This window comes from Grampus griseus, assembly GCF_964374135.1.
Source record: "Grampus griseus genome assembly, chromosome: X".
Taxonomy (NCBI): domain Eukaryota; kingdom Metazoa; phylum Chordata; class Mammalia; order Artiodactyla; family Delphinidae; genus Grampus; species Grampus griseus.
Window position 1 is genome coordinate 81,786,277 of NC_138999.1, and position 72,089 is coordinate 81,858,365.

The window sequence follows — 72,089 nt, forward strand, 5'->3', positions numbered from 1 at the left end:
TAAGAATATGAGAATTATAGAAAGAAAAGGACAAATGAAATGTTCTCAGGTTCAAAGGAGAAAGAAAGAAAGTCAAATCAAAGGAATCAGGAAAGAATCCTTGAAGGAAATAGCATCTGGGTTGAACTTTGAGTAATGAGTAGGCTCTCAAAAGGCAGATACAAAGGGAGGGCATTTGAGTCAAAAGAGCAAGAACAAAGGCCTGCAGGTGATACCAACGAGATATTGGAATGTTCAGATAACAGAGTCCATTTTGCCTGAGTATGAAGTATGGACAGGAGGCAAAACTGAAAAGGTAGGTTGAGACTATGAAGAGGTGAGAAAAGTTTTATTTTGATAGTCAATGAGAAACACTCATTTTTAAAAAAAAATTATTTTACTGAAGTATAGTTGATTTAAAATATTGTATTAATTTCTACTGTACAGCAAAGTGATTTAGTTATACATATATATATATGTTATTTTTTATATTCTTTTCCATTATGATTTATCACAGGATATTGAATATAGTTCTCTGTGCTATACAGTAGGACTTTCTTATTTATCTATCCTCTATATAATAGTTTGAGTCTGCTAAACTTCCAATCTTTTCCTCCCCCACCGCCCTCCCCCTTGGCAACCACAAGTCTGTTCTCCATGTCTGTGAGTCTGTTTCAGGAGAAACACAATTTTTTAAAGGAGGGGAGTGATGCAATGGAGCATACCTGGGGAATGTTAGTCTTAAAGAGCTTTTAGTCTGAGACACAGTCTGCCTCTCTGTCCTCATGATTTGTTAATCAACAATAGACACAACTATATGAAGAATTCTTCACTTTGCAGTGATAGGAGACATTGTTCTTGAGTTCATGAAACTACTGCTATCAGGATGAAGTAATTTGAATGATACAGACTGATTTCAATATTTCCTGCCCCACTCTCCGACTGGAGAGAGTGGCAAACTTGTGTCTCTAAAGGTCCAGTGGGAAGGGAATATGCAAAATCATCCCAAAGAGAGACAGGATGGAGAGAAGTGCTTGGAGAGACAGGCAGGCGAAACAGCTGATCCTGGGTCTATGAGAGAGTCTCCAAGACTGGAAAATGACTGTGCTTTTTGTGGTCCCCAAAGAGCTGGGACATGTGCTTTTAAGCCCTGAGAGTTGATAGGGAAGAGATGGAACCTCAGGGGAGTTCCATCTAGAGAACGAATACACTAGTCCTTCCATCCCAGTCCCAAACCCTGTGCCCAAGTCAGTCAGAGAAGAAGCAGTACCACAACCCCCCAGTGGAAAACAAAGGCTTGGGACCTTCATGCACCAAGTCACTGAGGGACTTTCTCAAACCCTGGATTGCATAACACCCCAAAGCCTTCCCACAACCCTTGGTGGAAAGTGAGATCCCATAATGAGTGACATTAAATCCCTCCCATGGCCCCCCATAAGAGGGACTTCATGTCAGATTTAATTTTGTTTAGAAAATAATGGGATATTTCTTGCACCCAGAAATATATGGGATATATCTTGTGAGAGGAAAATTAATGCCTGATGCACTAGCAAGAAAGTAGCTCTGGCTCTGATCTAGAAAACCTGAGTTTTAACAGGTGGCATTAAATTCCTTAAAATAACACTTCATTATTGGCTATGATAGTAAATTACACTGGTATTTGCATGCTTTGCTGAGTGTAATGAGCCCTTTTCATATAAAAAGAAGTTTGATAATTCCATTCTCACAACAGCAGGTACCTATAACAAAAAATATAGCTTTCTGACAGAAGAAATAGACAGAGGATTCTACCCAGTTGACAGTTTTCTTTCCCCTGAATATGTCAGAAGAAAGTACAAAATTATTCTTGACTCATCCTACATGATCAGATAAAACTTGTATTTCTTCTGAATTTCCACATACTCCCACTCCTTCCACACTTGCAAGCAGGGGCCACCACTAAAGAAAAGCATACATATAAACACACACATGCACACACACACTCACTCACACACACACATATACATTTTAGAGGATTCTTATCTCATATTTGACTTAATAGTGGAACTTGCTGCCTTATCATTTCAGCGTTGGCAAGAAGCCAATCATCAGCTCAGCCCTACAGCATCCTTAGATCCCTTGGTTAATGAAAATTACCAGCAAGTCTGTAACTATGGGCAGGAATTGAAAAACCTTGGGTCAACAGTCTTAGCACAGTTTAAAAACCACTTTTCACTGCCAAATGACTAGATTAGCCTGAGAACCATCTATGGGTCTTCAGTATTCCCTGATGTATAGAAAATAATATCTTGCTTATAGAAGGAGAACACTCTCTCTTAACTTCTCCTTTTCTACCCTCTATATGCCCTTTTAAATATCTCCCTCTATCCTACCAGAGCGCCAAGTCCCAGATGCAAACTCTGGTCCCAGATAACATATTCATCACATCCAGTGCTCTCCATAGCCTAATACAATAAAATCAATGCAACAATGTCACTTGTCAGTCTCTTTGTGCATAAGATAAAATGATGCCATCTGCGAGACAAAGTAATGTAGGTTAGTGAGTGATCTCCAACTCCTGTAAAATAGCCTAGTCAGTCTGGGCCTGCAGAGAAAATGATGAAGAGGGCAATCAGAGAATCAGTGCAGTAGTGATTCATTTCTTAATTTATAGAAATGTGAAGTCCTTTTAAGCTGATATGAGCATATCAACTGACAAACCTGCTATGCACATCTGCACTTTTATTATACCTGCTAAGCACACCTGCATTTTTATGATAGAGTTTGCCTGAGGCCATCAGAGCAGCAGAGCCAGGAATACGTTAGTAAAATTAGAAGAAATATCATCAGGCAACTTCCGTTGCCTGTAAACAATTAACAGCTCATTAAGGAGAATTTTGCTTTTGTGGGAGTCTATTCTTTCCTTGACTGAATTCAGTTGGCTAATGAATTGAGGTCTCCATCATGACGGTCAAGAGTCTCATAGCCTGCGTCACTGCCTGACTCAGAGTTATCTTTTAGCATACTATTGCAGTACAATCATCTACTGAGTTACCCATATTTATTAAGGCAGGCCAACCAGAAAAAATTTACTTTTCTAAATTCTTTTCACAGTCCTGCTTCTGTAATATCCTAATCTCATCCTGTGGTATACGTTAAATATACTGGATGTATGCAGACATATTTTAGCCTCTGGAAAGAGTTTTAGCAGAAGTGTTAGTAGTAAAACTGAGAAGCAAAAGGGCTGATAAAGCAGTAAACTGGATGCCTATTAAAAGCAATTAACCCACTTCCCCCCCCAAAAAAGAAAGATAATCATGGTGGAAATGTTTCAAACACATCACCACAGTCCCAATCAAGTTTATATTTAGCAGCATCACAATCTGCCCTATACATTCACCGAAGACACTCGGGATTTATTTGGCATTTTAAAGCTTTGCTCCCAAACCAATAATTCAGTGAACTTGAGTCTCTAATGCAAGGTTGCTGATTTTCTAAATAATGTCTTTAAACGTTTTTTGATTTATAGATCTCTAATTGAGCTTCAATCACATACTTTGAAATTGAGCATAGAGTTAAAAAGAATGGAACTTACAAAGTTTCGTTCTATAATAAAATAGTACCATTGGATATACAGGAAAATGAGAACATAATTGACATAAAGAGGTCTTGTGGTTCTGCACTATTTGTGGAAAAAATGCTGGTTCAGGATACAATTTTAAGCTGAACTATACTGCAGCAGGATTTTAGTCCTCCGGCTAACATTTATTGAAACTTTACTGGGTGCCAAACAATGGGCTAGGGATATAGGGCTGGGATGAATGAGTGTCCCGCCAAGCGCTCTCATTCTACTTGGGGAGACAGATGTATAAACAGCTAACTAAACCGACATCCAGTAATTGTCATAAATTAAGCATGATTTGACTTGAGTGTTGTGAGGGCCCAAATAAAGAAGCAGCCATTGTCAGTTGCTTCATTTGCAAATATTTTCTCCCATTCTGAGGGTTGTCTTTTCATATTGTTTATGGTTTCCTTTGCTGTGCAAAAGCTTTGAAGTTTCATTAGGTTCCATTGTTTATTTTTGTTTTTATTTCCATTACTCTAGGAGGTGGAGCAAAAAGGATATTGCTGTGATTTATGTCATAGAGTGTTCTGCCTATGTTTCCCTCTAAGAGTTTTACAGTGTCTGGCCTTTAATCCATTTTGAGTTTATTTTTGTGTATGGTGTGAGGAAGTGTTCTAATTTCATTCTTTTACATGTAAATGTCCAGTTTTCCCAGCACCACTTACTGAAGAGGCTGTCTTTTTGCCATTGTATATTCTTGCCTCCTTTGTCAAAGATAAGGTGACCATATGTGCATGGGTTTATCTCTGGGATTTCTATCCTGGTCCATTGATCTATATTTCTGTTTTTGTTCCAGTATCATATTGTCTTGATTACTGTAGCTTGGTAGTATAATCTTAAATGTGGGAGCCTGATTCCTCCAGCTCCGTTTTTCTTTTTCCAGATTGCTTTGGCTACTCAGGGTCTTTTGTGTTTCCATACAAATTGTAAAATTTTTTGTTCTAGTTCTGTGAAAAATGCCATTGGTAGTTTGATAGGGATTGCACTGAATCTGTAGATTGTATCTCCACAATATATAAGCAGCTCATACAGCTCAATATCAAAAAAACAAACAACGCAATCCAAAAATGGGCAGAGACCTAAATAGACATTTCTCCAAAGAAGATATACAGATTGCCAACAAACACATGAAAGCACGCTCAACATCACTAATCATCAGAGAAATGTAAATCAAAACCACAATGAGGTATCACCTCATACTGGTCAGAATGGCCAAAATCAAAATATCTAGGGGCTTCCCTGGTGGCGCAGTGGTTGAGAGTCTGCCTGCCGATGCAGGGGACATGGGTTCGTGCCCAGTCCAGGAAGATCCCACATGCCGTGGAGCAGCTAGGCCTGTGAGCCATGGCCGCTGAGCCTGTGCGTCCGGAGCCTGTGCTCTGCAACGGGAAAGGCCACAACAGTGAGAGGCCCGCGTACAGCAAAAAAAAAAAAAAAAAAAAAAAAAAAAAATCTAGAAACAATAAATGCTGGAAAGGGTGTGGAGAAAAAGGAACCCTCTTGCACTGTTGATGGGAATGTAAATTGATACAGCCACTATGGAGAACACTATGGAGGTTCCTTAAAAAACTAAAAATAGAACTACCATATGACCCAGCAATCCCACTCCTGGGCATATATCCAGAGAAAACCATAATTCAGAAAGAGACATGCACCCCAATGTTCATAGCAGCACTATTTACAATAGCCAGGACATGGAAGCAACCTAAGTGTCCATCGACAGATGAATGGATAAAGAAGATGTGGCACATATATACAATGGAATATTACTCAGCCATAAAAAGAAACAAAATTGAGTTACTTGTAGTGAGGTGGATGGACCTAGAGTCTGTCATACAGAGGGAAGTCAGAAAGAGAAAAACAAATACCATATGCTAACACATATATATGGAATCTAAAAAAAAGTGGTTCTGAAGAACCTAGGGTCAGGACAGGAATAAAGATACAGATGCAGAGAATGAACTTGAGGACACAGGGAGGGGGAAGGGGAAGCTGGGATGAAGTGAGAGAGTGGCATGGACATATATACACTACCAAATAGGTAGGTAGTGGGAAGCAGCCACATAGCACAGGTAGATCAGCTCCTTGCTTTGTGACCACCTAGAGGGGTGGGATAGGGAGGGTGGGAGGGAGGGGATATGGGGATATAGGTATACATATAGTTGATTCACTTTGTTATACAGCAGAAACTAATACAACATAATGCAATTATATTCCAAAAAATGTGTAAAAAACTAAATAAATATAAATAAATAAATTTAATCACAACCTCAAATGAGGAAAAAAAAAAAGCAGCAGCAAATTGAGGGTCACCCCATCGAGGCCTGTAGCAGCAACTGGCTGGTGTCTCTAGGTACAGTAGGGACTACACAGAACACACAAAGGACACACACCATGTTATTCTCATAGCACCTCTTCTTTTTCCTTGGAACAGTTAGGTTAACAGATGGTTCTGCACATAATTATGACATTGATGTCTGTCTCTCAGCCTCAATCATGAGGACCTCGAAGAGAGGGATTGTCTGTTTTGGTTCACTTCTCCAGGGTTTGTTAGGTTTCTGACACACGAGATGGTCAGTTATTATTTCATAAGTAATGAATAAATGTTTTCAAGCTACAGGAAGAGATTTATTATGAGATCTTTCACACAATATCAGTACCTAGACTTGGCCCTTCTGACAAGCTACTTCTTAGGGTTTCATTCAAATAGTTCACCAGGGAACCCTCTTACACGGTTGGTAGGAATGTAAATTGGTGCAGCTGCTAAGGAAAGCAGTATGAAGTTTCCTCAAAAAACTAAAAATAGAGTTACCATATGATTCAGCAGTCCCATTCCTGGGCATATACCCAGACAAAACTACAATTCAAAAAGATACATGCACTCTGGGACTTCTCTGGTGGTGCAGTGGTTAAGAATCTGCTTGCTAATGCAGGGGACAAGGCTTTGATCCCTGGTCCGGGAAGATCCCACATGCCGCAGAGCAACTAAGCCCGTGTGCCATAACTACTGAGCCTGCGCTCTAGAGCCCGTGAGCCACAACTACTGAGCCTGCGTGCCACAGCTACTGAAGCCTGTGCACCAGGATTCCGTGCTCCGCAACAAGAGAAGCCAACACAATGAGAAGCCCACGCACTACAATGAAGAGTAGCCCCTGCTCGCTGCAACTGGAGAAAACCCATGCACAGCAACAAAGACCTAATGCAGCCAAAAAATAAACTAACTAAATTTATATTAAAAAAAAAAGATACACGCACCCCAATGTTCATAGCAGCACTATTTACCATAAGCAAGACATGGAAACAACCTAAATGTCCATCAACAGATGAATGGATAAAGAAGATGTGGTACATATATACAATGGAATACTACTCAGTCATGAAAAATGAAATAATGCCATTTGCAGCAACATGGATGGACCTAGAGATTAGCATACTAAGTGAAGTAAGAAATCCAAATACCATATGATATCACTTATATGTGGAATCTAAAATACGACACAAAGGAACATATTTATGAGACAGAAACAGACTCACGAACATAGAGAACAGACTTGTGGTTGCCAAGGGGGAGGAGGGATGGGGGAAGGAAGAACTGGCAGTTTGGGATTAGCAGATGCAAACTAGTATATATAGGACGGATAAACAACAAAGTCCTACTGTACAGCACAGGGAACTGTTTTATATATATATATATATAACAGGAACATATATATATATGTAGAGCAGAAAACATGTATCCTACCCACAGCTTATCCCGTAAGTACACCAATGTGTCCTGACTCATCCTGACCCCATGTTCTCTTTTCTTTCCTTAGTACTTTTTACTTCCAGCCTGTGAGAGTCAGTGAAAGTTTCACAGAATATGTTACATATGTTTGGGTCTTCGATTGACTGGACTCCATTGAAACCAAAGCTTAGATAATTCGGTGTTTTCATCAGAACCTCCTGCTTTAGAAGCATCTAATTCATGGCAGGGGAGGTCTCTCCGTAGCACATCACATCACAAGGAAATCAGCCCACTCAAAATAATCCATTTAAAACTTTCATGAGGTGTTCTTAAAACTGAGGTAAGTTACTGAAATTCAAATACACTTGCCTCTTGCTTTACATGGAAATGCATAAAAATTGGCTATTATTTGTTACAGAGGATATAGGACAAAAATTAATCAAACTTTGGTACAGATGTTTTTTAAATGGATTTCACTGGAATGATTCAGTGCCTATACTCGGCACCCAGTTGAGATAAACTGATCTGAACATGGTTCCTGAAGTAGCCACATACAATGCAGCTTTGGGGCCTTTTTTTCACATTACCCTCTCTCATCTTCATGTTTCTAAGAACCAGTGCAAGAATGATTTCATCCACTAAACCCTGCCCAATCACTTGGCCCTCAGTTAATATTCTCTCTGAACTCCTATAACTCTCATTGTCTGAATTACTTATTAGGCACTTAATGTATACAATATCATATTATTATTTAAAATTATGTGCATGTAGAAAGGCCAGCATCCAGGAGATTAAGAAAAATTAAAAACCATGACTTTGCACAGAATGAATTTCCGAGGAATCTAGGGATGTTTATCTTGGAGAAGAGAAGCTATTGCAAGAGGCAATAGGCTAATTGTTTTTGACTACTCTAAGTACTCCTATATGGCGAGCAAATAGAATGGTTCTATAGGGTCCAAAAGATAGAATCAGGCCAATGGTCAAAAACTATGGGGGATCACTTTCAACTCAAGTCGAAAAAGAAATTTCTAATAGTCAGAACTGATTTAACACAGAATCAGCTGCTACCTCAAGAGATAATGAAGTCCCTGCTATTGGAAATATTTAATAAGAGACGGTGTGACTATTTTATGGGGTTGTAGAGAGGACTTAAGGATCAGATAGGCAAGATAAATGTTATGGATTATTATGAGCTAAATGTGTCCCTTGAAAATTCATGTGTTGAAGGCCTATCCCCCAATGTGATGGTATTTGGTGGGGCCTTTGGGATGTAATGAATATTAGTTTAGGCCATGAGGGTGGGAGCCACATGATGGGATTATAAGAAAAGGAAGACAGTTCTCTCTCTCTCTCTCTCTCTCTCTCTCTCTCTCTTTTACCGCCCCCACCCCATGAGCACACACCTAGGAAAGATCATGTTGGTCCCTAGTGAGAAGGCTGGCTGTCTACAAACCAGAAAGTGGGCTGTCACCTGACACCAATTCTGCTGGCCCTTGGTCTTTGACTTCCCAGCTTCCAGAACTCTGAGAAATAAATGTAGGTTGTTCAATCACTCACTCTATGGTATTTTATTAAAGCACATTGTGCAGACTAAGACAGGGACTTTTTCCACCCACGGATTTTCTGACTTTTAATGTGCTTTGTCTTCCCAACTAGGCTACAAGTTCCTCAAAGGCCTAAACTTTCATATAACTACATACCCTTGGTATCTAGCTCTGGACCTTAAACATAGTAGATGCTCAATAAACATTTATCAGTCAAAACTGACCATAAAATTTATACTGGAATAAAACTGTTAATGTTTGAAACAATTTTTAGAAAAAAAATACATACGTTCACAATATGATTAAAATCTATACTCTGAGTATTTCACACCATAAGGTATCATGCATTATTAATAATAACAGTACAGGCATACCTTGGAGGTATTGCAGGTTTAGTTCCAGACCACCACAATAAAGCAAATATCTCAATAAAGCAAGTCACATGAATTTTATGGTTTCTTGGTATATATATAAAATCTATGTTTACACTATACTGTAGTCTATTAAGTGTGCAATAGCACGATGTCTAAAAAATGTTCATACATTAATTAAAAAATACGTTATTGCTAAAAATTGCTATCATCTGAGCCTTCAGCAGATCATAACCTTTTTCCAGTAGTAATATCAAAGATCACTGGTCATAGATCACCATAAAAAGTATAATAATAATGAAAAGGTTTCAAATATTATGAGAATTAGCAAAACGTGACACATAGACATGAAGTGAGCAAATGCTGTTGGAAAAATGGCACTGATAGACTTGTAATAGACACAGAGTTGCCACAAACCTTCACTCTGTAAAAACTGCAGTATCTGCGAATTACAATAAAGCAAGGCACAATAAAACAAGGTATGCCTGTATATTAATAATAGTGTCCATGATTAGCAATAATGCAATTGCAATTGCATTAGTATTGATAATATTAGTGATGTTTACACTGGTGATTTATTAAGCTGTGATAAGTTTTGAATAGATACACCATAATAATTGTACATGAATGATAACTTTATGCCAGTAAGTCAAGCAGAAATAAAACGAAACTGATGAGTTATATGTGTAAGTGACTATGGAAAATGAAAAATGTGACTTTGAGTTTGCCAGAAAATAGGACAAGTGTGAGAAAAGTTTTAACACTACTTACAGGAATAAGTTCAAAGAGAGCTAAGAAAAATAAGTCCAACTAGTCATTCTGGACCTAATGAATACCCAGCTGGTGATATTTCAGAATCATTCACTGAAGCTTAGATGTCAAAGTAGAAATCATACATTCAACTATGACTAAGAAAAAAGTACCATTTTTAAAACAATTTTTATTGGAGTATAGTTGCTTTATAATGTTGTGTTAGTTTCTGCTGTACAGCAAAGTGAATCAGCTATACGCATACATATATCCCCTCTTTTTTGGATTTCCTTCCCATTTAGGTCACCACAGAGCATTGAGTAGAGTTCCCTGTGCTATACAGTAGGTTCTCATTATGTCTTTTATACATAGTAGTGTATATATGTCAATCCCAATCTCCCAATTCATCCCACCGCCCCCCACCCCCTTTCCCCCCTTGGTGTCCATATGTTTGTTCTCTACATCTGTGTCTCTATTTCTGCTTTAGGTTCATCTGTGCCATTTTTCTAGATTCCACATATATGCGTTAATATACGATATTTTTTTTTCTCTTTCTGACTTACTTCACGCTGTATGACAGACTCTAGGTCCATCTACATCTCTGCATATGGCATAATTTCATTCCTTCTTATGGATGAGTAATATTCTGTTGTATATATGTACCACATCTTCTTTATCTATTCCTCTGTTGATGGACATTTAGGCTGCTTCCATGTCCTGGCTACTGTAAATAGTGCTGCAGTGAATATTGCGGTACATGTATTTTTTGAATTATGGTTTTCTCAGGGTATATGCCCAGTAGTGGGATTGCTGGGTCGTATGGTAGTTCGATTTTTAGTTTTTTAAGGAAACTCCATACTGTTCTCCACAGTGGCTGTATCAATTTACATCCCCACCGACAGTATAAGAGGGTTCCCTTTTCTCCACATCCTCTTCAATGTTTATTGTTTGTAGATTTTTTTAACTACTAGAGCTAATCAATGAATTTGGTAAAGTTGCAGGATACAAAATTAATACACAGCAATCTCTTGCATTCCTATACACTAACAATGAAAAATCAGAAAGAGAAGTTAAGGAAACGATCCCATTTACCACTGCAACAAAAAGAATATAATACCTAGGAATAAACCTGGCTAAGGAGGCAAAAGACCTGTACGCAGAAAGCTATAAGATACTGATGAAAGAAATCAAAGACAACACAAACAGATGGAGAGATCTACCAGGTCCTTGGATTGGAAGACTCAATATTGTGAAAATGAATATACTACCCAAAGCAATCTACAGATTCAATGCAATCCCTATCAAATTACCAAGGGCATTTTTCACAGAAAAAAGTACAGTTTTAACTCAGAACACCTCGACGTGTGAAGGGTACCTGCGAACTAACCTTGTATTGTATAAAATCTATACAAGGAAATGGAACTCCTAGGAAACAAACACCAACACACAAGGCTGGGATTCCCTTTCTTACCCTTACTGTCTGTTGAGTGTGTCATTCTAGTATAATATAAACAGTATGCATGAGGGAATAATTTTGTGGATGTGCAGGGAATTTTGTGTGGGGATCTCCATGTGCAATCAGAGGCTAGAATATTTGACTAATAAATCTGTTCAAATTCATTTCAATATTTTTATTGGCAGGTCTAAAACAATCTGGTTCTCTCTCCAAGGACTGGGGTAAACCCAAGGACTGTCATAGGATTAGCTGGAGTTAGAACTGGAGTGTTTCTGGAATTGCAAGGAAGCTTAAGGCAACTTAGCTGGAGGGAGAATTCCAATTTTTATCCAAAACAAAGAAACAAAAAGAACAAAATTAAAAGACAAAATGATGTGAGGTTATAACCAAGAAAATAAAAAGTCTATGAAGTCTGAAAGATTAGGTGCTACCTGTATGGTCAGGCCGCTCAAGTTGGCTGTTCTCTTGCTCTCTGTATATCCCCTGCCTGACCAGTGCCTGCTTTACCTATATCTTATGCACATGACTGACCTTCCTACGTACTTGCCCCAGGCCCCAGCTAATGATTGTTTTTATCAAAGGGGTGATGAGGGGCATGCCCCTTTACTGGTTTCCCTGGTAACTAATGAGCCCACCTGACATCAATTCCCCTATAACTGGTAATCTCCGCTCCCCACCACCTCAGAGTGAAGACTGTCGCTGTGTCCTGCCTGCCGTCCATCACACATGGTGGGGTGTGTTGCTCCAGGACCTTGCTTCAGATGTGTAAGCTCCCCCATCCATTAAACCATTTATGTCTCTTGCTGACTCTGGGATCTCTCTTAGGTCTTGAAGCTGCGCAAGTACAGGCCTTGTAGTCCTGTGGGGTGCAGCCCAACACTACTATTCATTACTAAGGCAAGAACAAAAATGATACCCAAGGGAATTCCCTGGTAGTCCAGTGGTTAGGACTCAATGCTTCCACTGCAGGGGGCACAGGTTCAATCCCTTGTCAGGGAACTAAGATCCTGCAAAAAAATGATATCCAAAACTGATAGTGATGCAATCCAGGCTCTGGACTGAAGTTGGGATTGCTGAAATGATATAAACGTCCCATTTTTCTTCTCTGTCAGTTCATGGCCCAGGGGGATATTCTTGCAGTTAAAGGAGCAGAAAAGGATCAGACATAAGCAAGCTTGAGATTTCACATCATGACATACGTTAGGTGTTTCATTTGACACCTCTTTACCTTCAGTCTTTTGGAAATGCCAGACCATTCATCTAATGGCAATAATACAATGACTACTATCTGTTGAGTTTCTCCTATGTGTCAGGTGCTTTATAAGCGTTATTTTGTTTATTGAATCCTCACAATTTTTAGATGATGAAATCCAAGTTAAAGTAATCATAGAATTGAAGTAACTTACACAAGATCAATTATCTGGGCTAAGTTTTGTGGGGTTTTTGTTTTTTGAGGTTTTTTTTGTTTTTTGGTCTTTTTTTGCCTCTGAAGTCTGGGTTCTTTCCTCTCTGATCTTGCTAAGGAAATATTCCGGATCTGCACTTTAACACAATTCCCAGGTGCTTCACTTTCACATTAAATTGGAGAAACACTGTATTAGGCTACACATCATGCTGCTTTCCTTCTGTTTCTCTCATTAGTCAAACACAGAAACACACTCACACACAGAATGGGGGATGCAGGAGAGGAAGCAGTATAAGTAACTATCTACTAAAAAAGTCAGAAGTAGCAATACACCTTTCTTTTCTAACAACCTATGTAAATACTGGATGCATTTGTAAACTGGGATCTTTAAAACTGCATATATATTCTATCACCTATTTGGATTCTGAAGTGTTTACTAAATAATATATTCGGAAATATTCAGAAAAAATGAAATACATTACATTTGATAAGAGCTTACAGAAGAGCGTAAAAAGAGAAAGAATAGAGGCGTAAATCGTACCAAAAAAACAGGAGTCTGGACTTGCTGTGCTTCACACTTTGGTAATAAGTACATTACCAATTATAAATGATTCTTGAATGGCTGTGGCATTAGAAAAACCCACCAGCTGTAATAATTACAATCCAAGCTTTTGTACAAGATATTTTCCCTGAAACTGCAGAAAGGAGGGCACTATGGGAATTCCTGACATTTACATAAGCTTACTATTACTTTTGGTTGGCAGCAAACTTTATCTCCAGGTGCTGAACCATTGCAATACAAAGTGATGTTAGTGAGAAAGAAAACCAAATGAGAAATAAACTGCATTTGGTCTCATTTTCCCTCCTTAATAAATTTTCTCTACTATAGATTCTTTAATTTCTTTACCTATACATCTTATGCATATGTAACATTTAAATTAAGTAGCCTGACTCAATTTGAAAATTCTACTTTCAGTAGAGTCTATCTGAATGCAATACCTGATATAGGAATTTAACATTTTAGCATGGATGTTTCTCTCTCCTAAGGCTAATGAGACTAATGCACTACCGCAATGCTTCTCCAAAATTTTTGTGCACAGACATCACCTGGGAATCTCGTAAAATTGAAGATTCTGATTCAGTAGATCTTGGGTGCATTTCTAACATTCCAAGTGATGTTGTTGCTACTGGTCCAAGACCACACTACACCAGAGAAGGCACTGCATCTGATTTAGCAGTAGTGAAACGTATACCTTTTCAGTGCCCTTTTTCATTAAGCAAAACTAAGTCATCTTATAAAATTATACTGTAAAAGTAACACCTAGTCATACATTTTTATTATAGATAACTTGGAAAAGCAGACAAGTAGAGAGATTAAATTAACGTAATCTGACCACCCAGACATAACTATTACTCACATCTGGCTATATTTCCTTCCAGTCTGTTTTCAGTGCACATACATCTACTTTTACAAAATGGATATCTTACCATCCCTTTCATTTTGATGTAACAACCATATCTAGACCATCTCACACTGCTGCAACTCAGTTTTCTATCAAATCTCCAAATAATGTATTTCATCCGAGACATATCCATCATGCAGAACTTTGCATACAATACCAGCTATCAGCCACACAGCAAACTCACAGCTGGTTATCTATATACACTGTAATGCAGGACAGTGACAATTCTATAAAACCTTGAAATGTGGTATACCACAAGTATTATAATGATGTCATAGCTACATATGCAGTGGGGACAGAGGCAGGATCTCCTCTCCTCAAAAATATATTTCATGTCTTCAGAGTGTTGCATTTCTTTTTAAACCAACTCCCCAGAGACACCTCTTGGGCCTTTTTACAGTCATTCTCCATATCCAGTGGGACCAGCTTACTTAGAGGAGCATAAGTTGTGTCCTCTTTTTATTTTTTTCTTTCTTACAAAGCTTGCTTGCCCTTCTTGACCTTTTCTTGGCAGGCTGTACATCACAGCTGTTTCAATTTATGGAGCAAGAGTCAGAGACTCTGTTCTGCCCAGGTGTTCCTTTTCATTAATACTAGGTCTATTCGGGCCATCAGACATGCTGTTATACCCGTGACAACTAAATAGTTGGTAGACAACTGATACAGGTGGGCTACCAGTCACTTGCATATGATTTGAAAGGGCTATACTTGTCACTCATCTGTAATGGTAAATGGTATGAAAGAAATGGGCTACGTGCAATATTCTATGCTATTTAATATTGATGAAGTGCATGTGACAAATTGGAAACACCAAAGCTGTACCTGGAAATTTAAATGAAAGCACTTGGCCAAAATGTAAAAATGACAATAGATATGTTTCCCTATAAAAGCACTGACATGATATAAAATAATTTTTCATAATTTTTAGCTAAAGTAATAAACAAGGTTTGGAAAACTGAGTGAAATCCTTTAGTGTCAGCAACACAAACCTGGGTCTGGTAAGTTAATAATTTGATGTTAGCTATTTCTGGGTACTTTGCCTAGACTTGGTAGTTCTCAGATTAGAGTGCATGAGATTCATCCAGTGGGCTTGCTAAAACACAGATTGCCGAGCCCCACCCCTAGAGTTTCGGATCCAGTGGGTCTGGAATAGCACCCAAGATTGTGCATTTCATGTCAGTTGCAGCAACATGGATGGACCTAGAGATTAGCATACTAAGCGAAGTAAGTCAGACAGAGAAAGACAAATACCATATAGTATCACTTATATGTGGAATCTAAAATACAACACAAATGAACATACCTATGAAACAGAAACAGACTCACAGACATAGAGAACAGACTTGTGGTTGCCAAGCGGGTCAGGGGTAGGGGAGGGATGGACTGGGAGTTTGGGAGTAGCAGATGCAAACTATTATATAGAGAATGGATAAACAACAAAGTTCTACTGTATAGCACAGGGAACTAGATTCAATATCCTGTGAGAAACCACAATGTAAAAGTATGAAAAAGAATGTATATGTATTTATAACTGAATCACTTTGCTGTACAGCAGAAATTAACACAGCATTGTAAATCAACTGTACTTCAATAAAATTTTTTAAAAGAGAATGTGCATTTCTAAGTTCCTAGGTGATACTAATGCTGCTGGTGTGATGTCCACACCAAGAACACTGCTTAAGAGAAGTGGTTCTCCAACCTCAGTTAGCATAAGAATCACTTGGGGTGGGGGGAGAGGACTTTAATAAAATGCAGTCTCCATGTCCTCAACTTCTAGAGCTTCAGTAAATGATTCTGCTGCAGGTGGTCCTGGTCAACCACATTCTGATAAACACTGCTTTTAAAGAAATTGGCTTCCACACCTGGAAGATCGTCAGAATTAAGCCGAGAGTCACAAATTTTCAAGTGCATACCCATTTCCTGGGGATCTTGTTAAAATGCAGATTCTGATTCTGCATTTCTAATAAGATCCCAGGTGATGCTAGAAAGGCTTTTAAATGATAGATTCACAAGTCCCATCCCAGAGATTCTTATATCAGTAGAATGGGAATATATTTCCAATTTAAAAGAATGCATCTATAATACATTCAATATATCTACATTCTTTTGGTCACACTCTGTTTCCAAATTTTTGGAGATTGATTTTTGTAGGATTGATATAGTTACAATTGATATTGTACAGTGAGTTTTTAGAGAACAGCTTTTCTGGACTCTTTCTGTAAAATTAAAGGGGAAATCGTTGGAAATGATGAGAAAGGTAAAGGGTCAAAGGCAGATGAGTGGTTCCTTGAAATGAAAAAGACTTGGTGTGATAGACTGTATTTTCCCAAAATGGCTGCAACAATAATTCCCATCCCACCTGCTTTTCTGCAGTATAAATTTGATTCTCCACCTATTGAGAGGTGGGGTCTATGTACACTGCCCTTGAATCTAGGTGGGCTTTTGACTTTCTTGTAATCAAAAGAATGTTGCAGAAGAGGACCTGCATGACTTCTGAGGCAAGGTCAGAAAAGGCAGTGCAGCCTCCGCCTTGTTCTCAGAAGACTACTGCCTGGAGTCCTGAGCCACCATAAATAAAGTCTGACTACCCAGAGTCCTCCACTGTGTGAGGAAACCAAGCCACACAGGCCACACGTAGGTGCACCCATGGACCGTCTCAATCTTCCAAGCCCTCCACATCAGTGCACGACATGTGAGTGAATAGCCCTCAAATGATCCCAGTCCCCAATGTCAAGTCACAGCCAGCCTGTCAGTCTTCCCACTTGAGGTCCCGCATATTATACAGCAGAGACAAGCTGTTCTCCCTTGTCTTTAGTCCTTTCCTAATTCCTGACCCACTAGTGTCCACGAACATAAAATGTTTATTGTTTTATATCATTAAGTTTGAGGCAGTTTGTTATTCAGCAAACAGGAGCACTGAGATGATACAATTTAAGAAGACCATATAACTCTCCATAGGAGATAAATGAGGAGCCTGGAGGCAAAGAGTACTTACTTCAGCCCACTGTATGAGAGCAGAAAAGAAATCTGGTAGCTAAAGATCCATAATAATATCAATAGCTGACATGTACTCAAGTGCTTATTATGTGCAAAATCCCTTATGTATGTATCAGGAAAAAACATCAGAATGCCTCAGGTTTTGTCTGGCAGAAGGAAATCAGTGTCTACTCTCTCCCCATTCTTCCATTTGCAAACTATTGGTACAGGTTTGATGCCTTAAAAAAGTGATCTGTGAACAGCTAAGCAAACATTGTATTTTTGTAACTGTTTATTTTTATATAATTTCACACTTAAAGAAAAGCATTGAACATAGTATTTAGGAAGTCCTGTATATTCTTTATCCAGATTCACTGATTGTTTACAATCTCTCTCTCCCTCCTCCTACACACACACACACACACACACACACACACACACACACACACATACTCCTACACACACACACACACATTTAGTTAGTTAGTTTTTTTTTGTTTTGTTTTGCTTTTTATTTTTTGCGGTATGCGGGCCTCTCACTGTTGTGGTCTCTCCTGTTGCGGAGCACAGGCTCCGGACGCGCAGGCCCAGCGGCCATGGCTCACGGGCCCAGCCGCTCCGCGGCATGTGGGATCCTCCCGGACCGGGGCACGAAGCCGTGTCCCCTGCATCGGCGGGCGGACTCTCAACCACTGCGCCACCAGGGAAGCCCAAGTTGGTTAGTTTTTTAACTGTTTGAGAGCAAGCTGGAGTCACTATGGATATGTTGTACTATTTTGTCCCCAAACATTTTAGTATGTTTTTCCTAAAAACACAATCATTCTTGTCCATAACTATAACATATTATGTCAATTGTCCCAGGAACATTTATATATTCATATCTAATTTTCCTACTCCAGGATCCAATTAAGATCAAACAGTATACTTATTTGTCATGGATCCTTTCATTTAAAACAGTCTCACAGTATTTCTTTATCTTTGTTGACCTTGACATTTTTTAATAGTACGGGACAATTATTTTGTAGGATATTCCTAAATTGGGCTGTGTTGGATGTGTCCTCATGAATATATTCAAGTTATGTACTTTGGAAGAAATACTGCAGAGGTGATACACCCTTCTCAGCGCATCATGTCAGGAGGTACACGATGTTGATATGCTCCATAATTGGTGATAATAACTTTGATCACTTAGTTAACTTAATGAATGCCAAGTTTCTCCACTATAAATTTACTATTCTTTCACTTAAAATTAATGATTTGTGGAGAGATGTGTTGAAATTATGCAAATATCCTGTTCTTCATCAAACTTTTGCCCAGTAATTTTAGCATTTATTGATGAGTTCCTCACTCAATCATTCTTTCTAATGGCATTCTACTGTAAGAAAGAGCTTTTCCTTCTCACTCACTGGCTTATTAAATAACTGATTAATTTTTATCAGTATTTATTCATAGATTCTTATTTTATTAAATGGGATAGAAACTAGTAATCTCATTATTACTTTTGATTTTCAAATCATTCTAGATTTGTCCAGTGAAAAAACTTCCAGCTAGCTTCAGTGTCATTCTGAATTGTCTCCACCATTCTTTGGGTACTTCCTTACTTTCTGGAACAATGAGATATTCCAGGGTCATCTTGTATTTTCTGGAATTTATAAATAAAGATCTGGGTCCTAGTTGTGCTCATTGCTATTGGTGTGGAATTGCTTCCAGGCCCATAGAGGTAACAGAGGTATATATCCACTAATATGCAGAAAGCCAATCAGAAACTACAAGGTATGTCCTAATATCCCCCCTTTGCATATTAGTACCTCTGTTCTCTACTGTGAAAACACTGGTTCCATTATGCTCAAAATATCTATTCATTAGCTCAAGTCTAAAATATACCACCAACAATGCAAAATTATTAACTTTAATCTAATACTTATTTTTGAATGTGTGTGTAAAATTTACATTTGTGTAACCTACTCTTTAACAAGATACAGAATATTTCTATATTCTGAGGGAGTTTCCTTATGCTCCTTCTAAGTCAATCCCACCACACCACCTTCACTTAAAGACAACCATATGTCATTTTTTATATTTTTTAACCTGTTTTAGAACTACATAAATCATATATAGAATCATATAGTATGGATACATTTGAGTTCAGCTTCTTCCCCAACATAATATCTGTGTGATTCACTGATGTTTTTCCATGTATCAGAAGTTCATTTCTTTTCATTGTTGAGTAGTATTCCATTATATGAATATACTATAATACCTTTATCCATTCTCCTGATGATGGATATTTGAGTTGTTTCCAATTTTTGGCTATTGCTAATAAAGCTGCTATGAACATTCTAAGAGAACAATTCTTTTTGTGAAAACTATGATTTTTGTGAGCATATATATAGTTTTTACTTTGAAATATAGATTTACAGGACTTTTCAAACAAATGCATGAAGTTGTGTACACTTCTCCCAGTTTCCCCCAATAGTGACATCTTGCATAATGATAGCAGAATAATATCAAAACCAGGAAAGTGACATTGGTATAATCCACAGAGCTTATTAAGATTTCACCAGTTTTACATGCACTTGTACGTGTGTGTAGTTCTATGCAGGTTTATCACGTGTTGATTCATGCAACCATAAACTCTGTCAAGATCTAGAACTGTTCCATCACCATAAGGCTCTCTTGTGCTACCCCTTTATAGCCACACTCACCCTCCTGTCCCTAATATTTATTTTCCAATTCTATTATGCTACTATATAGACATACACTTTTTCAATTTTGACTGGTATGCTGTAAGATTGCTAATTTCACTCTATTTCAGTATCCATAGGATTTTAAAAAACATTCATCCAAATTTTGGAAATGGGCAAAAGAGATTACTGGGTGTCTTTTCAATGGAGTTCTGTGTAATGTCCTGTGCAGGGCTCAGCAATTTTTTTCTGTAAAAGGTAAAGTAGTAAATATTTTAGGTTTGGGGCCATACAATCTCTGTGACAACTACCAAACTATGTCACTGTATTCCAAAAGCAACTATGGACAACACAGATTATGGCTGTGTAACAATAAAACTTTACTTATAAAAACAGATTTGGTCAAAGGGCTAGAGTTTGCAGATTCCTGGTCTAGCAGAACCTCTGGGGATTATCTGTTTAAAGTGAGTGTACAGGCAGACCTCAGAGGCACTGCAGATTCAGCTCCAGACCTCAGCAATACAGTGAGTATCTCAATAAAACAAGTCACACGAATTTTTTGGTTTCCCAGTGCCTGTAAAAGTTATGTTTATACTATGATATACTCTATTAAGTGTACAACAGAATTATGTTTAAAAAATGTACACCTTAATTAAAAAATACTTTATTGATAAAAAATGCTAACCATAATCTAAGCCTCCAGCAAGTTGTAATCTTTTTGCTGGTAGAGGGTCTTGCCTCGATGCTGATGGCTGCTGACTGATCAGGGTGGTGGTTGCTGAAGGTTAGGGTGGCTGGGGCAAATTATTTATATATAAGACAACAATAAAGTTTGCCATATCAATTGACTCTTCTTTTCATGAATGATTCCTCTGTAGCATGCAGTGCTATTTGACAGCACTTTACCCACAGAAGAACTTCTTTCAAAATTGAAGTCCACCCTCTCAAACCCTGCTGCTGCTTTATCAACTAAGTTTAAGTGATATTCTAAATCCTTTGCTGTCATTCAAAAATCTCCACAGCACTTTCACCAGGAGTAGTTTCCATCTCAAGAAACCACTTTCTTTGCTCATCCATATGAACCAACTCCTTATCCTTTCAAATTTTATCATGAGATTGCAGCAATTCAGTCACATCTTCAGGCTCCACTTCTAATTCTAGTTCTCTTGCTATTTCCACCACATCTGCAGTTACTTTCTCCACTGAAGTCTTGAACCCCTCCAAGTCATCCATGAGGGATGGAATCAACTTCTTCCAAACTCCTATGAACATTGATATTTTGACCTCTTCCCATGAATCATGAATGTTCTTAATGGCATCTACGATGGTGAATCCTTTCCAGAAGGTTTTCAATTTACTTTGCCCAGATTCATCAGAAGATTCACCATCTATGGCAGCTATAGCCTTATGAAATGTATTTCTTAAATAATAAGAAAGCCAAAATTACTCCTTCATCCATAGGCTGCAGAATGGATATTGTGTTAGCAGGCATGAAAACAACATTAATGTCCTTGCCCATTCCCATCAGAGATCTTGGGAAACCACATGTATTATCAATGAGCAGTAATACTTTGAAAGGAGTCTTTTTTTGTCTGACCAGAAGATCTCAACTGTGGGCTTAAAATAGTCAGTAAACCATGTTATAAACAGATGTGCTGTCATCCAGGCTCTGTTGTTCCATTTATAGAGTATAGGCAGAGTAGTAGATTTAGCACAATTCTTAAGGGCCCTAGGATTTTCAGAATGGTAAATTAACACTGGCTTCAACTAAAGTCACCAGCTGCATTAGCCCCTAACAAGAGAGTCAGCCTGTCCTTTGAAGCTTTGAAGCCAGGCATTGACTTCTCTCTGGCTATGAAAGTCTTAGATGATATCTACTTCCGATAGAAGGCTCTTTCATCTACATTGAAAATCTGTTGTGTAGTGTAGCCAACTTCACTAATTATCTCAGCTAGATATTCTGGAAAACTTGCTGCATCTTCAACATCAGGATTTGTTATTTTCCCTTGTACTGTTACGTTATGGAGATAGCTTCTTTCCTTAAATCCCATGAGCAAATGTCTACTAGCTTCAAACTTTTCTTCTGCAGTTTCCTCACCTCTCTCAGCCTTCATAGAATTGAAGGGAGTTAGGGACTTCCTTTGGATTAGGCTTTGATTAAGGGAAAGTTGTGGCTGGTTTGATCTTCTATCTAAACCATTAAATCTTTCTCCATATCGCCAATAAGCCCGTTTCACTTTCTTATCATTCCTGTGCTCACTAGAGTAGCACTTTAAATTTCCTTCAAGAACTTTTCCTTTGCATTCACAATTTGGCTAACTGTTTGGTTCAGGAGGCTGAGCTTTTGGCCTATCTTGGCTTTTTACATGCCTTCCTCACTAAGCTTAATCATTCTAGCTTTCGATTTAAAGTGACTCTTCCTTTCACTTGAGCACTTAAAGGCCATTGTGGGGTTATTAACTGGCCTAATTTCAATATTGTTGTGTCTCAGGGAATAGGGAGGCCTGAGGAGAGGAAGAGAATTGGGGGAAAGGCCATTCGGTGTAGCAGTCAGAATACACATTTATCAATTAAATTTGCCATCTTATATGAATACAGTTCATGGCACCTCAAAACAATTACAATAGTAACATCAATGCAGATCACCATAACAAATATGATAATATTAATATATTATATATTTATATTGAATATTATATTTATATTATATAATTTATTATATTAACATATTAATATAATGATTGAAATCTTGCAAGAATTATCAAAATGTGACACTGAGACGTGAAATGAGCAAATGGTGATGGAAAAAAGGCACCAATAGACTTGCTCAACTGCGTACAGGGTTGCCAGAAAACTTCAGTTTGTAAAAAGTGTAGTATCTGTGAAGCGCAATAAAGTAAAGCACAATAAAATGAGGTATGCCTGTACCTCTGACTGATTCTATTCATTAAGTTATTTTATATCTCTGTAGAGGTAGAAGTTACCTTGTAGAAAAAATAATAACAATTAAAATAATTCTTGTCAGACGGCAACATAAATGAGTCCTGTTCATGGCATGCACATTAATTTTATCCAGCAAGATGAAATTGATTTCTAACCAGTAGAAAAGATAAATACAGTTTATTTTTATGTAGGATATTAACTGTTTTGCATTTATTAGCAAATTTGTCTTAGCAGGACTTTGACTATATAAATTTTTGTTCCTCATTTTTCCTTTTGCACCACTGTTAACATCTTACTGGATCCCTCTTTAATTAATGAGTTGAATAAATGTTTGACTTGTATTTATTATTTACATGAGTCATGTTTTTAACTTTAAACATTATATTTTAATAGAACTTTTACATTAAAATCATAATGTCTGTTAATAGATAGTTTTACTCTTTATGCATCTTTATGCTTTGTAATACTTATTCTTGCCTTACTGTACTGGTTTAGTCCTCTAGTACAAATAAATATTATATCTCTTTGTTTTTTTCCAGTACTTTTGGAATGTGTCGGAGATTTGGGGCTGCATATATTCAGGTTGGATTGTACATTTTGCTTTAAGAAAACTTCATGATTGGCCCTTTCAGTTGAAACCTAAGCCGTTCCTCACCCAGACTATTCCTCTCACAATAATCTGAGAGTTTTCAGACACAAACAAATATATAGTCTGTGCACTGCAGAGCAATAATTTGGGATTTGTTTTCAGAAAGTTGAAAGTGAAATTCAAAGAATATCAGAGGAATAATCAAAGAAGAAGGTGAGAGGTGGCTCCAGGGTCTAGCAAAATGTCAGCAGACCTGTACCTAAGGGCAGGTACATTACATTTCCCAGTTGAAGGAAACTGCCACTAAAATTTTTGGAACAGTGATATCTAACTTTCATTAGATATTTTCTCTTTTGGGCCAAAATTACCTATCATTTCTTCAAATCATCCCATACATTTTGGTAATACACAACAGCCTTTTGATAAACTCACTTTTAAGAATAAAGAAGAGATTAATTAGATTAATTTCCATAATTAGAATGATATATACCAGACACTGTGTAGCAGATACAGGAGGCAAAATGACACCAGGAATCTGGAAACAAATTTTCATTAATAATTTGGAGAGAGTAACAGAACACTATTCCACATATATAAACCTCACACACAGACATACACACACACACACACACACACACACACATATGCGCTCTTCTCAGGAATCCTTAGAAATATTGTGGCACTAGATGATAGTCCAACAATATAAGAAATGTGAGAATAAAGTTAATTTGCCTGGGCAGGAAAGAAAAGGAAAGGAAAGGAAAAAAAAAAAGAGTGAATCCTGAAAATTGGAGAACCTGTAGATATTTGGGTTACATATATATCATCTCATACAGCACTGATATAACCTTTTAAGTGAGAAAATACAACCCTAAACTTCATACTTATAAAATTTGTGATACCAGGAATTTTATAGAATAGGAAATACTAATAGCCAGGTAACATGGGCTCAATCTCATTATTAATGATGTGAATGCAAATTAAGATACCATATTATACTCCTCAAATTCGTAACAATTGAATGCAAAATACCAATTAGTAAGGATGTGGAAGAAGAGGAATTATCATACTCTGCTCCCAGGTGTGTAAATTGTATTCCTTGTGGGGGAGAAATTTGGGAACATCTACTATATTTGAAGGCATGTATGCATGACTCTGCAATTCTACTTTTTGGTGTATAACCTAGAGAACTGTCACAAATGTGAACCATTCTCATTGTAATATTGTTTGTAATAGTGACAGACAGGAAACAAATGTCCATCAACAGGAAGATGGTTGAATAAATAGCTGCATATTCATATAATGGAATACTATGAAACAATAAAAAATAAATGAACTAGAGCTATATATTTTACATGGATAAATCTCAAAAACATTATGTGTTTTAAAAGCATGTTTCAGAAGGATATCTGTGTGTGTGTGATATAACATTTATGTAAAATGCAAAATAAAAAACAATACTAAATATATATATATACATATACATATATACATATATGATGTGTAAATACAAGGTGACATCAGCAAATTGGTGGGCTAAGAAGCTATATGCTTTACAACTTTTACAAACATTGCAACTGATGGCATAGAAATAAAAACGATCAAAAAGGACTATTATTAGTAATTGTATGCCAACAAATTAGACAACCTAGAAAAAAATGGATAAAGTACTAGACATATACAACATATAAAGTTTGAATCAAGAAGGAACAGAAAGCCCAAACAGACCAATAAAAAATAAGGAGATTGAGTCAATAATCAAAAACCTCCCAACAAAGAAAAACCCAGGACTGGATGCCTTAACAGGTGAATTCTACCGAATATTCAAATAGTTAATACCAATCCTTATACTCTTCCAAAAAATAGAAGATAAGGGAACACTTCCAAAGTCATTTTATGAGGCCAGCATCACCCTGATACCAAACTAGGCAGAGATACCACAAGAAAACTACAGACCAATATCTCTGATGAACATGGATGCAAAAATCTTCAACAAAATATTAGCAAACAGTACATTAAAATGATCATACACCATGACCAAAAGGGATTTATCCTGGGATTTAAGGATGTTTCAATATACACAAATCAATCATTGTGATATTTTATCTATCATTAACAGAATTATAGACAAAATCATATGATCATCTCAATAGATGCAGAAAAAGCATCTGAAAAAATGTAACATCCTTTCATGATAAAAACTGTCAACAATTTAAGTATAGAAGGAACTTACCTCAACACAATAAGGGCCATATATGAAAATCCCACAGCTAATATACTCAGTAGTGAGAAACTTAAAGCTTTTCCTCTAAGATCTGGAACAAGGCAAGGATGCTGACTCTTGCCACTTCTATTGAACATAGTACTGGTAGTCCTAACCAGAGTGATTAGGCAAGAAAAGAAATAAAAGACATCCAAATCTGAAAAGAAGTAAAATTATCCCTGTTTGTAGACATGATTTTATATGTAGAAAACACTAAAGACTCCACAAAAAAACAGTTAGAACTAATAAACAAATTCAGCATAGCTGTAGGATACAAAATCAACATATGAAAATCAGTTATGTTTTTGCACACTATCATTTAACTATCCAAAAAAGAAATTAAGAAAATTCCACTCATAACAGCATCAAAAAGAATAAAATACTTAGGAATAAATCTAACCAAGGGGGTGAAAGACTTGTACACTGAAAACCTCAAAACAATGCTGAAAGAAATTAAAGAAAACAAAAATAAATAGAAAGCTATCTCATGTGCATGGATTGGAAGAAATAATGTTAAAATATCCATACTACCCAAAGCAATGTACAGATTCAATGCAATCCTTTTCAATATCCCAATGGCATTTTTTACAGAAATTTTAAAAATCTCAAACTTAATATGGAATCTCAAGGGACTCCAAATAGCCAAAATAATTTGAAAAAGAATAACAAAGTTGAAAGACACACTTTTTGATTTCAGAATATATTACTAAACTATAGTAATCAAAACAGTGTGGTGTTGGAATAAAGACAGATAAATAGACCAATGGAATAGAATACAGAGCCCAGAAATAAACCCTAACTTATATGGTCAAATGATCTCACCAAGGATGTCAAGACCACTCAATGGGGAAAAAGACAGCCTCTTCGACAAATAATGTTGGGAAAACTGGACATTCATATACAAAAGTAAGAGTTGGAAGCTTATCTTACATGATAAAATGGGTAAAGAGTTTCAGATTTGCAAGATGAAAAATTTTAGAGATCTGTTTCATAACAATGTTGATATACTTAACACTATTAAACTGTACACATTAAAATGGTTAAGATGACTCAGCCATAAAAAATAATGAAATTGGGTCATTTGTAGAGACATGGATGGACCTAGAGAATGTCATACAGAGTGAAGTAAGTCAAAAGAGAGAAAAGCAAATATCGTATAATAACGCATATATGTGGAACCTAGAAAAATGGCATAGATGACCTTATATGCAAAGCAGAAATAGAGACACAGACATAGAGGACAAATGTATGCATACCAAGGGGGAAAGGGGTGGGGTGGGAGGAATTGCGAGACTGGGATTGACACATATATATTATTGATACTATGTATAAAGTAGACAACTGATGGGAACATACTGTATAGCACAGGGAACTCTACCTAATGCACTGTGGTAACCTAGATGGGAGGGAAGCCCAAAAGGGAGGGAATATCTGTATGTATATGGCTTATTCATTTTGTTGTGTAGTGGAGGCTAACACAACATTGTAAAGCAACCATACTCCAATAAAAATTAATTTAAAAAAATAAAATAAAATGGTTAAGATGATAAATTTTATGTTGTGTTTTTTACTACAGTAAAAAATTGTATAACTGCATACATGTTATGGATACAGACCAATTCCAGGGCATTTTATTTCTGTGGAAGGCAAGACATAAATGGGATGGGGGAGAATTTTTATTCATTATAAATAAATCAATCAAAAATTCAAAAAGAACTTTAACTTTTGTCAAACATGAAGGGAAAGGACATGAGTATTTGCTATATTATATTATGTACTGTTGTATTTGAAGTATTTCATAATTATGCAAGCATTCTTTTTAAATCCCAGGATTTATAAAATATATTGTCTGAGGTTTCACAAATGATAAAGGGAGACAAGGGATTTGAATCCAGGCCTACCTAATTCTAAATTCCTTAAGAGAAACCCCTATTCAAAACTAATGGCTCTATAAATCTTGACTTAAATGGCCGCGAGGACCTAAAATGTGGCCTGAGTTTTCTTATCTTCTCGTCTATTGGGATGAGCACTTTCCACAGTGCTTCTGACCTAGGTAGTTGATAACCAACTAAATAGTGTTTTTGTTGGATATCTTCAGTGTTTCCAAACTAATTTCTTCTTAGTTCTTACTTGCATACACCGTTTCATTTTTATCCTTGTTCTAAACTATTTAGCTATTATGAAATCTTAAATACCTAGAAGTTTCACCTGTATTCTTCATTCCTTAAATCTATATCCTTGCAGATCTCGAACTTAATTGAAAACCTACACGGAATAGTCAAGTTAGACAATAAAGTTGGCATGGGAACACACCCAGGAGTTGGAAGGGAAAGCCATTCTCCATCTTCTGTGCATTAGGTAAGAAACTGGCACAAGCATAGCCACGGGGTACAATAGACTATGCAGCAAACTTTTGTTCCACTGGTAATTAGAATTGTTTAGTAGCTCTTATCCAGGGGGAGTTTTTTTTGTTTGTTTTTTTTTAATCATAGGTAAGTGATATGCACTTGTGATAAAAAGGAAGAGAGTCACTATCAGCAATAGACAATCTGCTGAGGACACGGCCAACTAACACAAACATTAGTTAACTTCTCTGGGCCTCAATTTTCTTGTCTGTAAAATTAGCTGTTGAAATGCCCACTATGGTCTCCTCCATTTCTGAAATTTTAGCACCGTATTTGACTATGGGTGAAAAAATGAAATTATCCAGCTACTCTCATGCATCCTTGATATAGCTATTTTAAAATTCTTGAGTATGATACTTTGAACTTTAGAAAACACTGGAAACATTTAATATGAGACATTAGTTTGAATTTCCATAGATTAAATGGCATGAAGAAATCCTACCATTTCATAGTTTTAGCAAGTTCTAAATTTTATCTCATCTATAGATTATCTGCAAAGATAAGGTCATTAACTATAAAGTTTAGTCTTGGTTCAATTATTTTACTAAATATTTCATAAATCTCTTTTTCATAAACAAAAAATTGAGTTCTTCAAAGTAATTTCCATTCTTTATATACCAAACAGGGGAATTCTCGTCTCCTTTGACCTAAAGAAATCTAATGCAAGTCTTCATCTGACAGTAGGTTACCTTAAAATCTCATTTGCCGTGGTCCATATCTAGAAATGACTTTTGCTGGTAAAGAACACTGGGATTTCTGATAAATTGATTCCATATCTGTCATTATCATTAATTTATTCTTATCTTCCAAATTGAACTGTATTAATATACCCTACAGGTTGTCAAGAATTTTACCTAAGTCAAACACATTCCTTACAGCATGTATATCTAAAATGAAGTTCAGATAAGATTTGTAGTGGATTTTCATTCCTTTATATTATTTTAATATTTTATATAACTTCAAATATTATAAACAAAAATTATGTATGTCTCGCTATTCTTACTAATTTGTTGTCTATTTTCTTCTTATTCTAGAAGATAACATCTCATTTTTTGTGAATCAAGTGAGTTTATTAGTGTGTGAATAAACTTACCTCTCTTGACCTTCAGGTATACTAAACAAGTGTATGTTTTCTCAGCCTTATAGCATTTCAGGTTTTCTAGAGTATTTGTCTTAATTGTCTCCTATGTTACTACAAAATATTAATTTGGAAAGCATAGTCATTGATACGATAAATTTCATTTTAGTGACAAGGCTTCATTATTATTTAACAAGTAGAAAATTTTAGTGTAGTTGCCTTCTTACGCTTAGTTACCGCTATTACTGTATTTAAGTGGGACAGTACTTATTGGAACATATTACATTATATGTCAAATAAACATCTTTAACAGGTAAAAGTAATATCATCAAATGTAAAACTTAATGCAAAATTAGATAAGATGCTTCAGAACCAAAAATTAAATTAAAACAGAAGTTAAATTTGAAAAGTTTTTTGCAAATATTTGAAAATATTTGCAAATGATGCTACTGACAAAGATTACTTTCCAAAATATACAAGCCACTCATACAGCTTAATATAAAATAAACGACCCAAGCAAAAACTGGGAAGAAGACCTATATAGACATTTCTCCAAAGAAGACATACAGATGGCCAATAGGCACATGAAAAAATACTCAATATTGCTAATTATTAGGGAAATGCAAATCAGAACTACAATGAGGGGGAGAAGGGGAAGATGGCGGAAGAGTAAGATGCGGAGATCACCTTCCTCCCCACAAATAAACCAGAAATGCATCTACACGTGGAACAACTCCTACAGAACACCTACTGAACACTGGCAGAAGACCTCAGACCTCCCAAAAGCAAGAAACTCCCCACGTACCTGGGTAGGGCAAAAGAAAAAAGAATAAATAGAGACAAAAGGATAGGGATGGGACCTGTACCAATGGGAGGGAGCCGTGAAGGAGGAAAGGTTTCCACACACTAGGAAGCCCCTTCGCTGGCGGAGACTACTGGTGGCACGGAGGGGGAAAGCTTCGGGACCGCGGAGAGCACAGCAACAGGGGTGTGGAGGGCAAAGTGGAGAGATCCCCGCACAAAGGATGGGTGCCGACTGGCACTCACCAGCCCGAGAGGCTTGTCTGCTCAACCGCTGGGGTGGGCGGGGCTGGGAGTTGAGGCTCAGGCTTCGGTCTGAGCGCAGGGAGAGGACTGGGGTTGGCGGCATGAACACAGCCTGCAGGGGGATAGTGCACCACGGCTAGCTGGGAGGGAGTCTGGGGAAAAGTCTGGACCTGCCGAAGAGGCAAGAGACTTTTACTTCCCTCTTTGTTTCCTGGTGCGTGAGTAGAGGAGATTAAGAGCGCTGCTTAAAGGAGCTCCAGAGACCGGCACGAGCCGCGGATAAAAGCGCGGACCCCAGAGACGGGCAGGAGATGCTAAGGCTGCTGCTGCCGCCACCAAGAAGCCTCTGTGCGAGCATAGGTCACTCTCCACACCTCCCTTCTGGGGAGCCTGTGCAGCCCGCCACTGCTAGGGTCCCAGGATCCAGGGACAACTTCCCCGGGAGAACGCATGGAGCGCCTAAGGCTGGTGCAATGTTACGCCGGCCTCTGCCGCTGCAGGCTCACCCCGCATCCGTACCCCTCCCTCCCCTCGGCCTGAGTGAGCCAGAGCCCCCGAATCAGCGGCTCCTTTAACCCCGTCATGTCTGAGCGAAGAACAGACGCCCACCAGCGACCTACACACAGAGGCGGGACCAAATCCAAAGCTGAGCCCTGGGAGCTGTGAGAACAAAGAAGAGAAAGGGAAATCTCTCCCAGCAGCCTCAGGAGCAGCAGATTAAATCTCCACAATCAACTTGATGTATCCTGCAACTGTGGAATGCCTGAATAGACACCAAATCATCCCAAATTGAGGAGGTGGACTTTGAGAGCAAGATTTATTATTTTTTCCCCTTTTACTCTTTTTGTAAGTGTGTATGTGTATGCTTCTGTGTGATATTTTGTCTGTATAGCTTTGCTTTCACCATTTGTCCTAGGGTTCTAGCCATCGTTTTTTTTTTTTTTTTAACTTAAAAAAATTTTTTTTCTTAATAATTATTTTTTTATTTTAATAACTTTATTTTACCTTTATTTTATTTTATTTTATTCTCTATCTTTCTGTTTTTGTTTCTTTCTTTCTTTCTACTTTTTATCCCTTTTATTCTGAGCTGTGTGGATGAAAGGTTCTTGGTGCTGCAGCCAGGAGTCAGTGCTGTGCCTCTGAGGTGGGACAGCCAACTTCAGGACACTGGTCAACAAGAGACCTCCCAGCTCCACGTAATATCAAATGGTAACAGTCTCCCAGAGATCTGCATCTCAACACCAGCACCCAGCTTCATTCAACGACCAGCAAGATAAAGTGCTAGACACCCTATGCCAAACAACTAGCAAGACAGGAACACAACCCCACCCATTAGCAGAGAGGCTGCCTAAAATCATAATAAGGCCACAGACACCCAAAAACACACCATCAAACGTGGACCTGTCCACCAGAAAGACAAGATCCAGCCTCACCCACCAGAACACAGGCACTAGTCCCCTACACCAGGAAGCCTACACAACCCACTAAACCAACTTTAGGCACTGGGGACAGACACCAAAAACAATGGGAACTATGAACCTGCAGCCTGCAAAAAGGAGACCCCAAACACATTAAGATAAGCAAAATGAGAAGACAGAAAAAAAAAAAAAAACAGCAGATGAAGGAGCAAGATAAAAAACAACCAGATCTAACAAATGAAGAGGAAATAGGCAGTCTACCTGAAAAAGAATTCAGAATAATGATAGTAAAGATGATCCAAAATATTGGAAATAGAAGAGAGAAAATGCAAGAAACATTTAACAAGGAACTAGAAGAACTAAAGATGAAACAAGCAATGATGAGCAACACAATAAATGAAATTAAAAATACTCTAGAAGGGATCAATAGCAGAATAACTGAGGCAGAAGAACCAATAAGTGACCTGGAAGATAGAATATTGGAAATAACTACTGCAGAGCAGAATAAAGAAAAAAGAATGAAAACAACTGAGGACAGTCTCAGAGACCTCTGGGACAACATCAAATGTACCAACATTCGAATTATAGGGGTTCCAGAAGAAGAAGAGAAAAAGAAAGGGACTGAGAAAATATTTGAAGAGATTATAGTTGAAAACTTCCCTAATATGGGAAAGGAAATAGGTAATCAAGTCCAGGAAGCACAGAGAGTCCCATAAAGCATAAATACAAGGAGGAACACGCCAAGACATATTAATCAAACTGTCAAAAACTAAATACAAAGAAAACATATTAAAAGCAGCAAGGGAAAAACAACAAATAACACACAAGGGAATCCCCATAAGGTTAACAGCTGATCTTTCAGCAGAAACTCTGCAAGCCAGAAGGGACTGGCAGGACATATTCAAACTGATGAAGGAGAAAAATCTACAACCAAGATTACACTACCCAGCAAGGATGTAATTCAGATTTGACGGAGAAATTAAAACCTTTACAGATGCAAAAGCCGAGAGAGTTCAGCACCACCAAACCAGCTTTACAACAAATGCTAAAGGAACTTCTCTAGGCAAGAAACACAAGAGAAGGAAAAGACCTATAATAACAAACCCAAAACAATTAAGAAAATGGGAACAGGAACATACATATCGATAATTACCTTAAATGTAAATGGATTAAATGCTCCCACCAAAAGACACAGACTGGCTGAATGGATACAAAAAAAGACCCATATATATGCTGTCTACAAGAGACCCACTTCAGACCTAGAGACACATACAGACTGAAAGTGAGGGGATGGAAAAAGATATTTCACGCAAATGGAAAGCAAAAGAAAGCTGGAGTAGCAATTCTCATATCAGACAAAATAGACTTTAAAATAAAGACTATTAGAAGAGACAAAGAAGGACACTACATAATGATCAATGGATTAATCCAATAGGAAGATATAACAATTGTAAATATTTCTGCACCCAACATAGGAGCACCTCAATACATAAGGCAAGTACTAACAGCCATAAAAGGGGAAATCGACAGTAACACACTCATAGTAGGGGACTTTAACACCCCACTTTCACAAATGGACATATCATCCAAAATGAAAATAAATAAGGAAACACAAGCTTTAAATGATACATTAAAAAAGATGGACTTAATTGATATTTATAGGACATTCCATGCAAAAACAACAGAATACACATTTTTCACAACTGCTCATGGAACATTCTCCAGGATAGATCATATCTTGGGTCACAAATCAAGCCTTGGCAAATTTATTAAAATTGAAATTGTATCAAGTATCTTTTCTGACCACAACACTATGAGACTAGATATCAATTACAGGGAAAGATCTGTAAAAAATAAAAACAGCTGGAGGCTAAACAATACACTACTTCATAATGAAATGGTCACTGAAGAAATCAAAGAGGAAATCAAAAAATACCTAGAAACAAATGACAGTGGAGACACGACAACCCAAAACCTATGGTATGCACCAAAAGCAGTTGTAAGAGGGACGTTTATAGCAATAAAACCCTACCGTAAGAAACAGGAAACATCTCGAATAAATATTCTAACCTTGCACCTAAAGCAATTAGAGAAAGAAGAACAAAAAATCCCCAAAGTTAGCAAAAGGAAAGAAATCATAAAGATCATATCAGAAATAAATGAAAAAGAAATGAAGGAAACGATAGCAAAGATCAATAAAACTAAAAGCTGGTTCTTTAAGAAGATAAAAAAAATTGATAAACTATTAGCAAGACGCATCAAGAAAAAAAGGGAGAAGACTCACATCAATAGAATTAGAAATAAAAAAGGAGAAGGAACAACTGACACTGCAGAAATACAAAAGATCATGAGAGATTACTACAAGCAACTCTATGCCAATAAAATGGACAACCTGGAAGAAATGGACAAATTCTTAGAAATGCACAACCTGCCAAGACTGAATCAGGAAGGAACAGAAAATATGAATAGACCAATCACAAGCACTGAAATTGAAACTGTGATTAAAAATCTTCCAACAAACAAAAGCCCAGGACCAGATGGCTTCACAGGCGAATTCTATCAAACATTTAGAAAACAGATGACACCTATCCTTCTCAAACTCTTCCAAAATATAGCAGAGGGAGGAATACTCCCAAACTCATTCTATGAGGCCACCATCACCCTGATACCAAAACCAGACAATGATGTCACAAAGAAAGATAACTACAGGACAATATCACTGATGAACATAGATGCAAAATTTCTCAACAAAATACTAGCAAACAGAATCCAACAGCACATTAAAAGGATCATACACCATGATCAAGTGGGGTTTATTCCAGGAATGCAAGGATTCTTCAATATACGCAAATAAATCAATGTGATACAACACATTCACAAATTGAAGGAGAAAAACCATATGGTCATATCAATAGATGCAGAGAAAGCTTTCGACAAAATTCAACACCCATTTATGACAAAACCCTCCAGAAAGTAGGCATAGAGGGAACTCTCCTCAACATAACAAAGGCCATATATGACAAAACCACAGCCAACATCGTCCTCAATGGTGAAAAACTGAAAGCATTCCCACCAAGATCAGGAACAAGACAAGGTTGCCCACTCTCACCACTCTTATTCAACATAGTTTTGGAAGTTTTAGCCACAGCAATCAGAGAAGAAAAGGAAATAAAAGGAATCCAAATCAGAAAAGAAGAAGTAAAGCTGTCACTGTTTGCAGATGACATGATACTGTACATAGAGAATCCTAAAGAAGCTACCAGAAAACTACTAGAGCTAATCAATGAATGTGGTAAAGTTGCAGGATACAAAATTAATGCACAGAAATCTCTTGCATTCCTATACCCTAATGATGAAAAATCTGAAAGAGAAATCAAGAAAACACTCCCATTTACCACTGCAACAAAAAGAATAAAATATCTAGGAATAAACCTACCTAAGGAGACAAAAGACCCGTATGCAGAAAATTATAAGACACTGATGAAAGAAATTAAAGATTATAAAAACAGATGGAGAGATATACTATGTTCTTGGATTGGAAGAATCAACATTGTGAAAATGACTCTATTACCCAAAGCAATCTACAGATTCAATGCAATCCCTATCAAACTACCACTGGCATTTTTCACAGAACTAGAACAAAAAAATTCACAATTTGTATGGAAACACAAAAGCCCCCAAATTGCCAAAGCAATCTTGAGAACGAAAAACGGAGCTGGAGAAATCAGGCTCCCTGACTTCAGACTATACTGCAAAGCTACAGTAATCAAGACAGTATTGTGCTGGCACAAAAACAGACATATAGATCAATGGAACAGGATAGAAAGCGCAGAAATAAACCCACACACATATGGTCACCTTATCTTTGATAAAGGAGGCAGGAATATACAGTGGAGAAAGGACAGCCTCTTCAATAAGTTATGCTGTGAAAACTGGACAGGTACATGTAAAAGTATGAGATTAGATCACTCTCTAACACCATACACAAAAATAAGCTCAAAATGGATTAAAGACCTAAATGTAAGGCCAGAAACTATCAAACTCTTAGAGGAAAACATAGGCAGAACACTCTATGACATAAATCACAGCAAGATCCTTTTTGACCCACCTCCTAGAGAAATGGAAATAAAAACAAAAATAAACACATGGGACCTAATGAAACTTCAAAGCTTTTGCACAGCAAAGGAAACCATAAACAAGACCAAAAGACAACCCTCAGAATGGGAGAAAATACTTGCAAATGAAGCAACTGACAAAGGATTAATCTCCAAAATTTATAAGCAGCTCGTGGAGCTCAATAACAAAAAAACAAACAACCCAATCCAAAAATGGGCAGCAGATCTAAATAGAGCTTTCTCCAAAGAAGATATACAGACTGCCAACAAACACCTGAAAGAATGCTCAACATGATTAATCATTAGGGAAATGCAAATCAAAAGTACAATGAGATATCATCTCACACCAGTCAGAATGGCCATCATCAAAAAATCTAGAGACAATAAATGCTGGAGAGGGTGTGGAGAAAAGGGAACACTCTTGCACTGCTGGTGGGAATGTGAATTGGTACAGCCACTATGGAGAACAGTATGGAGGTTCCTTAAAAACTACAAATACAACTACCATATGACCCAGCAATCTCACTACTGGGCATATACCCTGAGAAAACCATAATTCAAAAAGAGTCATGTACCAAAATGTTCATTGTAGCTCTATTTACAATAGCCTGGAGATGGAAACAACCTAAGTGTCCATCATCAGATGAATGGATAAAGAAGATGTGGCACATATATACAATGGAATATTACTCAGCCATAAAAAGAAACAAAATTGAGATATCTGTAGTGTGGTGGATGGACCTAGATTCTGTCATACAGAGTGAAGTAAGTCAGAAAGAGAAAGACAAATACCATATGCTAACACATATATATGGAATTTAAGGGAAAAAAAATGTCATGAAGAACCTAGGGGTAAGACAGGAATAAAGACACAGACCTACTAGAGAATGGACTTGAGGATATGGGGAGGGGGAAGGGTAAGCTGTGATAAAGCGAGCGAGTGGCATGGACATATATACACTACCAAACGTAAAATAGATAGCTAGGGGGATGCAGCCGCATAGCACAGGGAGATCAGCTCGGTGGTTTGTCACCACCTAGAGGGGTGGGATAGGGAGGGTGGGAGGGAGGGAGATGCAAGAGGGAAGAGATATGAGAACATATGTATATGTATAACTTATTCACTTTGTTGTAAATCGGAAACTAGCACACCATTTTAAAGCAATTATACTCCAATAAAGATGTTAAAAATATAAAAAGATGTTAAAAATATATAATAAAGAAATAAAGTAAGCATTAAAAAAAAAAACTACAATGAGGTATCACATCATACCAGTCAGAATGCCCACCATTTAAATGTCTACAAGTAACAAATGCTGGAGAGTGTGTGGTGAAATAGCAACCCTCCTACACTGTTGGTGGGAATGTAAATTGATGCAGACACTATGGAAAACAGTATGGAAGTTCCTTCAAAAACTAAAAATAGAGTTACCATATGAACCTGCAATCCCACTCGTGGGCATATATCCAGAGAAAACGCTAATTCAAAAAGTTACATGTACCCCAATGTTCATAGCAGTGCTATTTACAATAGCCAAGATGTGGAAGCCACCTAAGTGTCCATCACCAGATGAATGGATAAAGAGTGGTATATACACACAATGGACTATTACTCAGCCATAAAAAAGAATGAAATAATGCCACTTGCAGCAACATGGATGGACCTAGAAATTATCATATTAAGTGAAGTGAAAGACAAATATCATATGGTATCACTTATATGTGGAGTCTAAAAAATATGATATAAATGAACTTATTTACAAAACAGAAACAGACTCACAGACATAGAAAACAAACCTATGGTTACCAAAGGGGATAGAGGGGGATGGGAGGGAGAGATAAATTAGGAGTTTGGGATTAACAAATACACAATACTATATATAAAATAGATAAACAACAAGGACCTACTGATAGCACAAGGAACTATATTCAATATCTTGTAATAACCTATAGTGGAAAAGAATCTAAAATTGAAAAACAATATGTGTGTGTGTGTGTGTGTGTGTGTGTATAACTGAATCACTTTGCTGTACACCTAAAACTAACACAATACTGTGAATTAACTATACTTCAATTTTTTTTTTTTTTTTTTTTTCTGTGCGCGGGCCTCTCACTGTTGCGGCCTCTCCCATTGCAGAGCACAGGCTCAGGACGCGCAGGCTCAGCGGCCATGGCTCACGGGCCCAGCCGCTCTGCGGCATGTAGGATCTTCTCAGACCAGGGCACGAACCCATGTTCCCTGCATTGGCAGGTGGACTCTCAACCACTGCACCACCAGGGAAGCCCACTATACTTCAATTTTAAAAATGGTTAAATTTTTTGAAGTTATTTAATATTCTAATGCAAGTAAAACAAGCTGTTTACTATTATGTATCTTCAATGTGTATTTTTTGTTTGAATTACTAGGAAAGTAAAAGTACATTATGATGGGGAGATAGGTGGGAGTAAAAAGGAGAAAAAGAGAGGGTAGAGATCTTTATTGGAAGTGAAACTAAATTAGGTATAGAATTGACGCAATTAGATGGATAATTCAGGCCAAAAAAAATTATCTTGATTCATTCAAGTAGTTCAGGCAGAAGTAGGTTTTTTAGGGCTGTATTTTCTGAATTATCTTGCTAGGCACATAATTTCCCCATCTCACTTTGATATAAGCTTTTAAGGGATAATAAGATCATTCTGGAAATGAACTACTGTCTATGTACAGCAAGTCCCAGAGCCCTATAGCACTATTTTTTGACCCTGATACCAGGATCAATCCACAAAAGTCAAATTACAACACAGATCTCAGGGAAAAGATATAATTATCTTCTGTTATGCCAACCAGGCCTTGAAAAACAGGTAGACTACTGGGAAAGAAAGGAGAGATCAGAGGTAAGCTATTAAAAGAACAAAAGCCGGCATTTACTGAAAAGCTATCTACTAACTCTAAAGTAGAAGAGGGGGCCATTGCAAGTGTGCAGGTGTCTAACACTCAATACCTTTTTTTTTTCAAATGGACTCTCAAAACCTTACACAATTATCTAAATCCTGGCATTCATACAGTTTTCCCATTGGCCTCTAGTGATGGGTTTTTGTTTTGACATGTTGCAGTCAGGAGAAAAATGTGTTCCCATGACACGGGTGTTGACTGCAGCTGTTTGATGATTGTTACAAGTTCATCCCAATGTTCTCTCACAAATGTATGCAATGCTGCCAGCTCTGCAGCTCTGGTGTTCAATATACCCGGTTGGTGTTGAAATGTTCCTCCATCTGACAGAGTAGTGCTGATGAAATCTGTTAGAAATGGTGACCACTCTGCCAAGTATTTGTCAGATTTCTCTGAGAAACCTCAGGATATCCATCCAGCCTCAAATGACATCCAAGGCAGTCATGTTGCCAGTGCCTTCATCAAGTTGAAGAGGCATGGATTTCTGACAGCACGATGATCCATAGCAGATTTCTTCTGACCAGAGAAGCCCCTCAAATAGAGATAAACAAGGCACTCTGTTGAATTAGGCCAAATCTCCAACAACAGAGGAAGAGAAAATCAAGGCATGAACATCATTTGAAAAGAGGCTTAGGGACTCGTCCCATGTCTGAGACCTAGGTATCATAAAATAAACAATACTCAAAAGTCCTAAAATTAGCAAGAAAATAAGTAAACAAGATAATGTTTTGTTTGTTTTGAGAAATTATTCTGGCATGATACATTTCAAATAAAATGGATTTTCATTCTTATCTCAAAAAACCTGATTCAGAAAACATCCTTTTCTACTGTCATTTCACAAAACACGCTTTTATATACAATTCTGTCTATGTCTGTGTTTATGTGGGGGGGGAGGGGAGTAGGGCATGCATGCAGGTAGACTTCAGATGTTAATTTTTGCAAACAGATGATTCTTGCTTTTAAGTATATAAACAATGGCTTTGAAAAAGAAGCGCATTTAAAAATGCTGCTATAGGAAGGAATCAATTCTTTACAAAGTGAACAAAAATGATTTAGAAATAAACCTTTTTTCATTAAATGTTAAACCTAAATATTCAGACTCTAACCACCTGAATAAGAATCATGACTGAAAACACATTGATGTGTCTTATCTTTGCTTCCTGGTTTAAGTTAGCAAATACCATGTTTCTAAGCTTTAATTGCCCATCAATGATATGTTTCCAAATTTAATCTACTTCTTGGCAGTAGAATCAGCAAAACATTTGTTCCCTTTCTTCTGGATACAGCTGCAATCAATTGAATGTACAAATGGCGTGAAGGATGCTACAGGGAAACTTTGCCCCTTCATGAAATGGAACAGAAATTTGGATGATGGTAGTTTTTACTCAACCAAAACAAAACAGCCAGAGCAAAAAAAAGATAATCAAGCCAACACTCTCCAAGTATTCATTTGGAAAGGCATATTTCCCCTCATTCTTTATGCTTTCAATATTTTCAGATATTCATAAACTCAGTTTAAGGACAGGCCAAAGGAAAAGTTGCTAGTATTATGGCCATTGATTAAATGAGTAGGGGAATAGGGGCATGCAGAGGGTTTTTACATGGTCATTTATCCACTGAACATTTTCACAAAATCTACGAGCTATTAGGATGGTAGCTGAGAGAATCATTTTGCTTAAAATTCAAGTATATATATTGTGATAGCTCAGACTCACTGTGCCAAATACTATTAGTCTATCATCCCTGGCAATAGAATGCAAGTCTCCTTTGTGTGGAATTTAAAATATGTACTCTTCACTAAGTAACACCATTTCTTTTTTTTCTTTTTTTTTTTTTTTTTGGTACGCAGGCCTCTCACTGTTGTGGCCTCTCCCGTTGCGGAGCACAGGCTCCGGACGTGCAGGCTCAGCGGCCATGGCTCACGGGCCCAGCTGCTCCGCGGCATGTGGGATCTTCCCGGACCGGGGCACAAACCCATGTCCCCTGCATTGGCAGGCGGACTCTTCAACCACTGAGCCACCAGGGAAGTCCAGTAACACCATTTATTTCATTAAATTAAAAGGAATTACCTCATAAATAGGAAATAGAAGATTTACTTATTTTACAGGCCTTGGGAATTGAGTAAAAGTTTACCCAAGTTGGGTCTAAATGGCTAAACCAAATCAAACATTTTACTTCAACTGGCTGGCCAATTCAAAGAAATAGGTAAATTAAATTTTATACTGAATTCCGCATAGTGATGAAGAGAGGATGGAAAGTAAGAAGAAGAGCAGATATTACAAAAAAGTAAAAAAAATTCCTAGAAAAGTATTTGGTACAATTAGAGGAGGAACTCAGTAGCTAGGAATAAACCTACCTAAGGAGACAAAAGACCTGAATGCAGAAAATTATAAGACACTGATGAAAGAAATTAAAGATGATATAAACAGATGGAGAGATATACTATGCTCTTGGATTGGAAGAATCAACATTGTGAAAATGACTCTAGTACCCAAAGCAATCTACAGATTCAATGCAATCCCTATCAAACTACCACTGGCATTTTTCACAGAACTAGAACAAAAAATTTCACAATTTGCATGGAAACACAAAAGACCCCAAATAGCCAAAGCAATCTTGAGAAAGAAAAATGGAGCTGGAGGAATCAGGCTGCCTGACTTGAGACTATACTACAAAGCTACATTAATCAAGACAATATGGTACTGGCACAGAAACAGAAATGTAGATCAATGGAACAGGATAGAAAGCCCAGAGATAAACCTATGCACATACGGTCACCTTATTTTTGATAAAGGAGGGAAGAATATAAATTGGAGAAAAGACAGCCTCTTCAGTAAGTGGTGCAGAGAAAACTGGACAGCTACATGTAAAATAATGAAATGAGAACACTCCATAACACCATACACAAAAATACACTCAAAATGGATTAAATACCTAAATGTAAAGCCAGACACTATCAAACTCTTAGAGGAAAACACAGGCAGAACACTCTATGACATACATCACAGCAAGATCCTTTTTGACCCACCTCCTAGGGAAATGGAAATAAAAACAAAAATAAACAAATGGGACCTAATGAAACTTAAAAGCTTTTGCACAGTAAAGAAAACCATAAAGAAGCCGAAAAGACAACCCTCAGAATGGAAGAAAGTATTTGCAAATGAAGCAACTGAGAAAGGCTTAATCTCCAAATTTACAAGCAGCTCATGTAGCTCAATATCAAAAGAACAAACAACCAAATCCAAAAATGGGCAGAAGACCTAAATAGACATTTCTCCAAAGAAGATATACTGACTGCCAACAAACACATGAAAGAATGCTCAGCATCACTAATCATTAGTGAAATGCAAATCAAAACCACAATGAGATATCACCTTACACCAGTCGGAATGGCCATCATCAAAAATCTAGAAACAATAAATGCTGAAGAGGGTGTGGAGAAAAGAGAACCCTCTTGCACTGTTGGTTGGAATGTAAAGTGATATAGCCACTATGGAGAACAGTATGGAGGTTCTTTAAAAAACTGAAAATAGAACTACCATACGACCAGCAATCCCACTACTGGGCATATACCCTGAGAAAACCATAATTCAAAAAGTCCTGTACAACAATGTTCATTGCAGCTTTATTTACAATAGCCAGGACATTGAAACAACCTAAGTGTCCACTGACAGGTGAATGGATAAAGAAGATGTGGCATATATATACAATGGAATATCACTCAGCCATAAAAGGCAACAAAATTGAGTTATTTGTGGTGAGATGGATGGACCTAGAGTCTGTCTTACAGAGTGAAGTAAGTCAGAAAGAGGAAAACAAGTACCGTATGCTAACACATATATATGGAATCTAAAAAAAAAAAAAAAAGGTTCTGAAGAACCTAGGGGCAGGACAGGAATAAAGACGCAGATGTAGAGAATGGACTTGAGGACACAGGGAGGGGGAAGGGTAAGCTTGGACGAAGTGAGAGAGTGGCATGGGCTTATATATACTACCAAATGTAAAATAGATAGCTAGTGGGAAGCAGCTGCATAGCACAGGGAGATCAGCTGGTGTTTTGTCACCACCTAAAGGGGTGGGCTAGGGAGGGTGGGATGGAGATGCAAGAGGGAGGCGATATGGGGATATATGTACATGTATAGCTGATTCACTTTGTTATAAAGCAGAAACTAACACAATATTGTAAAGCAATTATACTCCAATAAAGATGTTAAAAGAAAGACAGATAATAATCAAAGCAGGGAAGTAATTGTACATCTAAATGTGAGAAGTAAAACAATGAAGCTTCTAGATCATAAACAAATGAGATTATCTTCTTGATCTTTGGGTAGGAGAGAATTTCTTAAGCAGGAATCATAAAGCTTTAAAGGGTAGATGGATAAATTATAACACATTACAATTAAGAATTTCTACTCATCAAAGGACACCATTAAGAGAGTAAAAGTGTAAACCAACAGTGGGAGAAGATATATGCAACACATATGACTAACAAGAGACTCGTATTCCCAATATATTAAAAACATTTATAAAATTAAAAAACACTGGGAAAATGGGTAAGAGTCTTGGACAGGCAGTTTTCAAAAGAGGATATCTGAATGGCCAATAAACATTTGAAAAGGTGCCCGACCTTATTAGTCATCAGGGAACAAACTCAAGCTATAACAAACACATTTGCTTGGCAAAAATTAAAAGATACACAATTCCAAATGTTGCTGAATTTTCACATACTGCTGGTGATAGTATAAAATCCATTTTAGAATCTAGACTGGTGTTATCTATTAAAGTTGAAGATACTCATTTCCTGTGACCCATTAATTCCCCTCCTGCAACAGGTAAATGTAAACTAAAGTTAAGAGCAGCATTGTTTGAAATAGCCAAAAATCGAAAACATTTCAAATGTCCATGAACAGTAGAATGGATACATTACCTGTGGACTATTCATCCAGTTGAATGCTATTTAGTGATGAAAATGAATTAACTACAGCTATTTGCAACATGGATGAATCTCATAAACATAATGTTGAGAAAAAAAAAAAGCAAGACACAAAAGAGCACATATAATGTGATAACTTTCATATAAAATTTAAAACAGGCAGGGGCTTCCCTGGTGGCACAGTGGTTAAGAATCTGCCTGTCCATGCAGGGAACACAGGTTTGAGTCCTGGTCCAGGAAGATCCCACATGCCACAGAGCAACTAAGCCTGTGCACCACAACTACTGAGCCTGCGCTGTGGTGTCCATGAGCCACAACTACTGAGCCTGCGCATCTAGAGCCCTTTCTCCGCAACAAGAGAAGCCACTTTAATGAGAAGCCCGCACACTGCAATGAAGAGTAGCCCCGGCTCACTGCAACTAGAGAAAGCCCGCGCACAGCAACAAAGACGCAATGCAGCCAAAAATAAATAAATAATTAATTAATTGTAAAAAATAAAAATAAATGAAATAAAATAAAACAGGCAAAACTATGATAGAAAATTTGAGGTACACATATATTAGTGGCAAGTGTATAAAGCAGAGCAAAGAAGTAATTGCCAGGGGCTTCCCTGGTGGCTCAGTGGTTGAGGGTCTGCCTGCCGATGCAGGGGACACGGGTTTGTGCCCCGGTCTGGGAAGATCCCACATGCCGCAGAGCGGCTAGGCCTGTGAGCCATGGCTGCTGAGCCTGCATGTCCGGAGCCTGTGCTCCGCAATGGGAGAGGCCACAGCAGTGAGAGGATCGCGTAGCGCAAAAAAAAAAAAAAAAAGAAAAGTAATTGCCAGAAAAAACATAATAGTGATTCCTTCTTGGAGGAGGGAGGAAACTGCAACCAGGAAGGAACACATAATTATTTTCAGTCTGGGTGGGGGTGGTTGGCAATGTTCTGTTTTCTGATATTGATGGTAGTGAAAACAAAATTCACTTTATAATCATTCATATAACTGTGCAGTGATGTTTTGTGCTCTTTTAATGTGTATCATATTTTATATTAAAATGTTTTTAAAAGGTAAAAGGCAATTTGATAAGTGGAAAAATTGCAGAGCTTTAAAAGACATACCTACAAGATTATTTTTAATTGTGTTAGTGTTATGCAAATGGTACTTATGCTTTGAAAAAATTGATGGCAACATAGATTCAGAAAGCAAAATCTCAAAACTATTTATACAGAAGAAGTGCTCTGGAGAACTCTGTTAAATGATTCAAAAAGTAGTTGTAATGATGGTAAAGACTGTTGTCATAGATGCATATGACATACTACAATAACATTATTTCATGAAATAGAAAAGGAAACATTTTAATATATTATTTATAACATCTGACTAAACCATTATGTGTAATTGTATTAATAAATTAAATACACCTTGTAAAAAAAAAGTGGTCAAACAACAACCAAAGAAGTTAAGAAGCAAATGGCATCATTTCATCTTTTTTATGGCTGAGTAATATTCCACTGTATATATGTACCACATCTTCTTTATCCATTCCTCTGTTGATGGACATTTAGGTTGCTTAAGGACCTACTGTATAGCAGAGGAAACCCTACTCAATACACTGTAATGGCCTATATGGGAAAAGAAACTAAAAATGAGTGGATATATGTATATGTATAACAGATTCACTTTGCTGTACACCTGAAACTAACACAACATTGTAAATCAATTATACCCCAATAAAAATTTTTAATAAAAAAGGAAGTTAAGAAGCCAGGAATCAGATTTCTATTTTTCACCAACCTTTCTCTCTAATCTAGTCAGACTTCACTGCAGTAAAAGCCAACTAATCTTGTTTCATCATCACTACTCAAATTTTCCTGGAAATCACCTTTCTTCCCGCCCCCCACCCCCCGCTTTTCCAACTTCAACTCAATTCAAACCCTGCATCCTCTACTTATTCCACTTACTTATTTTGGCCTTTCTTTAATATTTATGCTTATATATGTTTTAGCCTTTGCTTTATATTCAGTACTGAACTTATATCCCCAACTAAGTTGTAAGATTTTTTATATGATTTATTTACTATCCTTCATGCCCTACAGGAGTTATACTCAACTGCGTTACAGATAAGAAAGAAGCATCTGGGGAGTGGTATATTGTTTTAAAAATACAGATGCCACAGTGTAACACCCAGATTTTCTAACTCAAGAAGTCTAGGGTGGGGCTCAGGAATCTGTAGTTTTAAAACAGCTCACCAGTGATTCTGATACACAGCCAAGATTGAGAACGATACCTTGGTTCCCAACAGGTGGATGGAATGAATTATCATATAAGAGGCTCTAAATAAATGTTGATTGCTTGAATGCTGAAAGAGTATAATATGTAGAAGTTTTATTCCTGATCAGATATAATTCATAGAAGGAATTTATGTTTCATTTTACAGATGAGAAAACTAAGGCATGGCAAGGTATTTTATCCAGTGCCACATAATCAGTGAATGAGTGTCAAATATGGACTAGAAACTATTTTCTTTGTGCTGCTCAAATGTTCTTTCTACCACACAAGAGTCCCAATGCTCATGGCAGAATTTCAATGAAATACTACCAAAATACTTCATTAATTCAAGGGGTACAAGAGTCTTATTTAAAAGTTCCATCACTGATCAGGCACATGAAATTTGCTGCATTTGGTTAGAATAGTCTGTAAATTACCTTACCCCAGTCAGCTATTAAACATTTTTGCTATAATTTTGTGAGACATTGCCCTCGGAAAAATTTAATGATTAAAATTCCTCATAGAATCTTGCTACACTTGTTACAGAGGAACAGATACATAACATAAATTACAATTACACCAAATGTTCCAGTATTTAATATAGTTGTCCCTCGATATTCATGGGGGATTCGTTCCAGGACCCTGTGGACATGAAAATCTGTAGATGCTCAAGTCTCTTACATAAAATGACATAGTATTTGCATATAACTTATGCACATCCTCCCATATACTTTAAATCATCTCTAGATTAACTATATCACCAAATACAATGAAATGCAGATAGTTGTAAATACAATGTAAATGCTATGTAAATAGTTGTCAGCACCCAGTAGATTCAAGTTTTGCTTTTGGAACTTCCCAGAATTTTTTTTCTGAACATTTTCTGTCTGTGGTTTGTTGAATCCAGGGATGTAGAGCCTATAGATATGGAGGACCAACTGTACAGATTCCATAAAACTTAAAGAATATTTGAAAAAACACTTGTTTATTCTAGTTTAAGCCTTTCCATCTTGCTGATTTCTAAGAAAAGAGGAATTTTGAATAGAGAATTTTCATTTCTCTATTCATTATTACTAATTGCCCTGATACTTTGGCAATCATGTTCTATTTCCTATGCAAAACACTCATTAACTATGCAAACTTACTGTTCTGATATAACCATTCTTGAACTGAAGAAGATGGTACCACAAAATTTAGATTATGACCTAAAGCAAATTATATGTCATTTCTATAAATGAAGCATACAACTACCTCTCAACATTCACATTCTCTCCTTTTATCAACTCATCCTCTGCTTTTAAATTCATGCCTCTCAAAATCTTCACCTTCAATAAACACTCCCCTTGCCTACTTTATAATGACCAACAAGTTGGCCTTGTCCCTAAACTGCCGAGAGAGAGTAATGCCAGAATATTTGGGGCATATGACATAATTTCAAATATTCCCTGATCACTAACTAATTAATCAACTGCGTAAAACCAATTAAGAATAAATGCTAACAACTTTTGTAGACAAACATACTCAACCATATTTTCATGGCATGAAAGAAAACCTATATAAAAATTAAATAAGGTTTTTTTTGTTTTCGGTACGCGGGCCCCTCACTGCCACGGCCTCTCCCGTCGCGGAGCACAGGCTCCGGACGTGCAGGCCCAGCGTCCACGGCCCACAGGCCCAGCCGCTCCGTGGCACGCGGGATCCTCCCGGACGGGGGCACGAACCTACGTCCCCTGCATCGGCAGGCGGACCCTCAACCACTGCGCCACCAGGGAAGCCCTAAATAAGGTTTTTATTTAAAACATTTAATTTTGTTAAATTTACTTATGTGGCAGAGAATTATGACACATACATCTTGTTACATTTAAGAAATTTGGATTAGAACATTTGAATAAAAGATTCTCTCCAGGGCTTCCCTGGCGGCGCAGTGGTTGAGAGTCCGCCTGCCGATGCAGGGGACACGGGTTCGTGCCCCGGTCCGGGAGGATCCCACATGCCGCTGAGCGGCTGGGCCCGTGAGCCATGGCCGCTGAGCCTGCGCATCCGGAGCCTGTGCTCCGCAACGGGAGAGGCCGCAACAGTGAGAGGCCCGCATACCGCAAAAAAAAAAAAAAAAAAAAAAAAAAGATTCTCTCCAGACTGAACCTGGCTCTCAATTCATTCAGCAGCACATGTAATGACTTTTAAAATCAAGTGGATTGATTTTATGTTAAGAATAGGCAAGAATAAATAGTAGATTAATATATACAAAGAAGTAATCAACTAGTATGTACAAGGTACTATGCTAAGTACTATGAGGGACGCATAGCCACTTGCCTCCAAGTGGTTACATAACTAAGGGAACAATGAGAAACATATAATGGGATGGCTGCTGATAAGGGATTTTTATAACTATTCAGCCTTTATGTCTAGAACAGTGGTTCTCAACCAGGTCTGATTTTTGACCCTCAGGGGACATTTGGAAATGTCTGGACACATTCTTGGTTGTCACAGCTAGAGAGTAGGTGGGCAGTACTACTAGCATGTAGTGAGTAGACACCATGCGTGCTGCTAAACATTCTATAATGTGTAGCCTTCCCTCCAACAAAGAATTATCCAGTATAAAATGTTAATAGTGCCAAGGTTGAGAAACCCTGTTCCAGAAGAGACAGAAAATTGCTTGGAATCATATTTTTGTTATTAACAGAAAATTCAGTTGAGCGACCTCTCTTAGTCATATAAATATAAGGCCAATAGGTATACCAGTAGGCTGAATACACCAAGTTGTTACATCTGGAAATTTCTTTGGACCTAGTCACCACTGTAGAAGGATATACTTTGGGAACAATGAAGAAACACATATGGAGGCCTAAAAGAGATGTTATCTTGGAGTTTGAGAATAGGTCACATAACAGCACTAGCAAGTGCACGGCTGAGCAAGGGCATCACTGCAGTGCTGGACTTCGAATGGGTTCTGCAGGAACAATGGACTGTGCAGATTGACAATATGCAGGCTGTACTTTACAGTCTACATACACTGGGGCTAGTAAGATTCCGAGTTCCATCTATGTGGCTTTTGGAAACAGGAGCCCTTTGATTAGTCCATAGTCTCTGTGAATGTTTCACCAGTGAAAGAGACCTCTGGAGGGAGATGATAAACTTTTTATAAATGAAGATAAGTGAGCAATAAACAGTAAAAGTGAAAATTGAGAGAGATTGTATTGGCACACCAAGCTGCTGAAGCCGGTAACATATTATTGCAAATGTTGTCATTGCCCCATTCAGATACCTTTTACCTGGCCAGTGTACCCATTCTCCCAGATGCTGTGAATGTTGACTGCTAACAGCTCATAGCTGTCTCCATTTGTGGGAGAACTGCCCTTGGCTGACAAGAGCTGCCTTACCTCACCCTGTCCCAATATCCCTATGACTGACTGATACTAGGGTACAAAAACTCTAACCCCCTTGTCTCAAAGATAGACAATTCTACAATTTGATTTATGCTCCAGACTTCTGTCTCCCACCCTTCCAGACTCTCCACTGACGATCAAGTCAAAGCTAGATTTTCCCTGAAACCACATCCTTGCTCAGTTACTTCCCTTTCCCTATCCTGGTTCCCCTTCTCTCTTTAGATTTTTCCTTAAGAACACTGACTCAATAAATTATTTTCATGCCAAATCTCTGAGACTATGCTTTTAGGAAACTTGACATACAACATACATGAAATCAAGAAACTAAAATAGAATGTAGAATATGATGATATGGAAAGATACATTTGTGTTCTAGCATCCATGCAGGAGACAGGGCTGGGGCCCAAGACAGACAGGGAGTTAAATGTGAGATACTTATAGAGGTCTGGGACCCTTTAAAAGCTGCATCCTCAGAGAATAGGTACACTAGAAAAACCTTACCTACCAACATAGGGGAAGAGCAGGAAGACAGGGCTTTGGGTAACAAAAAAAAAAGGTCTCTACTGACAAACCAAAACCCTAGGATTTTACCTCAGTTGGATTTAGAATCCAAATTTATATTATAGCCTAAGGACTTATCAGCTGAGAAATTGATATAGCCTAGGTCTGGGGTAATACATGGCAGATAAAAATACATGGTGGATGTAAATGCTTAATGCTTTCTGAGGGAATTTTCCTATGATGTTCCTATAGAAGAAAGTCCAAATGACAATGTGACCATAAGTAAATGAAGAAGAATAAGAAGAGGAGAAGGAAAAGGGAATCACCTTCCCAAATATCCAAAGTTGTATATAAATTTGAATTTTTTAACAACAGCCCAGAGATAGAAAAATAGAACAGAGTGGCATAATAATAAACAGAGAAACAGACTTAAGGAGTCAGGCTCCTGGCCAAAAATCCTATGTGTGATTTTTCAGGTCCAACCATAGGCATCCACAATGGCTTTACCTGGCAAGCCTCATGGGGGAAAGCTGTCGTCCCCACCCCAGACTTGATGCACAGCCAGTGCATTAGTCTCTGAAGGAAGTTGCTCTCCTTGACTCAGGCCCCTTGGTATGCCATCCCCTTACACATACCTACATTCCTAGCCTGGGTATCTTCATTCCAAAGATTCTTTCTAGAGGACTTTCAACAGAGGCCTTCCTCATGTGTCTTTGCTGAAAGCTCTTGATGGAGGTGGGGGCACTTTTTCTCCACTTTAACTCAATATCCAGTACTTTTCCATTCCTAGTTTTTTTCCTCTCACCCTCCTCTGGTCTTCAGGTCCAGAAAACTGCAGGAGTTTTTGTTCAGGGCTTCCTTGACAGTGAGATGAGCCCCATGTCTGCACTGATCCACTTGACCCTCAACTGGTTCACCATTCCATGGCAGGGGAAAGAAAGCAAGGTTGTTGGCACTTTCTCTGGTTTAGCCTCTTGCTTATACTGTCACAGTAAGTGATTAAAGCCTTGAATGTTACTATCATTTTGGCTTGTTGTTTTAACTGGCTACTCCAACACCTAGCAGCTCAGCTCTCTCCAGCTCAGCTAAACTCCTGACAAGACGTAGATATGTGTATAATACAGTTCTAGTATATAACTGAGGTGGCATCACAACTCAATGAATAAAGGATGAATTATTCATCAAATGATGCTGTGACAACTGGTTCTCCATATGGGAAATAAGACAAAATTAGATCCCTACCTTCAAGTGATGTGACAGGAAATGTTTAACAACCCATTCTCTGGGACATGGGGATCTGAAGCCTGATTTTTAGCACTTGCCGACATCTGTGGTGTAAAGACTCCCACCATGGGTAATCCAGCTACTGCTGTGATGGCATGGAATGTAGAGTTGGGAAGAGATGCACCCAATCATCTCTTGCAAGCTGATTCCAGCATAACATTGCTACCCCACACAAATATTAATTCCGGATAGAGTGTAGATCTAAATGTAAAAAGCAAAACTTTAAAACTTACAGAAAAAATTGATTAAGACTACAGGACAAGGGGATAAGGAGGAAATTCATAGTAAGACCAAAATAAATACAAACTTATTGCATACTATTAAGGAACATTGATAACAGTGAAAATTTACTTGTGTTTTCCAATTCTGAGTTGTTCTATATCATTTTAAATGATCAAAGGAAAATCTTAGCACTTAAAATTATATAACAACATGAATGAATGAAGAGTTTTTTTTATGCATAGCTTTAGCTTCACACAGGTAGGGGTAGGCTAGTGTTTAGAAGATGATCTTCAAAAGCCAAGAAAAATACCTCACTCTTGCTGCATGTCATTAAATATACATTTATATCTTCTTCAAAGTCATTTCCCATCACATTCTCAAGAACTGCAATTCATGCCCATCCTGCAATCAGCAAATGTATTTCTTAAATTTCAAATAATAGAGGAAGTGCACAGAATGAGCCACACACAAAAAAATTTCTGTAACTAATGAAAAGATAATGCTCAGTGCAGGGTGCTAATAATATTGTAAGAATTATTTCAACAATTAGCACATTTTATACATTTAAACAGAAGCATTACATATTAAGTACATTTTATTATCACATTACATGACTTTAGTTAATAAGGAAAAGAAAGGGTGAGATGCATTAATAATTAATCAATTAATTATGAACATTGATCATAATAAACAACTCATAACTAAAGTAACTGATAAACATAATAACCCCTATGAACAAAATAGTTGGGTTCTGAACTTCCTCAAAAAGGTTCCCTCTTTTGCTTTACTTACTATAAGCAATTAAACATTATTTAATGATACAATTATTACCATACATAAAGTATTTCATGGTGAGTCAGTTAGTAGTATCAAAAGTAAGTTAGTCAAAGAATGAAGAGTTGAGGTTGCTATAAGAGAGAATGGAAAATTATAAATCAGGCCATAATTTTAGATGTACTCTGTTTTTGATTCTGTTTGATTCTCCCCTCACAGCTATATAGAGCATAACCATAAATGGGAGAAAACACTTTATCCAGTCTCTTCATTCTTGATTGGAGGAGAAAATCATTGAAATGGAATCAGTACCCTTTGCGAGTTCACTGGCTAGGACACTTTTCTGCTTTCCTCTTGCAGTCACATACTAAGTGGGTATCAGAAGTTCAAGGTCAATATAGAGTTTACTACCTTGGTTCACAAACCTGCCTGTGCATAAATATATGGGGTACTTGTTTAAAAAGTAGCTTTCTGGGCTCCACACAAGTAATGCTGATTTAGTATATAGCATCCAGGAATCTGTATTTTCAGTACATACCTCCCTCCAAAATTATTCTGATTCAGCCCATTTGTAGGTAGACTAGCATTTGGAAACCACTGCTAAACTTTCCTTGTAAATATTTGTGTGTTTGAGTAGGGGAGTGAAGGCAGCATGTGTTCATGTACTCATGTCAGGAAGTGGGAGCAAAAGAATATATGGTTACAAATGAACTTATTTACAAAACAGAAACAGACTCACAGACATAGAAAACAAACTTATAGTTACCAAAGGGGAAAGGGGGTGGGTGGGAGAGATAAATTAGGAGTTTGTGATTAACAGATATAAACTACTAGACACAAACAGATAAGCAACAACGACCTACTATACAGCACAGGGAATTATATTCACTATCTTGTAATCTGTGCAGGAAAATAATCTGAAAAAGAATATATATATCTGAATCACATTGCTGTACACCTGAAACCAACACAACATTGTAAATCAACTATACTTCAATTTTTTAAAAAAGAAAATATGGTAGACATCCCTTGTTTTCTTGTACAGTTTGTTTCTTTGTTTTCTTCCAGGGTAGATATCCTTTTCTTGTATGGTATATATCCTTGGTTTTCTTGTTGTAATTACCCTTATGGGCCAAAGAACAAAGTTAAATATTCTTTTTGTGCTTATAGTATTCCATCTACCATTGTCCAAGGGAATGTCTTGACCAGTCAATCCACTCAATCATTTACTTAGTCCTAAGTATTATTTATTTTTTCTTCTAGTGAACTCTTAAATCTGTCTATTTTTCTGAATTTCCACTCCCAATATCCCAGTCCATGCCACTCTCAACTCCTGTCTGGACTCCTGTAACAACCACCTATCTGATCTCCCTTCCTCCCGACTTACCTCCCTCCCATACATTCTCCATGCTCTCCTGACACAGTACAAACTCTTTACTGTTTGTTGTTTTTTGTTTTACAAGATCCTTAAGGACCTGGTCTGATTTACCTCCCCAACATCTTACAACTTCTCTTCTTCCTAACTTCTCCTTGCTCTCCACATATACTTAGTTTCCTTCAATTCTTCTAGTGTTCATAGCTTTCCCATGAATATTCTCCTGAGTTCGCAGCCCTATATATCTATTCACCTGGTGACTTCTACTCATCCTTCATGTCAATTTTCAATGTGTGTGCTAAGCATATTTTGTATCTCAAAACTTCTTGATGAAAGTTTTAGCTTTTAACATTTTTGTGTAGATAAGGGGTTGATAAGTAAATAGTTTAGAGAAAAAAGAGACTATTCAGAAACAGCAGGCTTGTTGCTAATGCCCAATTATTCAAGTCCTAAACTCCTCTCAAAGGACTGGTGATCCCAATAATACCCAAATCAGATTTTTAAAAAATTCTTATTCTGAACAACTTTTCATCTCGTATGCCATAACATGTCAAAAACACATTTTGAAAAACTAAATTATATTCTTTCAGACTACTTTATGTTGGTGTATCTACAAAATGTCTTCTCTATAATGTGGAATTCAACCCAAGGAGTTAATAATACTTTCTATAGTACTTTCTTATCTCGCAAGACCTTTGTGTGTGTGAGAGAGAGAACAGAAAAAAAGTATGCCATAAAAGCAAGTAATGTTTTTCCTTGTTAGCCCAGGTAAAACTACACATCTATCTCAGACAGTTTGAAATTTGCTAACCCATCTGTTCAAGTAGAAAATTTCAACAAAGCTATTTTTAAATAAAGTCAATCTATAAAATAACTTACACCAGTATCAGAACAGAAAACTTCAACATCCAATATGGATATATTGGCATCATGTAAACTCAGCATGGAAAAAAAAAAAAGAAAATACAAGTACTATGATAATTATTGTTGAAAATTAGCATCACCATTTTGAAATATTGTGATAACTGGGGTGATTGATCCTGATTATCAATGGGAAATAGAGTTGCTGCTTCTCAAAACAGATGTCTGGAAACCAGAGGATTTTATAGACTGTCTCTTAGTACTTCCATGCCCAGTGGAAGTTAATAATGGAAGATGCCCAAAAATCCAGTACCAGCAGCACCACTAAGTGCTGAGACTCTTCAGGAATGAAGTCTTGGCTTATAGTACCACCAAGTAACCATGGCCAGCAAAAGATTTTGCTGACTACAAATGAACGGGAAATGAGAACTAAAGTTCTTAATTCGAACTACTGAAGAAATGAGGGGTGTGGTAGACATATGCTCATCCTTGCTTTCTTTGTAAATATATTTGTGTAATTGGCAAACATCAGTCTTTTATTTTGTCTCTCTCCTTCCCCTATTAAATGAAGAAGTATTAGTGGCTATTAACCTTATAGTTTAGTCTTTAAGCTACAGGATATCAAAAGTGTCATGTGGCTTCTCTAGAAGAGGAATTAACACCCTGCAGAGAAGGGTGCGTGACTGGTAGGACTTTGGGTCTCCCTTTGTTTGTATGAGGAATAGCTTCAATCGCTTAGGTGAAATAGATGTTTGCTATTGTTGGTGCTTAAGAATTTAAACAGAAGCATGTATATGGATGCTATTTGCCAAAGGAGAGGACTGTGATGAATATTGCATGCTGACTTGTGGCAACCTTTCCGTTATCTTCTATGCTATCCCCTCCATTGCAAGAGTTTGAAACATTGCAACATTTTCCAGATTACCAACCCTTCACTTTTTTCTATATCTATTTTATCTTTTATAAATGAGATGCTTTCATGTGAGATTTGGAAGAATAGAAGAAAAAGCCATTTTATTCCACTGACAATAGTGACAGGCAGATGTTTGGGCTTCCCAGATTTGAGTTGTTTGAAGTTATTTCTGTGTTCTCCTCCCACTCACCCTTCTCAAGATTGAAGAGGAGCTGTAAGGTATTCAAAGGATTCCTTTAGTTTCCTAATTCTGCATGGTAGTAACTCTCTGATTCCCTGTGGCAGTGAGCCTGAACACTAGTGACATCACCCCTGACATTCAGTCCACCACCTTTCTGACGATTTTGCAAGCACCTAATTCCTTGTGCTAAATCTCTTTCTACTTGATATAACTAGTATGATTTCCTTCTTTCCAGATTGAATACCAATTTTAAGTTCCCTACTTTTGAACCAAAGAAAAATTTGCAGGAGACAAAATATATTTTATAAATAGATGCTGAAAACAAACATTAAGTGAACTTAATGCCTTCACAGATTATGGTTAAGGGCTCATCAATAAGAAAGCACAAAATAATAGGCAGTATTTGACATTATTAATGACAGCAACCTAATGAAAAGTGAATGATGAAAGTATCAAAGCAGAGATTAAAACGTATCTTTTATGGAAATAGTTAACTAAACTATGTCAAAATTTTCTGGTTCCATAAAGACCTTATAAGTATAAAACTTAGGTCCCGAGAAAATCTATTTTATCCGCTATGGATTTTCAACAGTCATATAATGACCAGGCACAAACAACCACTGTCAGTAATATATGAGTTTCTCCTTTCCTTCCACTAGTTTTGAATTAATGTTATGATCCTGTACATAGTATTCTTGAGTCCCACATTCTTTCTTTTCCTATGTTAAGAAAATTCATAAACCTTCAGGATGCTTAAGAGATGCTGGACAAATAGTAATAGCATTTTTAAAAAGTTGAAAATAACACTGCACTGAGCATAATACTGTTTAGTTCTCATTCGTTTCCAAATTATCAGGTAGGAGGTGAAAATTATTGCAGCATAATATTTCTTTTGTCTAGTACCACACTTCTATTTAATCATTTATTTTGTAATTAAGGTTCTCTAGGGTACAATTTTATAGCGAATGATAGTTATAATATACTACACAATAGATTCGAATAAATCTAACTGTATAACTTTACCTGGAATCTTTAGACCCTTATTGTATGGATGCTTACACTGTTATTTAATTGATCATTGCCTTAGTCACAGTCTTATTACTTCATTAAACGTGAGTAATGTTGTGCCTTGTCAACAACATACACATAATGCACAACTATGACCTTTTCCCTTATTTTCTTTTTCACATAATTTCTGTTTCAGGACAAATATAAATCCTAGCAGGCAACAGATTTTTAAAGATCACTAGGCTACTCTTGGGAGGTTTAAGGCACTGAGCCTTCAGTTTCCTTTCACCAACAACGTAGCTAGGGCTCAAAGAACTAAACTGATGGGTCTGTCATTACTATACCAAGTCTCTCCAAATTGGTAATTTCCCACCACCATTCTAAAGCAAACAATTTTTTTAAATTATATGTAAAAGAATTAAATAGCCAAGGAATGAAAGTAACAATAACTACAATTTACTAGCTTCTACTTTATACAAAATTCTATGGTAGGTGTATACCTTCATTATCTTACTTATTTTTCCCCAAAATCCTTTGAAGAAGCCTAATGATTTACAGTTTAGAAATGAAAAAATTGAGGTGAAATCTAGTTAAATTACAGTTTAAGTAATCAGGTTTAGAATCTAGATCTATCTTAAAACAAAATTCTGCCCCTTTTAATATATGATACTGCTTTAAAACGTCAATTTATAGTAGTATAAGATATGCTGATGGAATCAAGACAATATAATCAGCTGCACAAATGACTTAAATGAAAATATAAGTGTCAATTTAATATCATTACTTTATTGTAAATACTATATTCTTAGAGTGAAAATTTTCCGGTTTGGGGAATCTAGATCCGTGAAAATATATAGGAAATACTAGCTGACTTTCCTTAAGTCAGTTTTTATAACTATAAAATGACTACTTGCATCACATTTGCCTGGGCATGAGATATGGAATTTTAAAAGCTCCACAGGTGATTCTTACGAGTTTGAAAACCCTTGCTCCAGACGCATATATGCAGCTGCTTACATGCCATTTCTGCATACGTTATTTCTTAAAACAGTTTGTAATGATTGTTGCTGTTTGATCTCATAAAAGACAGAAGTGAAAGGACTAAAATTTAGCAAGAGGATGTAGCAGTAGCTGTGACAACTGTAGTAGAGGGTCATAAAATGGGTGATACTTTCTATTGGGGGAGGGGGGTTAGGGATTCTCACTTTAAAATCTCATTTCATGTTTCAAAAGCATTTCTAGACATCTATTCCTGCTTTTCCTTCTAATTTATACCTCCAATCATTTGTGGTAAAGGTATTGTTGCTCTGATGATGTGCAAATGAACCCAGAGTGCTTCTTTATGAAATGATGATATGGTTTTTCTTAAAATTGGACTTATTTTAGGTTCAGTTGTTCCCATATCAAACCATTAAGAAAGTCATCATTCACCAACTTCACGAGGTTTCTACCTTCTAAATCTGGTAGGACTCTATGCTGTAAGCAACACAAAAGATAATTCAAACTAAACAAACAAGGGGATTTATTGGCTCATGAAATTGAAAGCTCAAAGGTAGGATAGGCTTCAGGTGTGATGTGATCAGCAAAACTCGCAGCTCTGCCCTTTTAAAGTCTGCTTTGGGAGAGACTTTCAAGATGGCTGAGGAGTAAGACATGGAAATCACCTTCCTCCCCACAAATACATCAGGAGTACATCTACATGTGGAAAACTCATATAGAACACCTACTGAACACTGGCAGAAGACCTCAGACTTGCCAAAAGATTTTTTTTTTTTGCTTTTTCTCTTTTTGTGAGTATGCATGTGTATGCTTCTTCGTGTGATTATGTCTGTACAGCTTTGCTTTTACCATTTGTCCTAGGATTCCGTCTCTCTTTATTTTTCTTTTTCTTAGTATAGTTTTTAGCGCTTGTTATCATTGGTGGATTTGTTTTTTGGTTTTGTTGCTCTCTTCTTTCTCTTTCTTTTCTATTTTTTCATTATGTTTTAATTTTTAAAAATAATTTATTTTATTTTTTATTTTAATAACTTTATTTTATTTTTCTTTCTTTCTTTCTTTTTTTCTCAATTTTCTTTTGAGCCATGTGGCTGACAGGGTCTTGGTGCTCCAGCCAGATGTCAGGCCTGTGCCTCTGACTTGAGAGAGCCGAGTTGATAACACTGTTCCACCAGAGACCTCCTGGCTCCATGTAATATCAAACAGTGAAAGCTCTCTCAGAGATCTCCATCTCAAGGCTAAGACCCAGCTCCACTCAATGACCAGCAAGCTACAGTGCTGGACAACCTATGCCAAACAACTAGCAGACAGGTACACAACCTCACCCATTAGCAGAGAGGCTGCCTAAAATCATAATAAGGTCACAGGCACCCCAAAACACACCACCGGATGTGGTCCTGCCAACCAGAAAGACAAGATCCACCCTCACCCACCAGAACACAGGAACCAGTCCCCTCCACCAGGAAGCATATATAACCTACTGAACAAACCTTAGCCACTGGGAGAAGACACCAAAAACAATGGGAAATACGAACCTGCAGCCCGTGAAAAAGAATTCCCAAACGCAGTAAGTTAAGCAAAATGAGAAGACAGAGAAACAAGCAGCAGATGAAGGAACAAGGTAAAAACCCACCAGACCAAACAAGTGAAGAAGAAATAGGCATTCTACTTGAAAAAGAATTCAGATTAATGACAGTAAAGATGATCCAATATCTTGGAAAGAGAATGGAGAAAATACAAGAAATGTTTAACAAGGACCTAGAAGAAATAACGAGCAAACAATGATGAACAACACAATAAATGAAATTTAAAATTCTCTAGAAGGAATCAATAGCAGAATAACTGAGGCAGAAGAACAGATAAGTGATGTGGAAGATAAAATAGTTGAAATAACTACTGCAGAGCAGAATAAAGAAAAAAGAATGAAAAGAATTGAGGACAGTCTCAGAGACCTCTGGGAAAACATTAAATGCACCAACATTTGAATAATAGGTGTCCCAAAGAAGAGAAAAAGAAAGGGACTGAGAAAATACTTGAAGAGAATATACTTGAAAACTTCCCTAATATGGGAAAGGAAATAGACAATCAAGTCCAGGAAGTGTAGAGAGTCCCAAACAGGATAAATCCAAGGAGAAACATGCCAAGACACATATTAACCAAACTATAAAAATTAAATACAAAGAAAAAATAATAAAAGCAGCAAGGGAAAAACAACAAATAACATACAAGGGAATCCCTATAAGGTTAACAGCTGATCTTTAAGCAGAAACTCTGCAAGCCAGAAGGGAGTGGCAGGACATATTTAAAGTGATGAAAGGGAAAACCCTACAACAAACATTACTCTACTCAGCAAGGATCTCATTCAGATTCGACGGAGAAATTAAAACCTTTACAAACAAGAAAGAGCTAAGATAATTTAGCACCACCAAATTAGCTTTAAAACAAATGCTAAAGGAACTTCTCTAGGCAGGAAACACAAGAGAAGGAAAAAACCCACAATAACAAAGCCAAAACAATTAAGAAAATGGTAATAGAAAAATACATACTGTTAATTACCTTAAATGTAAATGGATTAAATGCTCCAACCAAAAGACATAGACTGGCTGAATGGATACAAAAACAAGACCCGTATATATGCTATCTACAAGAGACCCACTTCAGACCTAGGGACACATACAGACTGAGTGAGGAGATGGAAAAAGATATTCCATGCAAATGGAAATCAAAAGAAAGCTGGAATAGCAATTCTCATATTAGACAAAATAGACTTTAAAATAAAGACTACTACAGGAGAAAAAAGAAGGACACTACATAATGATAAAGGGATCAATCCAAGAAGAAGTATAACAATTGTAAATATTTATGTACCCAACATAGGAGCACCACAAAACATAAGGCAAATGCTAAAAGCCATAAAAGGGGAAATTGACAGTAACACAATCATAGTAGGGGACTTTAACACCCCACTTTCACCAATGGACAGATCATCCAAAATGAAAATAAATAAGGAAACACAAGCTTTAAATGATACATTAAAAAAGATGGACTTAATTGATATTTATAGGATATTCCATCCAAAAAGAAGAGAATACACCTTCTCATCAAGTGCTATGGGACATTCTCCAGGATAGACCACATTTGGGTCACAAATCAAGGCTTGGTAAATTTAAGAAAACTGAAAACGTATCAAGTATGTTTTCTGACCACAACGCTATGAGACTATGTATCAATTACAGGAAAAAAAAATGTAAAAAATACAAACACATGGAGACTAAACAATACACTACTAAATAACCAAGAGATCAAGAAGAAATCAAAGAGGATATCAAAAAATACCTAAAAACAAAAGACAATGAAAACACAATGACCCAAAACCTATGGAATAAAGCAAAAGCAGTTATAAGAGGGAAGTTTAGAGCAATACAATCCAACCTCAAGAAACAAGAAACATCTCAAATAAACAACCTAACCTTACACCGAAAGCAATTAGAGAAAGAAGAACAAAAAAACAACCCCCAAAGTTAGCATAAGGAAAGTAATCATAAAGATCAGATCAGAAATAAATGAAAAAGAAATGAAGAAAACAATAGCAAAGATCAATAAAACTAAAACCAGCTTCTTTGAGAAGATAAACAAAATTGATAAACCATTAGCCAGTCTCATCAAGAAAAAAGGAAGAAGACTCAAATCCATAGAATTAGAAATGAAAAGAGAAATAGCAACTGACACTGCAGAAATACAAAGGATCATGAGAGATTACTACAAGCAAGTATAGGCCAATGAAATGGACAACCTGAAAGAAATGGACAAATTCTTTGATAAGAACAACCTTCTGAGACTAAACAAGGAAGAAACAGAAAATATAAACAGACCAATCACAAGCGCTGAAATTGAAACTGTGATTAAAAATCTTCCCACAAACAAAGGCCCAGGACCAGATGGCCTCACAGATGAATTCCATTAAACATTTAGAGAAGAGCTAACACCTATCCTTCTCAAACTCTTCCAAAGTATAGCAGAGGGAGGAACTCCCCCAAACTCATTCTATGAGGCCACCATCACCCTGATACGAAACCCAATCAAAGAAGTCACAAAAAAAAGAAAACTACAAGCCAATATCACTGATGAATATAGATGCAAAAATCCTCAACAAAATACTAGCAAACAGAATCCAACAGCACATTAAAAGGATCATACACCATAATCAAGTGGGGTTTATCCCAGGAATGCTAGGATTCTTCAATATATGCAAGTAAATCAATGTGATACACCATATTAACAAATTGAAGAATAAAAACCATATGATCATCTCAATAGATGCAGAGAAAGCTTTTGACAAAATTCAACACCGACTTATGATAAAAACTCTCCAGAAAGTATGCATAGAGGTAACCTACCTCAACTTAATAGAGGCCATGTATGACAAACCCACAGCCAACATCGTTCTCAATGGTCAAAAATTGAAACCATTTCCTCTAAGATCAGGAACAAGACAAGGTTGTCTCTCTCACCACTATTATTCAGCATAGTTTTGGAAGTCATAGCCACAGCAATCAGAGAAGAAAAAGAAATAAACCAAATACAAATTGCAAAAGAAGAAGTAAAGCTGTCACTGTGTGCAGATGACATGATACTATATATAGAGAATCCTAAAGATGCCACCTAAAACTACTACAGCTAATCAATGAATTTGGTAAAGTTGCAGGATACAAAATTAATGCACAGAAATCTCTTGCATTCCTATACACTAATGATGAAAAATCTGAAAGAGAAATTAAGGAAACACTCCTATTTACCATTGCACAAAACGATTAAACTACCTAGTAATAAACCAACCCAGGGAGTCAAAAGACATGTATGCAGAAAACTATAAGATGCTGATGAAAGAATTACAGATGTTACAAAGAGATGGAGAGATATACCATGTTCTTGGATTGAAAGAATCAACACTGTGAAAATGACTGTAGTACCCAAAGCTATCTACAGATTCAATGCAATCCCTATCAAACTATCACTGGCATTTTTCATAGAACTAGAACAAAAAATTTCACAATTTGTATGGAAACACAAACGACCCTGGAGAGCCAAAGCAATCTTGAGAAAGAAAGATGGAGCTTGAGGAATCAGGCTTCCAGTCTTCATACTATACTACAAAGCTATAGTAATCAAGGCAGTATGGTACTGGCACAAAAACAGAAAAATAGATCAATTGAACAGGATAGAAAGCCCAGAGATAAACCCACACACATATGGTCACCTTATATTTGATAAAGGAGACAAGAATATACATTGGAGAAAAGACAGCCTCTTCAATAAGTGGTGCTGGGAAAACTGGACAGCTACATGTAAAAGAATGAAATTAGAACACTCCCTAACCCCATACACAAAAATAAACTCAAAATGGATTAAAGACCTAAATGGAAGGCCAGACACTATAAAACTCTTAGAGGAAAACACAGGCAGAACACTCTAACACATAAATCACAGCAAGATCCTTTTTGACCCACCTCCTAGAGAAATGGAAATAAAAACACAAATAAACAAATGGACCTAATGAAAATTAAAAGCTTTTGCACAGCAAAGGAAACCATAAACAAGAGGAAAAGACAATCCTCATAATGGGAGAAAATATTTGCAAATGAAGGAACTGACAAAGGCTTAATTTTCAGAATTTACAAGTAGCTCATGTAGCTCAATATCAAAAGAACAAACAAACCCAATCCAAAAATGGGCAGAAGACCTAAATAGACATTTCTCCAAAGAAAATACAAAGATTGCCAACAAACACATGAAAGAATGCTCAACATCATTAAATCATTAGAGAAATGCAAATCAAAACTACAATGAGGTATCACCTCACACCACTCAGAATGGCCATCGTCCAAAAATCTACAAACAGTAAATGCTGGAGAGGGTGTGGAGGAAAGGGAACCCTCTTGCACTGTTGGTGGCAATGTAAATTGATACAGCCACTATGGAGAACACTATGGAGGTTCCTTAAAATACTAAAAATAGAATTACCATATGACCCAGCAATCCCACTACTGGGCATATACCCTGAGAAAACCATAATACAAAAGGAAACAAGTACCATAGTGTTCATTGCAGCACTATTTATAATCGCCAGGACATGGAAGCAACCTATGTGTCCATCGACAGACAAATGGATAAAGAAGATGTGGCACATATATATAAAATGGAATATTACTCAGCCTTAAAAAGAAATGAAATTGGGTCATTTGTAGAGATGTGGATGGATCTAGAGACTGTCATACAGAGTGAAGTAAGTCAGAAGGAGAAAAACAAATATCGTATGTTAACGCATATATATGGAATTAAAAAAAAATGGTTCTGAAGAGCCTAGGGACAGGACAGGAATAAAGATGCAGACGTAGAGAATGGGCTTGAGACACGTGGATGGCAAAGGATAAGCTGGGATGAAGTGAGAGAGTGGCATGGACATATATGCACTACCAAATGTAAAATTGATAGCTTGTGGGAAGCAGCCGCATAGCACAGGGAGATCAGCTCAGTGCTTTGTGACCACCTAGAGGGATGGGATAGGGAGGGTGGAAGGGAGACGCAAGAGGGAGGAGATATGGGGATATATGTATATGTATAGCTGATTCACTTTGTTATAAAGCAGAAACTAACACACCTTTGTAAAGCAATTATACTCCAATAAAGATGTTAAAAAAAAAACAAAGCGTGTACATGCTTCATAGAATTAGGGTAAGGATTAAATTAAATAACCCATGCTAAAAACATAGAAGCAGGTGTTACTAGGCCTTCTATAGTAAATATTCAAATAAATTATCTGTTATATTATTATGGTTGTTATTTTATAATAGGAATAACCATTGCCTTTAATAGTACAATTTGTCTTGAACCATCCATGATTTGCATAATATTACACATATTAAAACAATAAATAAATAAATAAAGTGTGCTTTGTCCTCAGGCTGGCTTACTGCATAGTGGTGAAACGGCTACTGCAATTCCAGGGTTCACAATGCATAGCATATTTTCCAGACAAAAAAAAAAAATTCTTCTGTCACAGCATTTCCCCCTGCTTAAGCTTGCTTAGATTACATGCCGTGTACCAAGGATTCTGGACAGAAGGTTGTAAATTTCTGATAGGTATAAATTGGAAATGGGAACTGCTTTACTGAGAGCAGAAAGATTTCATGGGGGGAGGAGTTTTGTGCCAGAAATCTGGATTCTGAATCTTGCTTTACTGATTCAAATTGGCTGTCTGTATTTCATAGTAATGTGTTCAACTATATTCTTGAGCTATCTGATATCAAAATCAACCTCACGTGGGATGCTAGTTTCATATAAATCTTTCTTTTGATTGCATCCATATTCAGCTCTTTGATCTATGATTATAACCTCCTAGGTCTGTACTAGGATCTATCTGCTATTGTAATGATCTGTCTCAAGAATCAGAAATTCTCCTCCCTCTAACTGAGAAATCAAAGTCAAAACTCTAATTTTTGTTTCTCAAGACAATTGTTCCCTGGATCCTTTCTGCAATAGCAATGTCAAAAAAACCCACAAGGTTTTGACTGCAAGGTAATTATTATATTTTCTATATTTGTTTTAAAAATAACGTGAAAGATAGCTTTTATAAGAGTGCTTTGTAAAATTACTGCCTTTTCTATTTCTTTTTAAATACTATTTGTTGCTTTTTTTACTTAATTTTAACAATAGATGTATTTTCTATGATCACAACGATGTGGATATAATAATATGCATCTACATCCTTCTTTTTAATTGCAATGTTAGAATTCATTTTAAAACTGGGCTGGTTTATTTCAAAGTATCTGAAAAGTGATTAGCATATAGGCAGCAAAATAATCTAATGTAAATTCAACACTCTGGTTTAGGGATATAGATGACTAATTTGCATTATACAAGGGGCATTAAAGAATAACTAGTAGGGATGAAAATAAACAAGGAGGCTAAGTAAACAAGAGCATTATTATGCAGACATTTATGAACCACTAAGCATAATCGTAGCTAGGGAAATAGCTTTCTGTTTGCTAGAGATAACCACTCTAAACTCTGATACATAATACTTTCAATGACAAATACAAGACTGCTTATATTACAAGCAGAATGAAAGGGAGTATCTATGCACAACATGATATGAGAAGCAAAAGAATAACAATGTCCACTACTAATGTACTTCTGACCAAAGGAAAAATGATTGAGTAATAATCTTGTTACAAGCATTTACAAGGTAAAATATATTTGAAAGATGTAGTTTTTCATTGAAAATTTTCCTCAGATGTCACTCTTGCTGTATATTTCAGAAGACAAAGTTGAAGGTTCCAGTTGAAACAAATTATCATAGTTTATAGACTGTCATCATTTCAAACACCAAACACCCACTGACTTCAATCAGAAGCATCATAGTCAAAACCACAGCAGGATATGACCCTCATTCTTTTGCTCTTGACACTAGATTTAATGACTATCAACTCAAAGGGAATAAATAATCACACTTTTATGTAGCTATATCAGTTAGACAATTTATAAAGATATGTAGATTTTAAAATGAATTTTGCATCCTTCCTTTTCATCTCTATACATAAGAATGTGCAAATATTTTTAAAATTCAGCATTAAATATAACTGTGAATCGATTTATTTTCTAGAGCTATCAGGGCCTCAGTAGCACTACCCTTTAAGAGAATAACTTGCTAGAAGAATTATATTCAGATTCAAAATTTAATGAGTATAATCGACTTACATTTTTTTCTTTTTTGATAATGAGCTATTTCTAGACAGTAAGGAGATTTCTATGGTATTTCTTAATTAAGAGTATTCCCAACAAGAGCATCCTGAATAATATACAGTAAATTTCCCTTTGCTTAATGGGAATTTAACCAAGTAAATGACAAAATGTAAACAATTGCTCAGAAATGTAATTGTTATTCAAGTTCACAAAAAGTATGTAATGATCATTTTGACTCTTACCACCCAGCCAACCACCTAAATGAGAATACATTAAAAGGCAGTCACTTTGTTGATTTGGTGCCAGAGAAAATTTTGCCATTTTTTTATAACAAGTTCTATCTGCTTCAGGCAAAATGCTGTTCACTGGCACAAATACAGGTCTTGAATTGATTAACCTGTTATGTTTTACCAATACCTTTTACCATGTATATTTATCAAATATCTGGTCTCACCAGAGAAGTAGTCTGAGATATTTTAGGATACATTTACTGTGTCTTAAAAATTCCATTACTCTAAAAACTAAACATTAACCTAACATAAAGCAGAATACTCACTACAAATACCAGAACTTGTAATGTAAGAAAATTACCTAAAATGGATGTCTTATATCAAGAGGCATTTTTAAGCCAAATCATTGACTGAATGGTATTTATGGAAAACTTGATAGACACCAGGTGGTATTTATGATACACTACTATCATTATCATCATTGTCATCACTTAATAGTTATTAAGCCCTTACATGTACAAACAGTTTGCTAAGGGTTATTCTTGTTGTTATTATTTATGTTTTTTTGTCATTTAATCCCCATAAACACCTTATGAGCTAGGTAGTATTATTATCACCTTTTATATATATGTGAAAGAAAACCAAGACTTAGAATGATTAAGTAACTTGTTCAAGGCCATATAGTAAATGTTGAAGCCTGATTTTAAATCCAGGAAATTGGATTCCAAAACATGAATTTTTTTTCTTTTTATAATTTTTATTGGCATATAGTTGATTTACAATGTTGTGTTAGTTTCTTCTGTACAGCAAAGTGAATCAGCTATACGTATATATATATCTCCCTTCTTTTTTAGATTATTTTCCCATATAGTCATTACAGAGTACTGAGTAGAGTTCCCTGTGCTATACAGTAGGTCCTTATTAGTTATCTGTTTTATATAAAGCAGTGTGTACATGTCAATCCCAATCTCCTAACTTATCTCTCCTTCCCTTACTGCCTAGTAACCATAAATTTGCAAAACACGAAATTTTAACCACTATACCATAACTGCTTACTGTCAAAGATCCTTCAATGTAGATGAGGAGATAATATATGCATACACCCAGTTGCTTGAATAAAATGTATTCAAGTTAATGTTTTCCTTTTCTCTCCTATGACACATGCACTTTCAAGCAGAGTTGCTGCTACCTAAAAATATATCTCAAATCCATTACCCTGACTAGGTGACCTCCACCTGGTCTATTGTCATAGCTTTATCACTGGTCTCTTTGCTTTCACCTGTGCTTTTTTACCCATAAAGCTAGCATCTTATTTAATATGGAAACACTACAACCATTTCGACTATAATCAAGAATAACACAAAGGTACCCACTACTTACTCTATTATTCAGCATTATACAGAGGTATCACTCAATGCAACAAGAAAAGAGAAAATAATTAGAAGTAATAATAACTGAAATATAAAAAGAAAAACTTCTCAAGGGGGTCAAAAGGTACAAACTTCCAGGTATAAAATAAATAAGTCATGGGGATGTAATGGATAGGCAACTGTCATTAATAATACTGTATTGCATATTTGAAAGTTGCTAAAAGAGCAAATCTTAAAAGTTCTCATTACAAGAAAAGAATTTGTAACTACGTGTGGTGATGGATGCTACCTAGATGTATTGTGATCATTTTGCAATATATACAAATATCAAATGATTTTGTTGTACACCTGAAACTATTATAATATATGTCAATTACATCTCAATTAAAAAAAAAAAGAAGGAAAACTACCTGTATTTGCAGACGATAGGATAACATATCTGGAAAAACCTAGAGATTCAACATTAAAACTAACTCAAACCCATAAAATAATCCAGTAAAGTAGCAAGATACAGAATCATCATATAGAAATCAATAGCCTTTACAAACACAAATAATAACAGCTAGAAAATATATTGGTAGAGAAATTCCCATTCACAAGAGAAACAAAAAGATGAAATACTTAGGAATAAAATTAACAAAAAATGTACAGACCTCTATGAGGAAAATTTTAAAACACTCCTGAAAGGTTTGACAAAGTACACTCAAGCAAATGAAAAAGTACCCTTTTTCTTGGTTAGAACGTCTCTACAACATAAAGACATCAGTTCTCTCTATGTTAATTTATAAATTAAGAAAAATCCCAATAAAAAATACCATGAAGTTTTTTCTTTCCTGGAGCCAAGTTGATACTAAAATTCATATGGAAAAATAAAACCCAAAATTAGAGAGTATACACTGAAAAAGAAAAACCTAAAAGGGAGGACTAGGGGGGACCACAAATTGAAACATACCATGGACTTCTATCATGAAAACAGTGCAGTACTTGTGCATAAATAGACCAACAGCCCTGTGGAATAGAATAGAAAGTCCAGAAATATATCCAAGTACACATGGAAATTTAGTACATAATAATGCTGGCATCTCAAATCACTGGCACAAAGATAGACTTAGTTTTTTTAGTGGTGCTGGAACAACCAGTTAGCCATTTTAGGAAAACGTTAAAAGAGAGACTATTTTACACCATACATGAGAATAAACCCCAAATAGGTCAGAGGTCTAAATGTAAAAAATGAAACCATATAAGTACTAGAAAAAATTCTGAGTGTAGGAAAAAACTTTCTACCAATGACACAAATCCAGATTTAATGAAATAAAATGTTGATAAATTTGACTATATAAAAAATTTAAAAGTCATCACAAAATTTCCAAAATCAAAATCAAAATATAACTCACAGGCTTCTCTGGTGACGCAGTGGTTGAGAGTCCGCCTGCTGATGCAGGGGACACAGCTTCGTGTCCCGGTCCGGGAGGATCCCACATGCCGCGGAGCAGCTGGGCCCGTGAGCCATGGCCACTGAGCATGCGCGTCCGGAGCCTGTGCTCTGCAACGGGAGAGACCACAACAGTGAGAGGCCCGCGTAGCGCAAAAAAAAAAAAAAAAATCAATCTACCTATCTATCTATCTATCTATATATATATATAAATAACTCACAAACTGGGAGAAGTATTCCAACATATATCACAGTTAAAAGGCTAATATCTCTATCTTTATAACAACTCCAAAAAATTGAGGAGAAAAGACCAAAATCTAATAGAAAATGGGTAAAAGTCATGAATAGACTACTATATATATCATATAGATCATGACATATGTATCCCTTAAACATATGAGAAGATGTTCAAACTCATTCATCATACTAGAAACGTAAATTGAAAGTACACTGAGATACTATATTTCACCTATCAAATTGGCAAAAATTATGACAATGCATTCTGTTGGTGAAGCTGTAGGAAAACCGGCACTCTCACTCATTGTGGGTGGGAATGCAAACACATGCAACAGTTATGGTGGGGAATTCAGTAATATCTAACAAACATTATGAATGCATTTACATTTTGACACAGCAGTCCCGCTACCATAAAGATACAATTCCAAAAACAGGAAAATATATATGCACAAGGTTATTCATTGCAGTGTTGTATGCAGTTGCTGCAAAATAGTAGAAGCAATTTAAATGTTCATACATAGGGAAGTGGTTGAATAAACTATGTAAAGTGAAAAGAGTATCTATAGTATGCTAACTTTTGTTTAAGGGAAAAGGGGAAATAAGACAATACATAGTCATCTACTCAGTTGTGCAAAAAGGAAACACAGGAAGGATAATTCAGAAACAAATGATATTTGCTACCTCCAGGGAGTGCATAGGTGTTAGGTAGAAAGGACTAGTGATGATGATGGGATAGAGGTTTTGGAGTAACACTTCTCTCACAATACATCTTTGTTTATAGTTTTGGTATCATATCAATATTGTGGATGTTAAACAAAAATAAAACCAACCAGGATGGGGAAAGTAAAAACTAAAGTGGAGTACAAACAGAAAAAAAAAGAACCTAATGGTATTGTAAATAAATTACATCTCAACACTGAAGGGGAGAGAGGAGAATGACTAACCCAACTAACTTATTAACACAATATTTGGACTATACACCCTCAGGTTTCAGTCCATAAAAACCCACTCTAAACAAACACTGAATTTCCGGCAGAAGGTGTATTTTTCCCTATGGGCTAGCAATTATGAAATACTCATGGGTGTGTATATGCTAGGATTCAGCAATGAGTATAGCATAATATAGAGAAAGGGAGAGAGATTTCTTATTTCCTGAGAAGGGAGTTCCAAATCTGAAAAAAGTGGAGGTTAGAAAGAATTTTGTGGTTTTATATCAGAATTGTAGTTAACAGTATGAGCTCATGGTTTTTCAGATAGATGATAGATAGGTATGAAGATAAAAAGATAACCAGATTTTAGGTAGATATGTATGTGTATATATATATATATGTATGTACATATACCCACATATCTGTATATACACACATACATATATGATATACATGTATATAACACATACATGTATGTATATACATAGATATATATGTAAACATGTACATATGTACCTAAGTGTATAGACACACAAACACACCAACATATTCTAGCTTTGTCTATTAAAAGGATCTAAAGCAATGACAATGGCATCCCAGAAGTAATGAGCACCTAGTGTTCAGATAATGGTCTCTGCATATTAAACTCCAGCAAAAGTAACCAGGACTTCTTAGAGAAATGACTGATTCCAGAAATGACTGGTACATGGAAAGAACAAAATGATCCTGAAACATCTTGAGGTGTCAGAAAGTAATGATGAGGTCATGTCAAAATGATATAGATAGCAGCTTGAAGGGGTTCTCAATGGCCAAATCTGGGACAATTTGAGCATCAAAGAAATAATGACAATAATGGTTAATAATCCATTGAATAAAATAAAAATGCATAAGTTCATACTGATATACAGATGAATAAATGGAGGAGTAGGGAAAGCTCTTCTTTGTGGTAAAATGGCAACTAGTAAACATAAAAGGAATCATAGAATTGTAAAATTAGTATTTGTCATCATAGGAAGTAATAATTCAAGCAAGAATCATCAATGAATACTAAATCTAGTGGGTGCAAATTTGGTGAAAAATGGCATATTAAATCATCTCAAAGTATCTCTCCAAAATATACTTATTAATTACAAAAGAAAACATATTAACTTTTGAATTGGGAGACATAACTGATACCATCTTAACCAAATGACCAAAGTTAACACCACATTTAATGGTACCTTCTGATAGGCTGCTTTGAAAGACACAGTATCACTTCCGTGGTGTTCCTGCCAAAGATGCTAAACTGAATATAATCATAAGGAAACAACAGCCAAATCTAAACAGAGGGACAAAATAACCAGCCAACCTTCTTTAAAAATATCAAGGTCATTATAACCTAAGACAAAAGGTCTTCAACAGGACTGAAGAACAGTTTTAGATTAAAAAGGACTAAAGAGACATAACTAAGTGCGATGTGTGATACTGAATTTGTCTTAGGCAGAGATTTCTTTCCTTCTGCTATAAGTCATTATTGGGAAAATGACAAAATTTGAATCAAGTCTATAGATTTGACACTAGGATTATATCAGCACTAATTTATTGATTTTGCCAAATCTACTGTGGTTATGTAAGTGGATACCCTTGTTTTTAAGAAATAAGCACTTAAGTATTTAGAAGTTGAGGGGGCACATGTCAATAATTTTTAATCAAACAATTTAGAAAAGATAATATGTATCTA